Raw genomic sequence first — 72,089 nt, forward strand, 5'->3', positions numbered from 1 at the left:
AAATAAAGACTTGCACAGTTGTATTTATTTTGTTGTTAGATCCCCATACTAATTTAATGCAGAAATATATGTGTGCCTCTATTTTTGTGATTTCTCCTTGAAATGGTTTTGAAGCTTTGTTGTCAATTTGTGGTGTAAAATATGCAAAAAGTTAAAATCATTATATTTTCATTAACTTGTAAAGAAATCAGCATAGTCATAAACCATGCTGTCAGTAGGCATTGTAAAACTCATTACTCTCACAGGTTCCACATGGGCTAGTGTGGATAGCAGTGGGAATGAATTTGACATCTTGCTTGACTAATGTTTTAACTGTGCAATCTAAACTGAGCACAGAGCAAACTAATCTCTTACTTCAGACAAAACAAGCACATCTTTTTCTAAAACATTAAAGTAAGCTTATCTATTTACTTTAATTTGTTGTAGAAAATTTCTATGTACAAATATCATTCTCTTGGTGACCTACTGGTCATTCCTGTGCTGAAAGTGTAAATAGATCAATAGTTACGCAGCGTGAGGGATATTCACAAACATCACTGACAGGTGCAAGTCTGCATTGAAACCATATTAAGGAGATATTTGCTTTAATTTTTTAATATGCGCTAGATAAAACGCTTATTGCTGATTGGTTGCTACAATTTTAGTGCAGATTTGATTAATGTTATTAAATAGCCCACTAATAATTTATAGCATGAGCATTAAAGTTTAATGTCTTCCCTGTGAAACTATTTGCCGTTATATTACTTTACATAAATTCTTTGAAGACTAGGGACTAAATTTACTAAAGGGCGGTTTGCTGAACCCGACGCTTTTCGGCTAGTTTTCCGCCGGTTTTGAACCGCCGGATTTTCTAAAGCCCAAGCCGTCATCAAAACGGTCGGAAATGACATTTTTCAAAATCACCACTTTACAAACTGCCATCCCGATTTTTACAATGATGAACATACAAACAGCCGGATTTACTATGGAGGGGTTTGACAAACCGTCGGAAAAATGTGGCTACTCAATTCTTAGTAAATCTAGTCCTAGATGTTTCATTTACCAAACTACTCAACTCAATAAATATAATCCAAATCTATGTTGCCCAACTTTTGCTGCACCGCTACATGCTCAGGGACAATATAACACCACAATCTTACTTACAATGGAAAGAAGAGTAGAGTTGTACTGTGTTATCATGCCCAGGCATTTTCAAGTGATTTATATGTGTCTCGTCATTCGTTATGCAGTGATCACATTTTAGTGGCCTAGTTTTATATTGCTGTTATTCTCTCACTCATTTAAGAAAAACCCAGCAAATTGAAACTACCTCTTTTTCACAAGCCTAGATCAATTGACAGGTAACCAACATCCTTAACTGCTAAAGTCTTTGAGATGAAGAATGGGCCTAATATAAACTCACTGCTGGTACACACGGTTTTCTACTATTAATAAATCTTTTTAAAACACACTTATCGGACAAAAAGAAAATTGGATCTACAAAGAGCACTTGTATTCTACAGCAAATTCAAATGTTAAACATAAATATGCTTTGATTGTCTGCATTAAAATATATATTAAAAAGCCCAAACATCTAGCCCCCATACAGGGCACAAATTAATACAATGTGATTCTATAGCTGGGACCCATCTGAATGAGGTTACCTTGACAGGATAGATTGGCATCCACAATTTGATCAAAATGTGCACTAAAAATCTTATGTTTCCTATAGAAGTTATGTTATACAGTTTATATTACTGCAGCGCTTAACACTATATCTGTCTTCAATTATGTATCAAAATGTTATTAGTGCCTAAAGTGTGCATCTGCATTTTGGATTGTATTATGTTTAGGAAGAATGTTTTCAGGTCTTGCACTTACCTTACAAATTATTAGTTTCGAGGATCAGTCTTCTACTTAGTAATATCCATATTCTCCAGCCTTCCCTATGCAGCATATAAGGCAAAAGAGTACATGAGGGTAAGTATTCTGTTACAGTGTTTCATTGCCACTTTATTTTAGAGAAATTGTTTTGCATTTATGTTTCTGTATGTCCATTTGTCATCACCATTTTTTTCAATAAGCAATGTGACTCTTGAATCACATCAAGTCGTACTGTCTTTGTGATCTTAAAGAATTCATGTGTCACAGAGGCTTTGTTTTTAGAATACTGCATTTATGAAGGGAATTGTTTGGTTTACTGTAACACTGATTACACTAGATTATTATTACTTTTTGGGATCAGTTAAGGAGTAACTGAAGACTTCCTGAGAGGGTCAGCTCTTGAATGAAATCTTAGAGGTGGCAGGATTAGTGATTAATAATGAATTTGAGATATATATTGGGGGATTTTAGTCAGATCAGTTGGTTTTGTTTTGGTTAGATCTTTCCCAGACACACATCACACATGCCCAAGTGGGTCTTGTCATTACATATACTGTGACGATTATGTAGTATATCTATTGACTGATTGTTATTTTCTGTTGAATTCATATGTGACCATGTGAATATATTATGTAACCTCTCAAAGTATGCTTTGCTGACTGACCTAAGTGACCTGTGCAATTGAAAAAGAGTCTTTTGAAATTAGCCAGGCCCTGGGATAGATAAGCATCTAGGAGGAATTTTGAAGCCCCAAATTTGTAAACCATCTAGCCACTCAAGCAGAAGCAGAAGTGAGAGATTGTCTAATGTGCGAAACGTATATCTTAGTGACAGATAATTTACTTCGAAAGCTCTGTGTCATTTTGGGAATCAATCTAACTTACCTGATCAGCGACTGTCCAGATATCCGATCGTAGCAGGACACAGACAGAAGCTTTTTCGGAATGCACAGGTGTCCGGCAGAAGTGCCTGACATCAGTAGGCCCTCAATTAATTTTTATTTAAAGCGGCAATGTCGGGACCATGTAGGTTAACTGTTAAGAGAGGGGTGCCGACATTGACGCTTTAAATAAAAATTCATTGAGGCCGCACTGATGTCAGGCACTTTTGCCGGACACCTGTGCATTCCGAAGAAGCTGCTGTCGGTGTCCTGCTACGATCGGATATCTGGACAGTCGCTGATCAGTTAAGTCTGTGTATATTCTTGTCGTTGTCTTCTCAAATCGGTTTTCTTTTGTAGGTGTCCTCAGCGTCGGATTGAACAGCATCGGCAATGCGTATCCCACCCCATAAAAAAGTGGTTTAGGTGAATGCAAGGACGCCATATTAAATCCTTTGTGGTGGCAGAAAAGGTGTATTCATTGGCAAGTGACTAAGGTGACTCCAGTCACGGCCAGCTGTTCAGCCTCTTTTTATCATAGGAACTTAAGTGAATTAGTGGTGTGTGATTCTAGAGAGAGTCAGCATCCTAATTGACCGTAAATTACGCTCAAGGCTTACAAAATTTTAAAAGACATTTTCAGGGCCGGATTAAGACACTGTAGGTCCCTGGGCTAGAGGTTCTGTGAGGCTCCCATTTGTCAAGCGATGTTTTGCCCAATCCAATATTACTGGGGACCCCCCCCCCCCCCCCCCAGTAATATTGGATTGGGCATACGTTGCTTAACAAATGTTTATTTTAATATACCTACTCTGTATTTTCAAAAAGCAAAAAAGATATCTATTGATTATTGATCGATTCCCACTGTACCTTCCCTCTCTTTCTCCTTCCTTGAAGTACACTACATCCGTCTCTTCTCCCCATCCACCTCCACGTCTCTGTCATCTACCGTCCCCCTGGCCCCACCTCCCTTTTCCTTAGTAACTTTGCTGCCTGGCTCCCCCATTACCTTTCCTCTGACCTTCACTCCATCATACTTAGCAACTTTAACATCCCTATTGATAACTGCTCTGACCCTCCCACCATCAAACTTCTCCTCGCCCTTTCCACCTCCCTAGGCCTTACTCAGGGGACCTCTTCCCCCACCCACTGTCTTGGTCACTCCCTTGACCTTGTCTTCTCTCATCTCTTTTTGTAGCTAAGCCTTGGAAACATTTTTCAGATTAAATACATTTAATCTAGCGTATTCTCTGTGATTCTTTGTAAGTAAGTAATGCTCATACTACATGTGTATATGCTTTAAGTGTGAAACATTAAACAGTGGTCTTGATGAATGCAAGGACGTCATATTAAATCCTTTGTCGTGGCAGAAAAGGTGTATTCATTGGTAAGTGACTAATGTGACTCCAGTCATGGCCAGCTGTTCAGATTGCTGTATCTGAGACAGGCTGGGCGTTCGTGACATACACTATAAGTGTAACAATAAAAATGGGATATGATCTATATAAGCACAAATATGGACACTGTCTTATAGATTACACTGCACCATATGTATTAATATTTGTGGAGGGGGGATGGCAGTGAGTATTACCTGCAGTTTCAGAGACCTATTTCTCCAGACCTGTAGGTATGTTCACATCAGACAATTGTGAAATATACTGTATATTATTTAGTAGCAGTATTACATTATTTAGAAGAAATCACTCTTACTGGTGTTGCTAAACATGTGTTTTTCTAGTACAGCCCAAACTGGAGACATGTGCCCTCCAGCAATAAAGGGGATGAATTATTCAATCTCTGCCTTCATCTCTTGGCAAGGTTTAAAAATAGTTGGATAAGCAAAATTTGTAAACATGTTCAAAGCCATTGAGAGTAATTGCTAAAGTCATCTATTTTTTGACACAACAATGCTGATGAGACAATTCAGTGACAAGCCAATACTCTAAGGCAAGTATTGTTCCTGGATGCAGTGTCATTGATGGGGTTAAAATTCTGCACTTCTATAAAAGAAAGTAATTTCCAAAAGAAGCAGTATAGATTATTGTCACATATATGGTGTTGATTACTTTTTCGACTCTGTTTAATTAACATGGTATCACGTACATCAAGTGAGAGAATTCTATTAATTAAGCCTTACTTTCCATCTCAAAATAGTGCCTTTTTACACAGCATTGGGTGTGAGTTGCATACTTTAATAAAATGTACTGCTTCTTTTAACTAGTTTTTATATAAGAAAGTTGCTATTTTTTTGTTATAAAAATATTTTCTATAGATTTAAATAGGAAATGTGTTTTAAAAGGCTACAGAATAATAATTACCAAAACGTATTTTTGACCATTTTCAAGTCATTCCTTGTGATTTTACTATATGCAGACTTTGCTCAATCTGTCAGCACTGATGTGTATTTTCAGCATCCAATAACCTCACATATAGGCTCTTTTATATTGTTAAACATCTGAAAGGTGTATATGGGGCATATTTAAATGTAAAAGCTGCATGTTTGTGTATTCACTAATGTGCATCTGCACAATTACATTTTCTCATCTGTATTTTGAGTTACATGTATTTTACATATGTGCAACCTTATACTCTAGTGCAGTGGTTCCCAAACTGTGGGCCGTGGCTCCCTGGGGTGCCGCGGCACTCTCACATGGGTGCCTCGGCCAGCGCCATTTGTAAGCAAGGCAGGGGGCTTCTTGGTAAATATTTTGGCTTAGGGGTGCCTTGAAAAAATTATGGAGACCCTAAGGGTGCCTCAAAGTGAGAAAGTTTGGGATCCACTGCTCTAGGGCATGGAACAAATATAGAGTAGTCATCAACTCCAAAACTGTGTCAGTGCAGAATTTGGTTATGAACATATTTTAAACAATTGAAGAACCCAAAATAGCATCCATCTCAAGGGTGTGTGCTTAACTTGCAACTGCACACCCTTATTGTACTCCACTAGCATGTGAATTCCCCTGCTCTGCTTCTTAAGCACTATACTAAAAATAATAATAATAATCCAGATTAATAAATAACCAAGTGATTACTCTACAGCTTTTATTACAACAGGAACCATTCATGATGAGGAAAATGCTGCAGCACAATAAACATGCAGTTTGAAAGTCATACACCTATTATTTATTTATTATTATGTAATTGCACAAGGATTAGTGCTGCAGAATGGCATTTCCGGATAAGCAAATATTTGATCAGGATGATAGGCTGACGGGGCTAGACTTTGGCGACCTGGGGTGTTTCATGCTGAATTTATGATATCAACAATAATGATCTGGTTTATGCACAGATCTCTAAAACTAACATTCAATTTTATAGGATATTAAAAGTGTCTGCAAGGAGTGGATGCATTTGAATCTGCTTCAAATTTAGTTGGACTACATACAGCTTTTTATGCACTTAAAATAGACAGATTTTTACACCATCTCTGGAGGAGGAGGTAAGCAGGACTAACACTGCATATTGAACAGAAACAAGGCGCAAAGCATGATCAATGATCAATATAATAACAATGTGTGTGCAACCATGAATGTCCTTCCTGTTCGTGTTCTGGACAGGTCTTCCACTTTTATGCTTCACGTGTACTCTTGTTATAATTCAAAGTAGATGTGTATCTGGTATATTTGTTTGGCATCATGTTCACTGCTGGACACAGCCAGAGCACTTGTTCCCCATGTTCATTGAAGTGGCAGCAGGTGGCAGTTGCTACCACCAAGGAGGCTGTGGATATCATCAAATAATGAACAGAGATTTCAATATCAATGACAATTGAACTAACTGGCTCCAGCAGTTGAACTGAGATAGTATTTCAGTAGATCATCAAAACACCCCTGTCCTCAGTTTTGATGACACTCCTCGGTACTAGTCTGTAATTTTCCTCTGTTTTCACAAACTTTTAATTATTTTATATGTTTAGGGATATGATTGTGGGAGAGGTAGGATGCAGAGCTCATCTAAAGTGCAGTCATTTTGTGCCACATTATAGAAAATGCTAACAATTTAGGTGACAGAACTTAGAAGTTGAAAAATTGGTCATGCAACAATAATCTGAGAGTGTTGGGCTCATGGTGGGTGCAAGGTTTCTCGGCACCCCAGGCAAAGCTTCTGTAACTGCTGCAAGCAGGAGAAGTCACTAGTTGGTATAAGCACAACTGATCAGGGAGCCGCGGAGCCTAACACACCCACGGTATTCACCAGGGATCATCACAGGGGAGTATGGGCTTCGCTGCAAGAAGGTGCACAGGTCGTGGTTCTCTGAGATAGTCACCAGCGTAGCAACAGAAGTAGACAGTAGTAGTCAAGCGAATCAGGGATAATTCGGCAGTCTGACGCAGCTGACCACTGACAGAATCAGCTGGGGAACAGCTATCAACCGGACACGACTCCAACCACGCATACACGCGCAGAGCGTTGGACCACAAGGAGAAGAAGCACGTCCCTGGATGTGCACATACGGAAGATACAGGCAGCTGTCCTCAACACATAGTGACAGTGTGGGGACTGCATCTGACAGCTTCAGACTACCACCTCCTCTCGTCCCCAAGTACCCGCTTTTATAAAATAACAATTATAATTCTTAGTCCTCCTGGCTGGCTGTAAAGGTTGCAGTCCAGATGCACTGATGTCCAGAGGCACTGATGTCTGATGCTGAATGCTGTCCAGGCTCCACACTTGCCCAGAGGCTAACAAAGGAGTTCTAGAGTGGGGGTGTGGGGAGGTCCACATTTTAGATTGCAGAACAAAGTAAAACATGCCCATCTGCTCACCTGCTTTTCCCTCACATGTCTCATGTCGATCATCTTCTCTCTCAAATGCCCCGCTACCTACCATATGTTCTCTCATATGACCTCTGCAGCCCACCAGCTTTTCTCGCACATGCCCCTTTCCCACCAGCTTTTAATAAATAAACAGTTTCATACTGTATCTATGTATCTTTGATGATCCTTGTATGTCTTTAGACTCAACAAGTAAAGTCACTATCTTGCCTTTAACTATAAAGCATTTTGTGCACTGTGCTGCTGCTATCAATATTAATATCCAGTGGCTGTGCTCTGTTGAACTGCTGCTATTCTGGGCTTAATTAATAGTAGTCATTGCTCCATCCTCATTTTCTCTGGGGGTGGAGAGTATATGTGCGGGAGTGAAGAGGAAGGGTGTACTACTGCATCGCTGCCATTTACTACTGACTTAATGTGCGATATTTGTGGGTGACATCATTATCAATGGGAGGGTGACTACATGGAGCCACAGCAGACATGACCCTGAAGCTAAGCACCTGGCTGGACCACAAGTCAGTGAGGGGTTTACACGCCCGGTACTCCCACAAGCATTGGATACTGGTGAGCAGTGGCCTGAACAGTACAGGCCACAGCACCCCTTTATCAAGATTTCACCCCACATAGATCCATTTGTCACGGTCTCAATAGATTCCGGATCTTTACGATGCGAATCCTAGGATCTGCACAGTTAGCGTTTACACTAACAGGGCGCGGAGTCTAACGAGCAGATGGTGTTCACCAGGAACTGCCGCAAAGCAGTATGGTCTTAGCTGTGTCTGCTCGCAGGTCGCGGCCCCTGTCAGAGTACTGAGCGAGACCCTCTTGGAAAGGCAGGAGAGTAGAAGGAACTAGATAGGAATGTCAGCCTTGTAGAAAATAAAGTAGCAGGTACTTGAATAGAGTGTCAGCTTGCAGACGAGTACAATAGAGTAGTCGGTACCTGGGTAGAGTGTCAGCTTTGCAGACAAGTAGAATAGCAGGTACTTGAATGGAGTGTCAGCTTTGCAGACGAGTAGAATAGAATAGTTGGTACCTGAATAGATTGTCAGCTTTGCAGACGCGCAGAGTAGAATAGTTGGTACCTGAGTAGAGTGTCAGCTTTGCAGACGAGTAGAGTAGCAGGTACTTGAATGGAGTGTCAGCTTGCAGACGAGAAGAATAGCCGGTACTGGAATAGAGTGTCAGCTTTGCAGACGAGTAGAATAGCCGGTACTGGAATAGAGTGTCAGCTTTGCAGACGAGTAGAGAAGAATAGCAGCCACTTCTTAGGTACCCAAAGGCAACTGAGGAACAGGCACTGAAGGTTTGGAGGAAGTGCCTATTTGTATTCGGCGCCAGGATTGCCTGGTAAATAAGAAGGCAGTCAGAGTTTTCATAAGTTGCGGGTCTGCGCATGCGCAGACCCGAATCCAAGATGGCGGTGCCCGGGACGGAGCAGACCGCCGGATCCAGGTAAGTTTGCCGGGGGTCGGGTGAGCTGCCCAATACCCCGGCGGGTGACACCATTAGTGGCACCAGCCCCGGCTGGCTAAGCCTAGGGCTGGTTGAATGAGGATCGGAGAGACCCCACGCTGTTTGTCCCCCCGATTTTTCTCCACCCAGCCCTAGGCTGGCAGCACTAGGGTTAATATGACTGGGGATGGGGGTACGCTTTTAAAAAAAATATATTTATATTTATCACTATTTATTTTATCCGTGTCAGTGAAATTTTGACTGTCGGTATTATCGTGACATTCATATTTCCATCTGTATTTTCACTGTCGGAAATTCATACCCAACCCGTTTATTAATTGTATAACTATCTATTATGTATTCATTGTTTAATCTTGTAAATGAGTGTTCTGTTCATGCACATATCTACGGTTCTGCAGACCGTTTGTGGCACCTCATTAAAATGAAAGCTAATAATAATAAGTGCTTCAAAAACAGGAACTTTTAATAGAATTCTCAGGAATGCATTTCTTATTCAATAGTCCAATGGCAGTTAGCACATTTTTATAAATTTAAATTAATCAATACGGACAATTTTGGAACGAATGTCTATCAGCAATTAGTGTTTGCTGAAGAAAATATCTACTTTATTCCTTTACTTTAATTAGAAGCAGCCAATATATAGATCTTGAATTTCCTCAAATTTAGAATGTAACTCTTAAACAGAATTAATATTTCAGTCAACTTAGACACCTAAATATGACTCATTATCACAAACAGAAAAATCATAAATAGATACAATAAAGCTAATTATTATATCAAGAACATTAAACATCTTCACACTATCTAATTACAAGTTAATATACATTTATCACTTAGTATCATGCTATCAGTTAGCAGTAAACAACTATCACTATATGGTTCCTATTATGACTAAAACAACAATTAACAGTTTAATCCAGCAGTAGCCTCTTTAGCCACTCTGTCAACAACTACCTATAATATTACAATATTCTGTAACTTAATCAGGGTATGTCTGGTCTGGTAAATAAAAAGATTGCTGAGACTATTAAATTGCAGTCAGTTTAAGAAATTGAGGGTCTGTCAGCTCTAGGTTATTAGTTTTCTGTGAAAAGAGCTGGAGCTGTGATGGTTTCATGGAAGTAACCCAGATAAGGTTATCCAGGACAAGGGAAGATTGTTTTTTTGCTAGCTTCATCTGACCTGAACTGCATCCAAAACTTGCCCAGCTCTTGTGGTTGAGTTAAGATAACATGATATTCAAGATAGTCACTTGACTTACAGCTTATTGCTAAGATTTAATCAATAACTTAACACTTTTTTAGTATGGCTTCTTCCCCAATCTACACCACATTTACATTGACCTACCACTATGTTTTGGACTCACTCATACACCTAGCCCAATATGTTTCTATATGGGATCGTGGACTTTCTTGCTGCGTCTAGGAAGCTTTTGATGATCACAACACATTCTAGTTTGACCAAGCATAGCTATAGATTGGGAAGGGGTTGATATTGTTCCAGACTGAACAAATAACTAATGTCTTCCACCCATCTGCTTTGGATTCCTAACTTTTGGGCAACATGATGATACAAAGAGCACATACATATTCAAAACACCTTGTACAGAAGGCAAGACAACTGTACATGAAACTGGAATTGACTCAGACAACCTTTTACCACACATAGACACCAAATGACTCACTAGGATAACTACTACTAGGTCAATGTGTTTGATGGTGGGAGCTATTTGACAGAAAAGGGGGATCATGGTAGTGCCTATTAAGGTGGGGTGAAGAGAGTGTTTATTTAATACTGTAATGGTTTGTGGGTAATAATTGAATGTGTGTCTGAGTTTAGGAAGAAGGTTGGCTATTTATTAAATGTGAATCCTAATTATCTAATGTCTTGAGGGAAAATATGTCTATTTATTAAATGTGAATACTTTTAAATGCTGGGGCTGGTTGCAGGTAGGGAGATCTATTTTTTTAAATGTGAGTGCTATTGGTTTAACATTGGGACCAGTTTGGGGTGGGAGGTATAGAGGTTTCACTCATTGCTAGACTTTCCATATTTAATGTACCTATCCCATTATCCAAACAGGGACCCAACATTCCAGGATCCAGACAAGCAGCAACTGAGCTTAAAACACAGGCAGCAGCAATAACTGAAAGCTATAGCAACAGGTAGGAGAGAGCAGGATAGTCTGCAAACTGTCCTGATTCTAGTTGGACAGTCTCACTCAGTCTTGACTTTATCCCCACTGCAGGGACGGTTGGGAGGTATGTAGAGCTGCGTGCATACAACAATAGTACTGTGACAAAATGAGTTTGATAACCCTGTGAGCATGTCTCATTTCTCACATAATGTGGATTATAGTACTTTTTATAGCCCATGCTTTTTGTTCCCCAGCTCACCAGACTACAACTGCATTGTACAATAACATGTGGCTAAGGGGACATTGTAGTTCAGTGTACATATGTATATTGTATATAACTTGAAGTAAGGTTGCTATTCATTGTCTTTAAAGTGAAGCCAGGGGGATTATGGGTAGGGATCAGGTTGCCATGTGCCTGAGTAGGAAAACTAATTAGTGTCCATTGTTCTCACCAGGCTAGTCCAGACAGGCCATCTAACAGGGGAGGTTCTCTGAAAGGACAGCTCATCTTCACTCCCCTGTCCAACCCCTCCCCCCCAGTCCAGCACTGACCAATGGTTAAGTAGAATAGACGCAGGGGTTTGCCCAGGGAGGGGAAAGACTGTGGAAATTAGACCTGTGATATATAAGGAACAACTCCAGGGGGGAGGGGTGTTGAGTGTGGGATTTCATTCATGAAGGTGCATCTAGTTTTTGGATTGTCGTTTTCAAACAAGTCTCTATATATGCAGCTGATAGAAATCCATGGGTCGTGAAGTCTGAACAGCCGGTGACTATATCTCCTTAAGTTATTGGGGTAAGGGACAGATAATGTGGTAAATCTGCCTGGCATTTATTTACTGTGTGTATATAATATTCTAGTGTTGTTTGTATGACAATAAATATACTGTTGTATGTTTATAACTGCATTTTGCCTGAGTGACCATACGAATCCTAGAAGGTACTGGGTAGCACTGGGCCAGATAAACCCGGTATCTTCACAAGTACACACAGCATTGCCTGTGTATTTGAAGTGAATGGAAACATTGAAAGATTGGAGAGAGGCCTAAAATGGTAGCCACGCCACTTGTATGAAAGTCATGCTCACACTGGTCCAGCTCCAGAAATTTGGGGTGTTCACCCCCCTTCATGTCATGTGTCCTATGTGGTTTGTCGTAACGAAAGGAGAATTACTGAAGTGGTTCTTCCTCCTTCTGCCCCCTCTAGTGACTGGCCACGCCTCTCTGGCGAATGGACACATCCCTTCAGCTTAGAGTTGCTGTGGGACTCAACCACTGCATTCCCCAGTGGGCCCATCATGCCCCAGTTCAACACTGCTTGTGTCCTCCAACTCCTGGCCAATGGCTCTCCAATTGTAAGATTTCAGGATGTCTTTGTTACCCAATAATTACATCAAGTTCACGAGAGAGTTCATTAATATCAATATCACATAGGTGGAAAAAGGTACATATCAGGTATAATCATTCAGTAAGTTGGTACAGAGTAATAATACAGCAGCTATCTTATCTCTAGTTATATAGATATTTATACCTTTTAGGGCTAAGGGCTAACTAGATAAACTTTTAGAACAGATTGGATGGAGGTCTTCACCTATAGCAGCCGCCTTTCCCATAGAACTGGTTGTGTTGAAAGGTACTTGGATGCCCCCAGGACTTCACTTTAGCATAGTACAAGTTTATATCTATGATTATGGATGATCATAACTCTCTTTATATGAATGGTTCAGGCTTGAACCACCAGAACTCTGTCTACAATGCCCTTCTCCTCCACCTGTGAATCGTTAATGTAGATGAATGGGATGGATTACAGATGGTGCTATGTCTTATAATAGAGGTGCTGGAAAGTATGCACGGCACCTCTGCTGCCATATTAGCAGACAGTGGAAAAGGTGTTGCATTTAGGATGCCTGTTCTTGCACCACTGAGCAGTTACTGAATATGCTTTGGGTTATTTTTCTCCAGCTGCATATTCCTTTTGGAAAATGTACAGCTGAAGAGAATATTTTTGTCTGCTTTTTTAAATACCCTTTTCAAATGTTTAGGCCAGCTTCCTATAACTACTAACAAAAAGCCAATAGGTCAAGTGTGCTAAAAGCTCTGTTACTGAAAATCAACTGTGGGAAAATTGCCATTTGAAAGCCAAAATGGGGCTTTTTTGGCCAGTTACATGTCCAGTCATATATGAGTAATACAAAATAGGGTCCTCACTTCCTATCTAGTTATATGGATAATGCTGCCACTCAGGGTAATGAAGAGGAGGACTTCAACCCTTTAAATACTGTCATCAACATAAAAGATAACTCAGGGTGCATAGCTAAAATGTACATATGGTGATATTGCAAATGGTTATAGGTTACATTTTTATTGTGGATACATATCTTTGCTGGACATTGGGCATGCCATCTGTGGGACTTATTCAATGCACTTGAACCTATTTACTTTTGCTTATCCCAGTAAGAGTGTCATTGTAATCTGACACAATTTTGATTCACAAGGATAACATTTATTTGTGTCAGTGCACTAATATAAAAGTGTTTTTATGCTATTTGATTATATTAAACATTGGAACTCTTATACGCCTGTTTGCCTGTTTGTTTATATATATACATATATATATATATATATATATATATATATATATATATATATATATATATATATATATATTTCCCCCCCAAATAGAGGCTATTACATCTATTTGCCAATTGGTTGACATTTAGGCATCGGGCTCTGACCCAAATCTATATTTGCCATCCTATAACCATTTGCAATATCACCATGTACATTTTAGCTATGAGCCCTGGGTTATCTTTTATGTTGGTGAATCATATATGATATCCCCTTAAGCAGGTTGCTGAGTATCTTTTGTTAAAGTTTGTGCTAAGTAACCCCTAGTAACTCATTTTAATATATCATGCACATGATGAAGCCTCATTTTAAGAAAATAGGTGAGGTGCACAGACATACTCCCAATTGTGACTAGAAAGTGATGCATAAGGAATATCCCGGGTATATCACAATCCTCCCACCATCTTGAACGAAAATTGTTTCATCCCAAAAATTGCAATCTCTCTATGCAAATTTATGTCCAGAAGCACAAAACTAGGAGCAACACGTACAAAAATAATCACTTGATGTTACAAGAGGAATTCAAACAAGATAAATAAGCTTTTGCATCTTGACAAGCAATTTTTTGTCCATGACTCCTACTGACAGGCTGAGAGTGAAACAGTGAATTAAAATATGTTAATCCTGTCTCCCAGTGAGTAGAGAAAGAAATAGACCCAAAATATAAATCCTTCATCTGGAGACTCAGTTTTATTATATATGAGATAAAGCACTCCTTACTGTAAATTATATTGATATTAAAAGTCACCAAGGAGTTTTGTGCCCATGTTAAAACATACATTTTCCTAATATACACTGAAACGATGGTATCATAACTGTTTAAACAGATATTGTTTGCAGCTTATATTATATTATATTATATTATATTAACATTACTTGTGTATTACTAGATTTTGATTCTAGTTACAGATATTCTTTGAGATATGTGTGTTATGTGTGTGATATATATATATATATATATATATATATATATATACAAAGAAGTTTGTTTGTTTGTTGGCAAATATCTTCCTCAAGGTAAAGCTGCCAAATGTTGCATAGTTTTTTAATATAGAAAAAGTAACCTATTAGACCACATAGCGATAATGCAACAATGTAACAAAGCGACAAATATTAAAAACATAATTGTTTGGTTGTAAACAATTTTTTGGCTGCTGGAAGGAAACCTTGCCACAACACGACATAACGGCAACGCGGCAAAGCAATAAATCTTTTTTTTCTAAATAGCAATTTTAGTCTATTTACCAAATCATTTGCTAATATATAAGATCTGCTACACATTACAAATCCCAATTACAATGCCGGTTGACCCTGCTTAGATAGATAGACAGACAGACAGACAGATAGATAGATAGATAGATAGATAGATAGATAGATAGATAGATAGATAGATAGATAGATATACAGATAGATAGATAGATAGATAGATAGATAGATAGATAGATAGATAGATAGATAGATAGATAGATATACAGATAGATAGACAGACAGATAGCTAGTTAGATATACAGATAGATAGACAGACAGATAAATAGTTAGACAGATAGATAGATAGATAGATAGATAGATAGATAGATAGATAGATAGATAGATATCAAAAAGAAAATGTATAAAATATATTGAAATAAATTGCAAAAAGAAATACAAATTTGGCTGGTACAATTGTAATTTATATCTTCTTTCTGCAAGAAAATCAGTTATAAACCAGCTCCGAAAATGGAGCAGATTAAATATCACAGCCTGCTGCCTCGGTTATCATCATGAAATTGCCTTGTAGTCTAGAGGATTATTTAAAAACAGCTCACACAGCCAGTAACCTATGACTAGATTTTTTTCTCTGTGTTTATTATATCTTCCAGCTGTTTACCTAGGGGAATCCCGCAAATATGATCCTGCTACTAAAAAGGATGCAGACTTTTGTGAACATAACACTAACTGAAGCTGACTGAATAAATGTAATATACACTAAAAGAGTGTAACATGTTTCAAGTCAGCTTCTAGCATTTAGTGCTTAAGGGCAAAAGTGTCATCATCTTGCTAATGCAAACGTTTCCTGTGTGACTGGAAAAATAATGTTTCTTTCAGTTACAGCCAAAGGACAGTAGCCTATACGTTCCAATGTGTTTTTATTTTCCTACTAAACAAGTTCCATTATTTACAGAAGCAAATATTTTATTAATATGTATAGCTCCAAGGGCAAACACAGGATTTCTACAGGGGGCTTCCATGACACACCACCAGTATGTATGCAAGGGGGTAATGGCTGGCTATCATTTGAAACAGTGTTAGTCTCTTCCTAACCCCTTTAAATACATGGGCAATGGAAGCCATCTGTCCCGACTATCGTGGGGCAGTCCCAATTTTGTGTCACTGTCCCGTTCAATGAAGATTTTGCTCCGACTGCAAGAATAGTTGGGAGGTGGTCACCGGAGGGGGCTCTTACACTGAGCCAGCTGATAGATTCCAGAGGAATATATCTTTCTTGATCTTAAAACTACTCTTAATTTGTCTAACCAAGCTCTCCGGGTTCATCTTTAACAGAGGCACTTTATTCTAAGCCTTTGTAATAATCAAATTAATAGAGGACTGTCACTGTTTGAGACGCTCTACCTCTTTAAGACCACTAAAATTTGCAATGTAATTTTGCGAATCTATAAACTATGTTTAGAGAGGGTTTCTTCTTCACTTCCTAACTATGTTTTATTCTGGAACCAGGAACTAAAGATGAGCTTAGCTCCGGTTCTATAGGCCCATTTTAAGATTATTACTAGGTGGTACAGATTCCCGATCATCCTCAAGAGAATGCCAGCATCTCTGATCTGTGCTGGAAGTGTAATCACCTCTTTATATATGGTGGCACTGTTACAAGTTGACAAGTTATTGACGGGAGGTGAGACGAGTTTCGAGGGACACAACTGGTCTCCTGACCCCCTTTCCTCCTGAGATCTGACTTTCCACTCAATGGCTCTGCCTAACACTAAATTTAAAAAGTTGCTGTTAAAACACCCCATGAACGCAGCCAGAACTATTATCCCATGTAACTGGAGATCTACATCACCTCCAAACATCTCTCAGTGGTTCTTGAAAAAATATCTTTATATGGATATGGAAGATCTAACACCTGACAGATATTCTGAATTCATAGCCAGGTATAGTTGGAAAGACTATAAAGAATCTTATAGCTATAAGTAATATCCAGTGGAGACCTATACTGGTGATTCTGATGACATTTTTCAATGTGCATAAACTTTTAGGAAATTATATGATTTCCTGATATTTTGCTTTTTCTTTAACCCTACCTTTGATACCCACACTATACTAATCTCATACAACACTCAACTAGGCAGGACTATGGTGGTACACACCCCTTCTAAAACCCTTGTCCATTACTTGATAAACCAAAAGACATCTTAAAACAACTCTGACCCTCACATGTACCTCCCCTCTCTACAGGCTGTACTAAGATTTTTGACGTTTAGGATCTAGATGAGTTTTGCCTGTACTGTTATTTGCAATCGTGATGTGACTTCCTCATTTTTTGTCGTTGCCTGATGTGTATCATCTACTATGGTTGTTTTGTTACAATGATTTTTTTGTAATCTGATAATTTCTTCTTCAATAAAAATAGATTGCACAAAAAAAATTAATAGCAATCACACCCATATTATTGTGACAATGAGAGGGGTCCTTTCCTGACTTACGGATGGTAATTATTTGCACCTGAAGCATTTCAGGGGGTAAGAATGTATCTTTAGCAGCTGAGTTAAATAGTTTAGTAAGGACCGGGATCAATTCGGGCTGGAAAAAGGTATAGAAATCTTGGGTGAAACCATCAGGGCCCGGGGCCTTTCCACGTTTAGTAGACTTTATGGCGCCTTTAACTTCTTCCTCCGTCCAGTCCGAGCATAGAGCCAAGGCTTCCTCAGGGGATAAAAATGGAAGCGAGATGGAGGCAAGAAAATTATTAATGGACTCAAGAGAGGGTTGGGTCCAAGTTGCATCTGTCTTTAAATTATAAAGATTTTCATAGTAAGAAGCAAACCTAATCGCTATAGTGAGGGGCTTAGAAATATGGGTGTCCTGTACATTACGTATAGACTTGATCCTGTTAATGGCATTCTTCATGCTAAGTTTGTGGGACAGCAAATTGCTAGTTGTATTGCCTAATGCATAAAATCTCTGATTGAGTTTAGCTATGGCGTTGTTCATTTATAGCAAGGAGACTTCGTTAATTTTCCTACGCAAATCAGTTAATTCAGGTTTAATCTTAGAATACTGAGGGTATGTTTATGGAGGGCTTTTAGAGATGCTAATTGTGATTCACAATTTTCGCGTTTTCCTGATTGTAACCTCAGCTTGTATTGCTGCTCCTCTCATAACGGCCTTAAGGGCACAACAGTGGGTGTATATCATGGTGTCTCAGATTTGTTAGACTCTAGTTAAGAGTCCAAGGTTCACACATTACTCGATTTCACCCCACATTGGCCAGTATGCAGTCGGCCAGTCTCCAGGGTCTAAGAAGGCGGTCTCCAGCAATGGACTCCAATTGCCACCAATTGCCACACCAGAGGGGCATGATCTGACCATGTGATGGGTAAAATCTCAATTCTTTTGATATGTTGGAGAGACCATTTATCAGATAAGACAATATCAATTCTTGAATATGAATTATGCACATGATAGAAATATGTCTATTCCTTCTCACCTGGCTGATAGACACGCCACACATCATACAAGTCATATTCCGCTAACAATTGAGAAAAGCTAAGGATATAGTATTAAAAGGAGACGCAGACTGTTTGGAGGGACTAGAGGATAGATCTAACCTTGGGCCTGGGGCTACATTGTAGTCACCCATACACAATAGCATTCCACGTTTAGATTTGTGGATGGCTTGGCAAAGCTTCCTGAGGAATGAGAGCTGATGAGAATTTGGGGCCATACAGGGAGACCAAGGTAAAATAATGACGTACAATTTTACCCACTAAAATTAGGTATCTACCATTTTTGTCACACCCATATTATAATAGACTTTTTTCCCCACCAATTAGCCCCAACATTAAATTAATAGCAATCAGAAATAATATGGACAATATAGACATATCCCCCAATCCCCTCCCCAACATTCCCTGACATTAAATTAACGGTATACACATTTAATAAATACTCCTATTATCTCTAGGGATGTGCACCGGCCACTTTTGGTGTCTCGTGTTTTGTGTTTTAGATTCAGATTTGCTTGAGGTTTTGGGTTCGGATTTGTTTCGCAAAACACCTGACGAAAGGTTTTGGTTCGGATTTAAGGTTTTGGATTCGGATTTATTTTGAAAAAAACATAAAAAGTGCTAAAAACCAGTTTTGTGTTTTTTTTTTCACTCCTACGCTATTATTAACCTCAATAACATTCAATAACAATCATTTCCACTAATTTCCAGTCTATTCTGAACACCTCACAATATTGTTTTTAGGCCAAAAGGTTGCACCAAGGTAGCTTGAGCACATAATGCCAAAAAAAGAGGTACAAGATGGAATTGTTCTGGGCCCTCCCTCCCACCCTTTGCGAGATTCGACGCGAGACTTGGACGGCAGAGCCTCGTTTTCATTTTTTTGCCCGCCGGAAATATCCGAACAGTTCGGATCCGGCCTGTTCGGGTGGGCTCGGATTAGCGAAATCCGAGCCCGCTCATCTCTAATTATCTCCCCAAACAGCCCCAATATTAAATAATTAGTATTTCCATTTAATAATTATACCTATTTCCCCCAAAATGTCCCAATATTAAAGTAAATAGTAGTCAGGATTAATAAATAGCCTTCCTTCACCGTAAAATCAGCCCCATAAAATTAATAATCGCCAAACCAACCTAGTATTAATTAAATAATGTAATCACATCACCTTAAAATAATAGTCACCACCATGACCGCAGTATTAAATGAAATAGCCCCCACCATCAAATAAATTGCCCCATCAATAAATTAATTTTTCACAACCACTACATGATTACCAACATCACCATTAATTATCCAGTATCCACCCATATTACAGTAATAGCTCTCTGCCCACACTTACCCTATAAACAAGTTGCCACAAACAAGTACTCTTCTGTCTGCCTCTCTTATGTTGTGCTCTATGTCATGCTGCCCAGCTCAAGAAAGAGGGGGGGGGTCTACATTGTAGAAGGGAGGGGTTGGAATGGATCTGCAGAAAGTGGTTGGTCTCAATTAAGGAACCAGCTTGTCAATGAGTCATGGAGGGTGGTTTCTGGGCAACTGGAAACTCTCCCTAAGTACACACCTGAGGGATGGAGCTTGGAACGGAAGGAATTGTCAAAGGGTGTGCCTTCAATCTGTACCCAAGCAATCCAGCCACGACTAATAGATCCAGTTTACAAAGCAGCAAACCCATTCTTTTTCCTGGAACTAAAGCTGCAAAGAATAAAATCTAATAGTAAATGAGGACATACCCAACCAATAGTCAACATTTTGGAGTTACATTCCCAACATGTGCAACCAAAAATTGTAGGGGCTTTCTGTTTCAGGGATGGAGTATCCTGATATGGAAAATTTGTTTCAGTGAATTAGAGCATGGTCAGAGGGATTGATGCATGCTTTGAGTTTTACTGATTTACATATTGGAAATGTTGAAAATGTTGATTGTAGGAATGTTGATTTATTACTGGGTTTCAGAATAACAGCATATAGTATCAAATAGCTGTCATAAGATCGGATTGGGTTTACCATCTTCATTCATATCAGGAAAGGATATCACACCAGTCCAGATCTTTTGATTTAAGTAGCCACTGCTAGTTTTATTCACCAGCAATAATGAAATGAATAATGAAATAAAACATAAGCAAAAAACCTAACCTCAACAGCATTTACTGGTCATAAATTGCAATGTCTCTCAGTAGGCATCCACCTGTCCAGGCAACCACCTAACTCTGGGAACTTATTCACTCAACACAACAATCTCCCTGGGGTTTTAAGACGTGCACGACAGAAGCTTGAGAGAGAGATATCTGCCTTTAATAACTGCATCAGTGCTTATGTCACGTAGCATTAAATGTTTTGAGGAGATTAAGAAATTACATAATTAAATTGTGAAAGATTAGGATTGTTGCTATAGGGTAATTTAAGACAGGGAGCCCCTATGGTCTAATATGGGTACATTTTAGACAAATACATGGGCAATACTGCATGCACAACTGGTGTACACAGCTCTCATTTCACAAGCAGAACAGCGTGAAGTTGGACATACCTCTCAACTGTCAGGACCTTACAGTCGGACCAAATCCTGACTAAGTCACCCAAATTCGGGACTGCTCCACTAGATTCAGGACAGTTGGTAGAGTGTTCTGCCCTCTCCTACCTGTTCTTGCAGTTTTCACTACCTGCAGCTGCTGGTGTATTTAGCTCAGTTGCTGCTTGCCTCTATCCAGAATGTTGGTGCCCTATTTGGAAAAAAGACATTTACATGAAATTTAGAAAGCTCAACAGTACCGTTTAATAATCAGGCCCCTTGTCCCTGCAACCAGACCCAACTTTAAATTCATAGTATTGACATTTGATAAATAGTTCTAGTTTCCTCCAACAAGCCCTGACATTAAATTAATTCACATTTAATTCATAATATAACTATTTCCCCCAAACAGCCCCAATATTTAATTAATAGCATACTCATGTAGTAGATAGAACTACTTCCACATTATTAAATTAAATAACCTCACCATCACTCCACAAATAAATTATTATCACCAGCCATTAGATTATTAGCACCCACCCACCCACACTCCACCATTACAATAATAGCCCACCTTTCACCAACATTACATTAAGACCCCTCCCTCCCTCACACTTACCTTTTTCCATCTGTGTTGTGTTGAAGAATCCTACACTTCTGTCTGCCTCTCTTGCAGTCTGCACACATGGGACAGTGTGCCTGTCAGGAGGTGCATGTCCCATGTGAGACAATGTCAGTAATGAACACACATAGGGGAGAGAAGGGAGGGGGCAGCTGCACATAAGGGAAGGAAGGGAGGGAGGAATAGATCACATGATCAATAGCTGCATTTGTAAGGTGGCTGGTCGTGGAGGAGGGGCCAGTCACTAGGTGTTATACTGTCTCCTGCTGGCACTACACTACACAAGTACCTGGTCAAAAAAGCCCCATGAGAGAGGAGCGGCCTGGGGCACATGCTTCCTGCACCTCCCTCCCCCTTATCCAGCTCTGTTTAGGGGTATCTTGTAGTAGACAAGAATTCTTTCATCTGTTTTTGGTCAGTTTAGATTTCTCATGACATACCTCATTTTTACCCAATTAGAAATACAAGCTTTGGCCTTTTCAGTTAGTTTCATAGCACTTTAAATATGTATGAGCAGCATTTTGATCTTCAGTGCCAAACTATAGCATAAGCTATAATTTATCTGTCAGTAAACTTTATAGCTTTCTAACCTATAGAAATAAATGAGATGTTTTCATGCTGTGTAATGTGCCTCTTATATTTCTAAAATCTTTGAGTAGTTCCCTGATTGCTTTTTTTTCAGATGGCAAATCTCGCACTGCGTACTAAGTGCCTTTTAAATACTCTATTGAACAATTGGTACTCCTTATAATTATTATTTCATTCAAACCCCGTATAAATGTTAAATATGATTTTTTGTTAAGGCCTCATAAGGCCTTTGTTCAGCCATTTTATTGTAACTTGTATAGAAATATTATTTGCTAGAAGAGATTATTCATTTTTCAGTTAACTTGCAGTTTTGCAATATGTGAGCCTATGGCCTTGAAGTTGAACTAATAGGGAACACCTGAAGAATGTAACCAGTTATGAAAACAATAATGAGCTTCATATCCAGCTGGTAGTATGGGAACTGTATCCATGGTGTTGCACATAGCATATCTCCAACTCCCCTTGAGATAAGAAATAATAGGCTCATCTGTCCTTAGAAGGGGGAGAAAAGTAAACACCTCAAGAATACGTGAGAAAGTTAATCAGTAGCGCTTCTCATAAACTAGTGGTATAAACTATTGTATGCATATGACGTAGGATTCATTTATTCAGTAGCCTATAAAAACCTGTATCTTTGTATCAATAAACTAGAGAATATTCCTTGTATACAGAACTTGGTCTGTGTCAATTCTCTCCAGCTGATTGAAGCGCTTCCAGATATACTTGACACCACAGGCTGACTTGGGTCAGAATTTTAGATCTAACAACTTGGAGGTCCCACCGAGATTCGCTGTCCAGCAGGCTACAAGACAGACAACGGAGGTTTCCCAGCACATTGAACCCCAACATCCGCGGTCAGTAGATTTCTACTCGTTGGTCTTCCTAGTCTGGGTCACCTCATGTCTGTCTGAGGCACCTGACACGCGAATTTGTGAGTCTCAAGTATCATCTGATTAATATAATACAGTATTAACCCAATTTGTTTACTGTAATTGTATTGTTGATTAGATTTTTGAAAGATGATTGAATTTTGAGTGCATGTGTTTGTACCTATGTATGATGTATAAAGCATAAAAGTCACATAAGACATTGATCAAAGAAGCATGTAATGGAATAGAGGGATTTAGAGAGTTATTGTTTTGAACATTGAGTGAACATTTTAGACACCATCCCCAGAGGTATATCAAAGAAGGGAGATTCTGTAATCTGCCCAAATTGTGTAAGAGAGATTTCCAAAAGACCTTCGTCCCAGATACTGTCAAAGAAGCTATTTAGCACGGACATCCAGTACAAGGAGTCCACAGAACGGGAGGTCCAGTGCAAGGACAACCCACAGAAACTAGATAAGAGTCCCGATTTGGACTCAACAGAATACTGTCAATACGAGTAATATAGATAGTAAACAGATGACAGCAGCTCCCTCATAGATATGATACACAAAGACTTTAGGAAATGGGGGAGTAGAAGGTCTGCAGGGAATTTTTCAAGAAAGCGGGGATAGCCAAAGATATGTATGGATGGAGAAACAAAGGTGTTGCAAGTGGTAATGAGACAAGAACAAAGGGGTATTGAGATCAAACCCCAAGAGATTGTTTGAGGTGGCACAGGAAAGTTAAGAGATCTGAAAAGTCGAAATATATGTGGATATGCTAAATGCATCGGAAGCTGAATAATGAATCAAGTAGGTTGTATATTATAAATGTATGTTTGATCCTGTGCAGCTGAATAAGTGAAATGTGCCCCTCCCTTATTCTGTGTAAATGATTTCAGTGTGTTGAGATAAGAAGCACACTGTTTTTTGTTTTTTGACAATGTATGTAAAATTGAAAAAATGTGTCCGGAGTGCTGATTGATGATAACATGTTGAAGCTAACTTGTATTTAGTGTAATGCTGGGACTTGTAGTTCCACAGCAGTAGGCTGGAAGATGTCAGTTAAGTTTTCTTTCTCTGTATGTGAGTTTTGTCTCCGTCTTACTGCGTGTGAGAGAGATCCGTGATAATTCACATTGTTTGTTCTCTGTCTTAGTGCTCTATAAGGGAGATGTTTGATTTACTTTAAATCACAATGTTTGTCTGTCTTGTCCGTTTTTTACAAGAGACATGTTTCAAGGTTGAAAAAGTTGTACATTCATTGCTTAATGATAAGCTTTTAAAAAGATACAAAAGAAGTTTTAAAATGTTTGGTCCGATTGCACGGACAAGATTGTAAATAATGTACATTATCACTATAAGTACTAGTGTCAGAACAAAGCTGACTGGGATCCAACAAGCCGTTTCTGTATTTGAACAAAATAATTTTGTTTCTGAAGTTCAGAAATATAGCTTTCTCTTTAATGAAGTTGAGAATTGTGGGAGTGAGCTTACATGCTGTTTTTATCTGTGTTAAAATGGCGCTGATGAATGTTCTCAGAAATCAGGAGGGTTTGTTATGCCTTTAAAGAAATGTTACGAGATAAAATGTCGTCTGTGAGCGAGACTTATGTGAATGTGTTTTTGCTTTGAACACGAAAATCACAGAATCTAGAAATATGTGTGAATATTTGGTCACGGGAGAGAGATTTTGTTGAGAAAATGTTGAATGATTTACAGACACAATGTATTGTGTCTAACGAGAGTACTCTGATTTATGAGACAGTGCTGCTTTTAAAATGGTTGAATACTTGGAACCAAGATTCCAGATTGAATGTTTCTAAACCCGGAAATTTAATTAGTGTCATTTAAAAGGGCTGTACTAAGAGATGATAAGAAAGGAGTGGCTTTGAACACTCGCCCAGGTCTCGTCACTTTGACATTCTCTATTTGTGAAATTAGGGACTGCCCCTTTGAGGAAATCAAGGCATGGAACGCATAGCGTCACAGTTAAGCTTTTAGCAGCTGTTCACTGGTTACCTGATAACAGTATACACGCATGTTACAGTTACAGTAATTCCTAGTAAATAAATGTTAATCTCTATGCAAAAGTTTTTTTTTATTCACAGGTCTCCAGCTGCAAAGACCCATTAGGCAATCCAGATTGCATTGATTTAACTTCCAATGCACCATCTTTGCACCACAACAAACATAAGTATAAACTAATGAAGGATTTAAATAACGTAAACTCTTCTGAGTAATGATTACCTTGTTTTGGAAAAAGATATTAGAGTTTATGTGCTATTCGCATAGCAAATGCATGAACTAGGTGGTTTTTCTGTATGTGCAGAAAGCAAAAGGTTTTTATTTGTATCCTCATTACAGTTTTGAGTAAATCAGTGTTTGTAAAGACATTTACTGCCCTTATTTACTGTGCTATAATTGTCATATACTGTAAATAATTCTTTTTATTGTGGGTATGGTAATGCATTGATGGGAATTCTATATTTTTACAGAAATGAAAAAGATTTAAGACTTTAAGAGCAATTGTATGTGCTCCTGCATTAGCACTTCTGGATCATAGCAAGCCATTTATACTCTCCCCTGAGCAGAACCAAATGTTTAACCAATTTTAAGCTGAAATAACTTCAGCGCCAGCACTGGCTTTGCCAGATTATGACAAGCCTTTCACATTATTTTGTTATGAAGTCAGTGCACATGTACAAGGAGTACTGACACAAATACATGGTCGCAAGCTAAGGTCACTTGCATACTACTCTGCTTTAGTGCTTGAAAAGAGTATAGATATTGTGCTAGGACACCCAGTTACCTTAACGGTATCGTACGTTGTGACAGAAACCAAGCACAAGCAAAACATTTGTTACCGGCCAGATTTACTAAGTATGAAGATATACAGCACAAAGGACATTCCCTCCTATTGTGAAATGAGTGACATATAACACTTGCCGAGCGCACTGTGTATTTTCTTCCTCCCATTCCTTTTTTATTAGAAGACAAAAAAAAAAAAAGGAAGCACAAGAGGCCCCAGAGCCTCTCATGTTCACAGATATATGTTAAGACCTTCAGACAAGGGGAATCTGAGTAAACTGTATTTTAAGTTTTTTAAAGGTCCAAGGGAGACCAGAGAGGGGAGTTCATTGATATTAGCAGGAGGAATATAGATTGCACGTTATTTTCCTTTGCTGTGCGCTGTAGATGTGTACTAGACTAGAAAGGAAAGCCAAGTTTGGAAGAACCAGACTCAGGCCCATAGTAATGTATAGATCATTATACATAATTAGAAAATTCTAATATGAAAGTTTAACCCAACCAAATAAAGAAAAGAGCAACCCATGACTACAGGGGTTTACACCCAATGCAGGAATGTGTTTGTGAGTATTGTGGCCCAACACATTATTATATACACTAATAGAACTGATGATGTGGCTTATTAACAGGTTATTTAAGCTAAGTGTTTCTCTTCCAGAAGAATTAAAGTTACCACATCTGTCTTAACCGTTGTACTGTACACTCCATCTAATGAGTGTAAACTTTGTGGAACTCAGAAACCAAGAACCTTTTCCTTGGATTCCACATGCTCCTTACTGAAGCCTATCCTAATGAAGTAGCACTGCTTACTCCCAGTAACGTTACACTTAAGCAGTGCACAATGTTGAATCCTGCTGCCTTATTGCAGCAAGTTTCAAAAGATGGGAGAAGTACCTGTATATATTGGGGTTACCCTAGGGATTTGGGGGAATTCCATTCCAGCTTGAACAGAAAGAAAGGAAAAAAAAAAATGCAAACAAAATTTTTCTGAACATGATTGCATAGAACTAATGAAACAAGAATCTCTGGTTTTATCTCACATTAAAGATAAACCATTACCAGATGCAGACATCACTCTTTTTGTAGATGGTTCACACTATCACATAGATCCTGTCCCGTATACAGGGTGTGCTGTAACCACACACACAGAAATAGTGATTCAACAGACTCTACCGAGTCACATGTCAGCACAAGAAGCTGAACTAAAGGCCCTGACACTTGCATGCATATATGCAAAAGGACAAAGAGTAAATATTTACACTGATTCAAGTTATGCATTTGTAATTGCGCATGATTATGGCCCTGTATGGAAAAGTAGGGACCTTATGGGTTCAGCAAGCAAACCAGTCAATATGATGAACATACCAGGGCACTGTTCACTGCATTCCAGCTGTCCTCCAAACAGTGATGAAGGTGAAGACACACACAGAGATACTACCCCCGAAGCTAAGTGAAATAGACCAGGCCGCACGAGAAGCCGCCATAGCCCCAGTACCCCAAGGGGAGTCTATTTACATGGTGACCCCCTGACCCCTGTTTGACCAGAGCACACTCCAACTTATGGAAAGACAAGCAACAGAAAATAAGAAAAAGACTTGGGCAATACATGGAGCACTAGAAGTGCAAGGAGTGGTGTAAAGGTCAGCGTTTGTGTCTGCCAAAAGTAGTTTATCCCATTATGGTCAATATAGCACACGAGAAAGTGCATCTGGGAAAAGATGCTATGGTTGTACTCACTAGCAGCTTATGGATAGTACCAGGGTTCGCCCAAGCAGCACAGTCGTTAGTGGCAGAATGCCTAGTCTGTGCACAAAGTAACCCGAGTAAGTCTGTCCTATGGAAAAGCACACCCCAGACATAATATCCCTATAAGAGGATACAGATAGACTTTATAACTTCCCAAATGCTCGGGCTTTGAGAATGTGCTTGTCTGTGTCAACTTCTTTAGTCACTGGCTGGAGACATGGCTGTATAGAAAAGCAAATGCTAAAGCATTAGCCAAGAAAATTGCGAATGAGGTAATCTGATGATATGGTGTACCAGAGGTCATTGTAAGTGACAGAGGGATACACTTTACGGGGCAAGGATTCCAGAAACTATCACACCCCCTACAGATCCCAAAGTTCAGGATGTATGGAGCGCCTTAATGGTACACTGAAATTGAAAATGCAGAAAATAATGGCTGAAACAGGTCTGCCATGGATCTCATGTTTACCTGCACTCAGTAAAAAATACTGCTAGGAAAGACACAGGTTTAACACCATATGAGATATTGTTTGGCACAGCAAACAGAACAGGCTGTTATTTTCCATAGCAACTACACCATGTATATAGTGATTTGTTGAATTATGTTGCCTTATTATAGAAACAACTAACTGAAATACATGGTCAAATATTCTCCTCCATTGCAAACCCTAATTTTGATACAGGTACCCATAAACTGCACCCTGGGGGGCTGGGTGGTCGTGAGAAAGCACATCAGGAGAAGTCTTGAACCCAGATACAAGGGTCCTTATCAAGTCCTGTTGACGACTCCCATGGCAGTGAAAGTACAGGAAAGAGACACCTGGATTCACGCATAACACTGCAAAGTCTTCAAATCAGGGGAGTCTTGTTCTGATAAATAGAAATGACTGTCTCATTGTATTGATATGTCTTGCCAGAATAATTGTGACTGAAGTAGGGATTAAGGCCTCCCTAACCCAGTATGAAACAGACAGTTAAGTGACATATTGCCTATGCCACTGTGAGAAACATATGGGAAGGAGTGCTCAACAATTTGCACTCATAGTAGAGTAAACTCTGAAAATGTCTTTGTGCAGATGCATAACCTCATTGGTAAAGTTGTCAGTAATGATTCATGTTGGATATTGGAAATATTGGCATTAGTAGCAAATGGTTTTGCAATCCTGTTGATCGTATAGGTGATAATGAAACTAAATATATGGCTGATTAAGAAGTTACTGACACTTGATTGTTGTCTCTCCAAAAAGGGAACCACTGAAAATCCCGAACCTCTGATGATCACAGAAATTACTTCTGAAACCTGACCAGACTATGAGTGTCATGAATTATTTGGACTAGCAAAGCCAAAGAACTGCAGAGTTTGCAACAAGAAACTACTAAAGATTGAACAAAGGACATGCAAGGCCTGCAGAACTACTATAGACTCATTAACTACCTACTAAGAAACCATCTTCTAAGAAACCATCTTTTCTAGACATGGACATTTGCCAAAATGCATCTCCTCATAAATCAAGTTAGGACAGGGAGGATCACAGGCTTATTAGTGGGGGATGAGTTGACAGATTCCTAAGGGGACCAACTCTATGCATGTGGCCTCCTACATGTGTATAAGTACCTGCTTATTAAGAATGTGGTTCTATAGATAGGATTAGGTAGGTAGGAGGAGAAAGGGTCGAAAATTGAATAAAAGATGGGAAATGTTAAATATGATTTTTTGTTAAGGCCTCATAAGGCCTTTGTTCAGCCATTTTATTGTAACTTGTATAGAAATATTATTTGCTAGAAGAGATTATTCATTTTTCAGTTAACTTGCAGTTTTGCAATATGTGAGCCTATGGCCTTGAAGTTGAACTAATAGGGAACACCTGAAGAATGTAACCAGTTATGAAAACAATAATGAGCTTCATATCCAGCTGGTAGTATGGGAACTGTATCCATGGTGTTGCACATAGCATATCTCCAACTCCCCTTGAGATAAGAAATAATAGGCTCATCTGTCCTTAGAAGGGGGAGAAAAGTAAACACCTCAAGAATACGTGAGAAAGTTAATCAGTAGCGCTTCTCATAAACTAGTGGTATAAACTATTGTATGCATATGACGTAGGATTCATTTATTCAGTAGCCTATAAAAACCTGTATCTTTGTATCAATAAACTAGAGAATATTCCTTGTATACAGAACTTGGTCTGTGTCAATTCTCTCCAGCTGATTGAAGCGCTTCCAGATATACTTGACACCACAGGCTGACTTGGGTCAGAATTTTAGATCTAACATGAACAACAATGTTACAGAAGTAAATAAGCTTTTAGTAAGAGCCTTATCTTTAAAGCCACATTTAGCAACACAAATAATCATTGGAAATGAATATATTCAGCCATGCAATATTTTTTTTAATAAGCGCTTCTGTAACAATTTCATGAATTAAGGCTTCAAGTGTGTCATAGGTGAATCAGCACAGATTTTCCTAACTTTTAAAATGTTTGTAACATGGCCAATGGAAAACATTATGTTGTCATGGAGTAATGGTTTACAGCAACATTTAAGAAAAAGCACATCTGAAACATACATGAAGGGCAAATAATAAATACAATGTATGGTAAATAGTAGGGATGTTCACTGACCCCCATGTTTTGATTTTGGTTTTGATTTTGGACCTGGATTAACTTCGTGTTTTGTTTTAGTTTTTTAAAAAATTGCTAAAAACTGATAAAATCACATAATTTGGCTCTTATTTTGTTCCTACATTAATATTAACCTCATTAACATTAATGTCCAGTCATTTCCAGTCAATTTTTGTCAAGTGACAAGAACATTGCTACACCTCCTGTTTCTGTATGAGAAATGGCACTGAGCAATGTTACTGGAGAATGGAGGGTGACAAGAACACTGCTACCCCTGTTTTTGTGTGAGCAATGGCGCTGGATCTGTTGGGGAGGGAGGTACTTATGAAATCAAAACCCGCGAGATCCAACGCCGCAAAGATGACGGAAAACCGAGCCTGAGCATTTCTACTTCTAAACTGTTTTGTGAAATACACATCTAGTTCTGCATATGTCTGCGAATTTTCCGCATATTCCGCAAATATGGCATTTGACCTTTCAGTGTTCCACCTTGAGAATTGCTCAACTCTTGTGGTTAGATAAGTAGTGTTGAATATGATTTTTTTGTAAAGGCCTCATAAGGCCCTCGTTCAGCCATTTTTGTAACTTGCATAGAAATATTATTTGCTAAAAGAGATTATTCATGTTTCTGCTGAAATGAAGTTTTACAAGATGTAAGCCCACGTCCTTCAGGTTAAGCTGACATAGAGAACTCCTGAAGAATGTAGCAAGATTTGTGAACAATAGGTAGTTTCATTTTCAGCTCGTAGTGTGGGAGCTGTGCCCATGACGTTGGACATGGCAGACAGGGGATAAACCTCCAGCTGCCCTTGAGATAAGAACAATTGACACATCTGTCCTGAGAAGGGGGAGAAAGTTAAACACCCCAAGAATACATGAGATAGTTAATCAGCAGTGTATCCCATAAACTATTGTATGCTTATGACGTAGGATTTATATATTCAGTAGGCTATAAAGACTTGTATCTTGATATCAATAAACAGAGAATATTCCTTGTATACAGAACTTGGTCTGTGTCTCTTCTCTCCCGCTGACTGAAGCTCTTCCAGATATACTTGACACCACAGGCAAACCTGGATCAGAATTTTAGATCTAACAGTAGTTACTGACCAGTTAAAAAAAATAGATTTTGTTTAGAAATGTTTAGCAATGCTATATTTTTAAATTTCAGATTTTGGCTTTTGGTGGGTCTCTAAACTTGCTAAGCAACATGCAGGAAGTTCTGGATTAGTCCAGAAGTAAATAAAGACAACATTGTACAGTTTTCCTTCTCATTCCAATAGTTTCGAACACATGCAAAAACACATGTAAAAACTGGCATTATACAGAGAGTATTGTTAAAATGAAGGTGGCATATACAGTGCTCCAACTTTATGTTACACCTCACACATCTATACGACAACACACACTTTCCACAAGTATAGTCAGAAAAAAGAGGGATCATTTGAATGGAATTAATATGTTGATGTATAGTATTGTTACTATATTGTATTGTTCAGGGTATATAGTATTGTTCAGGGTTATTTGTGCATGCTCCACATTGTCAGAGGAGCAGAGGGAGGGCATTTGGGAGGGTAACCATAGCAGACGCACCCCCAAAAATAATCGTAGGTCCGCCACTGCAAAATTTTCTTATAGCTACGGTAAGTTTACCGCACCCATCTCCTATAACAGTACAATTTAGCAAATAATGTTTTTGTTTTTAGATTGCTTTTAAATAAAATAAGAGACGTAGGGAAAATGGGACTAAACTATTAAAGTCAGAATAAACCTATCACCATTTCTTGCTCTAGTCTCAATATAAAAGCATCGGTATGTTCAATTTTAGATTTGATTGAATAAAAATGTATTGCAATTAGAGATGTTCACTGACCCCCATTTTCTGGTTTTGGTTTTGATTTTGGATCTGGATTAACTTCGTGTTTTGGTTTCAGTTTTGGTTTTGCAAAACAGTCCTTGCGTGCTTTGGTTTTGGATCCCGTTTTTTCTCTAAGATCCTTATTTTTTTTTGCTAAAATCACATATTTTTGCTTTTTTTCCCCCTACATTATTATTAACCTCAATAACACTAATTTCAAGTCATTTGCAGTTAATTTTGACCACCTTACAGGTCACAGTATTATTTTCATACACTTTCAAACAAAGACTGCAGATTTAGAAGGCCAAGCCTGCCAGACCTATTATTTGTATTTCAGCAATGACAATTAGCAATGGGGCAATGAAGCTCTCCTCTTTGTATGTAACCTATGTAACACTGTACATTATGAGACTGCAGATTTAGAAGACCAAGCCTGCCAGACTTAATTCTTTCTATTTCAGCAATGACAAACGCAGCTGCGAGACTCCTTCTTCCTTTCCTCTGCCTCCCCTCTCTGTCTTGCCTTATACTGACTCCTTTTCCCATACAGAATCCTGTTCAAACTCCTCACCCTCACCTCCAAGTTCCTACTCCACTGCCCCATATATCTCCAATCTCCTCTCCATTCTCACTCCCGCCTGTTCCCTACGATCAGACAATGACCATTGTGTCTTCTCCACTCTGATTACCTCATCCCACACCAGCATTGAAGATTTCTCCCGGACTGCCCCCCTCCACTGGAACGACCTCCCTCGCTCTATCCGACTGTCCCCTAACCTATGCACCTTTCAAAGGGCACTTAACAATCATCTGTTCTTTAAAGCCTACCAGCCATCCTCCTAACATTCTCCATGCTTGTTCTTCGCTCCTCTCTCTTCCTCTGTCCCTGTACACGCTCCTCTTGCAACTGATCCCCTTCACTGACTCCTTTGTGTGACTGCTGTCTGTTTGCCCTTTCTATAGTATGTATGCTCCCACGAACAGGGCCTTCTCCCCCCCTATGTCAATACTTATTACTTCTGCTCCAGCCATCCTGACTCTGGTGTTGCTTGCAGCCTAAGTAGTACTTGTTTATTGTTCTATGCTGTTTATCCTGTGAGGTGTATTGTTTGTAATATGTGCAACGCTCCAGATACTTTGTGGCGCCTTTTAAATAAAGCTTAATAATAATAATAATAATAATAATAATAATAATAATTAATAATAATAAAAGGATATAAATACATTAGAAACTGTACAAAGAAGGGCAACTAAAATGGGGGATGGGCTACAGCCCAAAACTTACCTTTACCTTAAAAGATCTTTATATGTATAGTTTGGAGAAGGGAAAGGGGGGACATGATAGACACTTTCACATATGTCATGGGTCTTAACAGGGTACAGGAAGCAAAACTTTCTTCACAAGATGAGAAGTTTTAGAACACAAGACTATTCGCTGAAACTGGAGGGAAAGTAGGTTCAGAGTAAGTTTGAGGAAAAATTACTTTGCAAAAAATGTAGTGGATAAGTGGAATAGCCTCCCATTAGAGGTAGTAGAGGCAAATACAGTAAAGAAATTTAAGCATGCTTGGGATAAATATAAGGATCCATACAAAAAACGAAGGATCAAATAGGGTTTGATGTTGCCATAGGTTAAAAAATGTGAAGACTTGTTAGGCCAAGAGGTTCTTATTTGCCGTAATTTTTTTCTATGTTTCTATGGGGTTTGGAGGGTGATTGAGGAAATTGATAAGCTAGTCTGAAGAGGTGGGTATTCAGAGAATGCTTGAAGATTTGAAGACTAGTGGAAAGTGTTATTGTGCGAGGGAGAGAATTTCGCAACGTAGGTGCAGCCTGAAAAAGTCCTTTAATGGGGAATTAGAACATGTAATGAGTGTGGATGAGAAATGCAGATCATGTAAATAATGTAGGCGTCGAGTTGTGAGACAAGTGAAGACATGTAAGTTGGTGCAGTTTTGCTGATGGCCTTGTATGTTAGCAGAAATATTTTCTATTGGATTATATACAGTCAACCAATGTAGAGACTGCCTGAGCGGATCAGCAGTGGAAGAGTAATTTTCATGGAAAATCAATCTAACCTCTGTGTCCAAAATAGTATGGGTGAGAGTCTCATTCGAGGGAACAACAGTTATGATGGTATTGCAATAGTCAATATGAGAGATGATTAGTTCATGAATTCTAATTTTTGCAGTGTTTTGAATGAGCTATGTTCTAGAAAATTATTTTCAGTTGTATGTGACAGGACTTAGTTATAGATTGGATGTGGGGAACAAAGGATAGTTCTGAGTAAAGGATGACACTTAGGCAGTGAACTTCAAGGGTAGCATGTATTGTCATGCTGTCAACAGCACAGCAATATAAATGCCATGTAGTTAGGTAACTTCTGTTGGCTAGTGGGAATATCATTAGCTCTGGTTTTGAAAAGTTTGAGTTGTTGAGAGGGCATCCAAGATGAAATTGCAGAAAGACATCTAGTAACGCAGACAATCAGAGATGGTGAGAATTCTGCAAAGCATAGATAAATTTGGGTAAAAAGGTATAAATAGAGAAGAGCAGAGGGCCCAGGACTTGTGGTACACCAACTAATAAAGGAAGCAGATGGAGGTGGATCCAGAGAAACAACCATGGAAAGAGCAAATAGATAAGCAGGGTGAGAATCATGATAGGGCAGTGTCCTGAACACTTAGGGAGTGGAGTGTTTGTATGAGAAGATCAGCAATGTCACCTAGAACAGGGTAACAGTGATCAAAAAATCATGTACATCCTTAGTCAGTGCAGTGAAGTTTTGGGAATGAAAGCCTGACAGGAGAAGGTCCAATAGGTTTTGTGAGGAAAGAAGGCATGTGAGGTTAGTATAAGCAGTTCACTCAAGAAACTTAGAGGGTCATGGGAGCTGAGACATGGGGCAGCAATTTGAATGGGAGTTTGGTCCGAGATATGTTTTTTCAGAATAGGAGAGATAACTGCGTGCCTGAATAATGATGGAGAGATGTCAGTAGAGAGAGAGAGAGAGATTACACATTTTAGTTAAGGTTGGGATGATTACAGGAATCAGTGGTCGACTGATTTGTGAGGGTATAGAAACAAGAGGACAGGCAGTAGAGGAGGAAGATAAGAAGAGAGTAGAGACTTCATTTTCATTTGTGGGATTAAATGAAGAGAAGGTGCCAAAAGGTGTGGGGAAGTAATTGAGCTGGTGGTTTGTCGAAGAGGAGGAAGCCATTTCATGTTGGATATTATCAATCTTGTCCTTCAAGTAGGAAGCAATATCTTGGGCACAGATAGCAGAAATAAGAGATTGAAAGTATGTTTGTTTGGCAGTGTCCGAACGAGATTGAAGCCAAAAACATTCTGCTTTGCAAGAAAACTTTTGAAGTTGTCATGTTTCTTTAGTATGTCAAGGCTGGCATCTTAGTCAACATGGAGTATGAAGAGAAGCTGGAGCCACTTGATCAAGGGCTGATTCTAGGATTTGGTTAAGATACAGTATATTACTGCCAGATCAGGAGAACAGAATGCAGAAATTGGGAAGAAAATTGAGGTGTTGTACATACACCAATGTATAAAACATTCAAATATATAACTGTGACACCTAAATTAACACATCCCCAATTAACCCAATATGTTACTTTTAACAAAAGCTCATGGTTTCCTTCCAAATACCTGGGACTCCACAACAGTTTGAACAACTTAGTGATGAATAATTTATTTTAGTACATATCTAGAAATGTATATGACGGTGACTGGTTTGAATAATAGTTATTTTTCTTGTCTATTTTTGATATGCAGTACATATACATTTTTATTCAGATGTTATTTATTATACATCAGTACTATAGTTACTGTGAAGATACTGGGTTTTCTGGCCCAATTATACCCACTTCACTCTGACTGGCTACCCATGGGTGCCTTCCTAGGCCAGGGAAGCCTATCCAGTACCTTCTAAGGTTCTTATTAGTCACTCAGGCAAATGCAGTTAGAAAGTAAAACAATACATTTATTATACAAACCACAATCAATAGATTATTATATACACACAGTAAATAAATTCCAGGCAGGTTTGCCACATTATCTGTCCCTTACCCCACTAGCTTAAGGAGTTACAGTCACCTGGCTATCCCGACTTGACGAGCCGTGGATCTGCCAATGTATTTCACTGGTAGAGAACGGCAACTCTAAAAACCAGCCACCCTGCAGCTTCCAGTCCCAAAATGAATCTCTCCTCCACCCTTGGAGTGGCTCCTTATATCTAGGGTCTAATATCCACAGTGTTTTCCCCCTCCCTGGGCTATCCCCTGGGCCTTTCCTTCCTAACCATTGGTGGGTGCTGTATCAGGGGGTTGGAGGGTATTAAAGTAATTGTATCGTTTTCAAATAAGCATTGCCCAAGCGATTGTATTGTGTTTCTAACGCACAAAGTGATTTATTTTAGCAGATGTAAATAGTCAACAATTCAATACATTATTATATTATGATACAGTACAGTACAGCCAATACCAAAAGATAAATACATACATACCGCTGCAATCGCTGCGCTTCCATGGGTCCCAATGGAACAGTATATCTTTTAGATAACTGTGGTCAGAGTAGACTGGCTGGCAGCTGCAGCTGTGATCATATATATATTCATTCAGTGTTGCAGAGAACAATGCAAATGACGTAGCTTGCTTCTATAGGTCCAGACAAAGGGTATCTCCAGGGCAAACAGGCCATAGGCTGATTCAATCTAAGGAATCCAAAGGAGGGGGTTTTCTCTCCAGGGGGTCTGCTCCTTTCATAGCCAGCATCATACAAAGGTTTATTCTCTAATATCAATAACTAAAGTATGCAATGTGCGATCTCTTCGCCGACTGCACCGGACAGCTGCTGATGAATAGGGCTTTAATATGACACCAGGCGTGGTACCTTTCCTATAACCTGAACCTTGAATATCACTGAAGTGTACATATAATCACTATATATATATATATATATATATATATATATATATATATATATATAGACTAATAATAAACCAAATACTATCTGCTCCTAAATTACAGTGTAACGGAACCAATATGAATATGAATTATATAAATAACTAGATGTTGCAATGCGAGAGTGTGCGTGCGTATTTTACCGTGCGAACACACCACGCCACGTGTCACATAGCGTACGGATCGCATTTGCATGGCTAAACAATATTAAACCAATATACTTTCGTTCATCCAATTATACGACTCCAACAAGGGGGAGTGGAGATGATCTGTATTCCCACAGAAGGTCCCCTGCTGGGCTCTAGACAAAATGTCTGAACTAGTCATGTTGAGAACAATGGATACTAATTGGCCTTCCCCCTCACCTGTATCCTGCAATCTGATGCTTACCCATAACCCAACTGGCTTCACTTTAAGGACAATGACTAACAACTTTCATGCAATTTAAACAAGATACAATAAATAATATACATATTTACAATGATCTACAATGTCCACTTATCCAAATGTAATTAGACACTGCAGTTGTATACTGTTGAGCTGGGGAACAAAAGCAAGGGCTATAAATAGTACAAGCTATAATCCACATTTTGTGAGAAACGAGGGACAGGCTGGTTAAGGTGATATTAATCCCTCGTTTTACCACAGTTGCAGAGTAATGTTATTTCACTAAAGAAGCCCCTTTTGGCTATAGTTGGAGTGTCACAAATCTTTGAATACTCTCTGTATATAAAGCATGTCACTGTGATGATCCTGACCCCTTTCCACCAACTAGCTATTTTACCCTGACAAACTGGTGGAGTGTGTCCCCAGGCGGTAACCAGCTCTGACTCTCACACCAGCTAAGTGCTTACTGGGTTACCTTCAGACTACCACCTGCCTGTCACGAGCCGCGGCGGTACTTACAGCCGCTGTGACTCACTTCAGCTCAGCGCCGCGTCCCGGCAATGAGAAGATGCCGGATGCGTGCGCAAAACCCCACTTGCTAGCCTGCGGGCTAATAGAAATTATCATGAGCAGCTGCTGGGCGGTGATTGTGTCAGAGCTAGGCTCTGATTGGCCACATTAAGTATTTAAGGCAGGGATGGCTTAGACTTCCTGCCAGTTATAGCGTCTGTGTAGTGCACTTGTGCTGACCTCCTCTCTGTTTCTGTTGGATTGCTGTTGTGACCATTTGCCTGATTACTGGATTTCGCCTTCTTGCCTGTGTCCCTGATCTTTTGGCCTGTACCTCGGATTCTGCTGACCTGCTCGTGACCCTGACCCTGACCCTTTGGCATGTTTCTGACTATTCTTCTCTGCAAGGGACCCCTGACCTCGGCTAGTTCTCTGGATTCACTGTCTGCCATTACTCCTCAATCCTGGGTTCTCCGCAGCCGGTACACATCTCACGACCCTCCATTTGTCTGCAGCCAAGTCTGTCCCCACCACTAGGGGCAACAGTGAATACCAGACTTTCGGAGCAGATTCCGGGTTTTGTGGTATTGGCTGCTGGAGTTCCTAACACTGCCATCAGTACCTTGTATGAGGGAACACACTTTTGTTAGGGACATTGATCTTTCCACTTCTGTTATTATGCCAGTGGCACTCACAGCAATTCTGTGTACTGTGACAGAAGTACATTTTCCTGGAGACTAGCTCAGCAAAGTGTTAAGTGAACTCTTCCCTCTCAAGGCCACTCAGCTGCTTCCATGATATTTTATCAATAAATTATGGCGACAGGAGGTTTCTATTGCTGCAATAAGTAGTGATAGAAAAATATCCCTAACACCAGTTTTTAATAAATAGGCCTGTTAATGTGATTGCATTATGTGAAAAAATGGTTGCATATGTGAGCATTCTTTATCTAGAGCAGGATTCCCCAACAGTAATGTTGTAAGATTCCTGACAACTTATGCAGAAACAAAGTTGAGCTAAGGTAGAAAATTGCCAGTTGTCCCCACACATATACTAAGATATCCAAGTATACTGTATATAATAGTATCTGGTGTGTACATTGAATCTAATAGAAATAAATGCAGCTCACTCATGCCATGATGACAGTTAAGTTATTCTGTTTATAGGGATGTACCTTATAGAGTCTACACTACTCTCATAATGTTATATTTTTATTTGCCATTGTATGGTGTTGAGGGTTATTCTTATTATTAACATTTATTTATAGACCACCAGCATACTACCCAGCACTTTATAATTCACATATAAGGAAATAGATCTGGACCTGTTTTCAACTAGACAGTTTATTTAGCTAACCCTATGTTTGTAATGCAGGGGCTGGTTTTTAGGTCAAAGCATAAATACCTCTAAGATGGAGGTCTGACAAGCTGCTACATGTCCTGTTTTTACAGCAAGAGTAATGTCTCCAAAAATTCAGAGATGACCATATAGAAAAACGAATTCTCCTATTTCCACCTATTTAAAAGCAGTGTCCCAGAGTGAAGTAACATGTGTAACAGTCTGTCTAGGTTAACAGGTAGAGTTTATTGCTGCTGTCTCCTGACATCCAACAAGTTAACATGAGATCCTGTTCCCTGCACCGAACCTACTCTCAGCGGCAATGTTTGGTTAAGTGTTTAAACACATAACCTGCGGGGTTTGACATTGCCGCTTTAAAGTAAAAGGGATAGAAGTCGCACTGACGTTAAAGTCTCCTGACGGACACCTCAGTAGTCGGAGTCACTTACGGTCAGCATCGGACATCTTCAACGTCGAGATGCAGGTATGTCTGCTTCTCTTTAAATCGTTTTTTACAGATTCGGATTTTAATTGGAGGAGTCCTCGGTGTCGTTATGGTGGTAATGGTAAAAACTATTACCACCGATAATACTGATATTCTGATAAATATGTGAAACTATTTGTTGTTTTCGTGTTAGAGTTATTGTCACTTGCAAAAGGGTAAATATATCTCATCCTCTTCTGCTTATCTCTTTCTATCTCTTTATCAATTTCTCATTATTACGTTATCTTTCTCACACTTTTAAATGTCTCTCTCAGCTTTCTTTCTCACTGTGTTTTACCATCTTTGTTCACTGCTGCTTCGCTGTCACTCCATCAGTTTTCCTGGTCACTGCTGCTGTCACTCCAGTTCGTGAGATATTGTTTTTTCTATCTGTTTTCGTCTATTCTCTCTTTTCACAAGGCTCCTCAGCCCTCTCTCTGTTACTTTGCTTCCTTGAATCACTGTCTCCACAGTCTCATATATTGGCTCCGGTCACTTTTCTATATAACAGTATGGACAGAGAGGACGCAGCTACTGTCCTCACACAGTAACGGCGCAAACCCGAACTTCTGGTACGCGCATGCGCAGTATCGTTATGCGGACGTCCGCACTCTGCTCCACTTCCTCTCCCCACTAGACCACTGGGGAACAGCAGGAAACAGAGTATAGCTCTCCATGTCAACTCATTGCTATCTCTTTCCCTGATCTCTCTAGAACTGCTGCGCTGAGATATGGTAATTGCTTGATATGAAATGCCTAGTCTGATGCACATGCTCAGTCACCGAGTTGCAGATAATAGCAGTTTAGCAAAAAGTTCCCCAGGCAGAGTTTTGTTTATCCAAATTGCTTCCATTCCCAAACTGAGTACTGGAACAATAGTGGAGCTGGTAAGAGAAAGAACTCTAACACCAAGCTGAAACAAACCATGAAAAAGAGCAGCCCCACGTGGGATTCTCCCCTGCTAGGTTGGTGCCCAAATGTCTAGCAGGGTCTAGGGGGAGAGAACAATGGTAGCTCAAATCATGGAATGCAGGAGTTAATTTAGGCTGATTAAGAGAGTCTCCCGGTATTAACCCCTTGCATGCTTTTGTGATTTGGAAGGAGCTCCAGATGAAGTCGGTTTCCGAGAAAAGAGCAATCCTTGGGAATCCGCTGCCAAATTTGAGCTTCCTATTTAGGATACACAAAGCTATCAAAGGAATTGTACATCCATATAAGGAGATCCTGTCCTGGACTCTTTTCAGTAAGACCCACCTGGCTAGATTTAATCAACATTAATAATACATATCCCTTACAGAAACGACACCTATTTAAACACAATGGATACAGATAATTAACATTATCACAAGTTGGCACAATGAAACACCTTATCACAGACTGGCTCACATAGAAACACTGTCATGTTCATTCACAAATACAATATTAATACAGAGTGAAGTGTATATTTAACAGAAACCCCCAACATTGTAACATATAAAATCCTTCTCAATGAACAATACAACACAGTTATCCAACAATTTTGAATCCAATGACTAAATGCAGAATGTCACTAGGTAGCTGTGTATGCGTTAGATGGGAGTCTGGCAGTTGTGTATATATTACAACATTTCAGCAGGGTTATAGCATTAAAACACAGGGTGACCAAATACATCACAGTTACGTAAGGACACATTTACAATCACAGGTAAACTTATCCCCCAAGCAATGAGACATTGCCCCCGTCCCAGCGACTTGGGGCTCTGGGGAACATTCATAAGGACTATAAAAATACCCGTTCTTTAGTACATATTATGTTAAGCACAAGTCACAGAGTAAAATTTTAAGCATTCTTTCGTGTCATCACAAAACCTTTTAAAATTTAAACAAAGTGGCTGTTACTAGTTTATTCAGACACTCCATCATCTTCTGTCAAATGCCAACTAGATACCTCGGGAACTGTAGTTGCAACCCTACTTACATCTATTGCAAGATACCCGTCTACATATGTAGCAGCATGCCTGAAAAAAATATTAAAAATAAAAATAGGTCCTTTTTCAGGACCTGTAACAGCAATAATTATTGCATAAAATATTTGTAGGAAATGTTTGGGAGTTTTAGTTTAAATTGATAGAGGATGCTCAAAGCTTCCTTACTTGCTGCTCTCAAAATTAAAAAGATAATTGTTCCAATATTCTACCGCTATCTGTGAAAAGATAAAATACAATTTAGAGCAGCGGGCCTCTCTTAGGTACCTCAATATAAATAGACCCAGCAGGCTGCTCTCTCCACGCAACAGGCACCCTATGCAGACATGTCTGCCGTGGCACCATGCCGACAACAGGTCTGACTTGGAAAGGGAGGACAGCTTTCTTCCTCTTTATTTAGTATCATTAAGCTCAGTAGGACACATTGCTTCTTCTAAAGTACAACTCTCAGCTGCAGGTTAGGCCTATAGGGCATGATGAAAGCTTATCAATAGTTGGGAAGTCTCATTTTCCAGAGCCTGGATTAATATGTGAGAACATTTATGAGTAGACCGATAGCATTTCAAAATTCAGAGTGTTTTACCAATCTAATACATATTAAGAATAATGTCAAGCTAAGATTCTTTGGGCTTTTCTATCTAAGCTATCCAGCAGATCATCTTTTTTTTTCTAATTACAACAATCTTTACAACATCATTAGTGTTTCCCTGAAATTACACTGCTCATTTCCCTCGTTTGCTACATCATGGAGAGATTATAATTAGAAATCTAAGCAGATACTGGAAGACCTGCAAGTCATTTTTATTATGGTCTCGGAACAACTTTATAGTTTAACCCTGTTGCTACTGGTGCACTTACACAGACAAGAGACTTTATTACCCAGATGCTGTTATGTCTTTATACAGGCATGTGTGATGAGTTCCACTCAGTCCAGAAGTTACTGGTAATGCAGTACTAGGATGAATGGTTATTAATGCTCTTGAAGATTCTATCCGGGACAAATAAGTCAAAATACAGGGTAATATATAATGGGGTGTGTGAAACTAGGTGATGCATTGATCTAAGGGGCGCTGGTAATGCCTCTAGAGAGTGTGGCGGACCCTGAAGTAGAGAAAGGCAACCCTCAGCTGGGCAGAGACCCAGAGGAAGTCAGACACTGGACATTGGGTTAGTATAGGGTTTTAGGGCCTGATTCACTAAGGATCTTAACTTAAGAAACTTCTTATTTCAGTCTCCTGGACAAAACCATGTTACAATGCAAGGGGTACAATTTAGTATTCTGTTTTGCACATAAGTTAAATACTGACTGTTTTTTCATGTAGCACATAAATATCAACTTTAAATTTCAGTGTACAAATAAGCTATCAAGTGTTTGTGTGCTACATGAAAAAACAGTCAGTATTTAACTTATGTGCAAAACAGAATACTAATTTGCACCCCTTGCATTGTCACATGGTTTTGTCCAGGAGACTGAAATAAGAAGTTTCTCAAATTAAGATCCTTAATAAATCAGTCCCTTAGTGAGCAAGTATTTGGGGTAGGATCTAACAAAAATTTAACACAATACAAAAGTGCTGACGAATCTCTAAAACCTTACTTAAGTTAATATAAAAGCATATTTGGTATTCTTAAATTACCCAATAAATGAATTTAACAGCAATTAAAGCAATATGAATGTTACTATATAAACAAACAGTTGATTTCCTAGATGATAACAATAATTTAAATTGTGATGTTAGATGCTTTGTTTGAAGATATAATCACTCACAGTCTCTGCACTGCTGCTAATCAGATGTTAACGTGACAAATGACGAAGCAATGTATCAAACAGTGCAGCTTGCATTGCAAACAGTTGTCTAAATGGAACATCTGACATTTCTAGCATATTAACATCAAATACTATTACATTATTTAACATTTCTATGTAATGTTGTATTTTCATTTTTTTATTCTAACATCTTATTATAAGTCATTCAAGGGCACTACAGTACTATACCTAGGGCAGAGGGATATAAACAAGATTTATATTTGTACAAAAGGTAAATATTTATCACGCGCCGGGTGTTCAGGCAGCGCACCTGACACCCGGCAAAACTCACCTCTCATCGGCGCTCCGCTCCCCGCTGGGCGCCGCCATCTTGGATTCGGGTCTGCGCATGCCGGCGATGACTCCAATTCTCATGCTCCCTGCTGATTGGTCCTTCTCACTGGCGGCAAGTTTAAAAGGCACCTCCTCTCTATCTTCAGTGTCTGTTCTTTGTGTTACCTCCTGGTGATTGAAGTGGCTTCCTGTTACTTTCCAGTTATCTACCTCCTTTCTGGACTGCAGAGCTGACGCTCATCTTCGGACATCTTCACTACGTTTGTCTTCAGAGCTGATGCTCACCCTCCTGAACTTTTACCACATAGTGGTCTGCAGAGCTGACGCTCACTCTACGGAACTCTCCGCCACATAGTGGCCTGCAGAGCTGACGCTCACTCTACGGAACTCTCCGCCACATAGTGGCCTGCAGAGCTGACGCTCATCTTCGGACATCTTCACTACATTTGTCTTCAGAGCTGACGCTCATCCTCCTGAACTTTTACCACATAGTGGTCTGCAGAGCTGACGCTCACTCTACGGAACTCTCCGCCACATAGTGGCCTGCAGAGCTGACGCTCAATCTACGGAACTCTCCGCCACATTGTGGCCTGCAGAGCTGACGCTCATCTTCGGACATCTTTACTACATTTTGTCTTTAGAGCTGACGCTCATTCTCCTGAACTTTTACCACATAGTGGTCTGCAGAGCTGACGCTCATCTTTGGACATCTCCCCTACAGTTGTCTTCAGAGCTGACGCTCATTCTCCTGAACTTTACACCACACAGTGGTTTACAGAGTTACACCGATCTGCATTATCTTCATTACCATTACTTAGTGTATCGATCATCCTTCCTACGGTACTACTGCCTGTAGTCTTCCCAGGGACTTCCGTACAGTATTCTAGTAGGGACCGCGACCTGCGAGGTGACGCCGCTAAGCCCATACCGCTTTGCGGCGGTTCCTGGTGAACACCGTCTCCTCGTTAGACTCCGCGCATTGTTGGAGTAGTGCCAAACTGTTCGAATCTCCTGGTTTCGCTACATCTACCGAGTCTCCTCGTAAGAACCGTGACAGTAAGAACAGGCCAAAAAACATTGTCATTAATATGTCGGAATCTAACGTGGAACCATCTGCTAAGGACATGCTTCAGCACTTGCTCAACCGTGTAGAGCAACAAGATGTGATCCAACGACAGCTATTACAGGGCTTCCAAAGTCTGGCGGCCCGCTTTGACTCACTGCAAGCAACTCCACCGGTTCAAGCGGCTAGTCCGCCGACACCTGCTCCTGCAGCTGCTTCCAATTCGACTCTTCGGATTCCAACTCCTTCTAAATTTGATGGAGATCCTGCAACCTGCCAGGGTTTCTTGAACCAGTGTTCTATACAATTTGAACTCCAACCACAGAATTTCCCAACCCAGCGCTCTAAGGTGGCATACCTAATATCCTTACTTTCTGGTCAAGCCTTAGCCTGGGCCTTACCTCTCTGGGAACTTGATGACCCAATCCTGGCCGACAGTGCTGCCTTCATTGGCGCTTTTCGCAGAATTTTTGACGAACCAGGAAGGGTGACCTCAGCAGCGTCTAGCATTCTCCGCCTGCGCCAAGGTTCCCACTCCGTTGCTCAGTATGTTATTCGGTTTCAAACGTTGTCATCAGAATTACACTGGAACAACAAAGCCTTGGTAGCAACGTTCTGGCAGGGTCTGTCTGACAAGATCAAGGACGCTTTAGCTTCTCAAGAACTCCCCACTACGTTAGATTCCATGATCTCGCTATGCAATCGCGTGGATCTACATTTACGCGAACGATCTTCAGAGAAGGACTACTCCCGGCGCAGCACCCCCAGACTCGCGCCTCGCTTCACCCACCCGATGACAATGGAGGAACCCATGCAAATTGGGCGCTCTCGATTAACTCCAGAAGAACGTGACAGAAGACTAAGGAATAAGTTGTGCCTTTACTGTGTGGATCCGGATCATCTATTGAATGTCTGTCCCAAGAGGTCGGGAAATACCAGACCCTAACCTGCTCCGGAAAGGTCAGATTAGGGCTTTCTAAAACCTCTCCCTCATTTGGAATTTCTAATGTCTGCTCCTTTCCTATTACCCTTCACGGTCCGCGTGGTCCCGTTCACACTTCTGCTATGTTGGACTCTGGAGCAGCCGGAAATTTTATCTCTTTTTCTTTAATTTCGCAGGTTTCTATACCAACTGTACCGCTGGAAATTCCTGTCTCTATTACGGCCATCGACGGCTCCCGTATAGCCAATGGTACAGTGAAAACCCGGACTGAACCCATCATTCTCCAAGTAGAAGCCTTACATCGTGAAGTGATTACCTTCCACGTGCTACCAGCTACCACTACCCCCGTCATCCTAGGTCTACCATGGCTCCAGCAGCACTCTCCTCAACTTGACTGGTCTACCTCGCAGATTCTGTCCTGGGGTCCTACTTGTCTCCTGAAATGTTTGACGTGAGTCCAACCCCTTGGCTCCATTTCCACTTCCTTCAATACCAAGGTCACCGTTCTGCCCAAACAGTATCACTCCTTTTTAGACATATTTGACAAAGTCCGCTCGGAGCATCTGCCACCCCATCGCACATGGGACTGTCCTATCGAACTGCAGCCGGGTAAAATACCTCCCCGGGGCCGAGTGTACCCCCTCTCCATACCCGAGACCTCTTCCATGTCTGAATATGTTAAAGAGAACCTATCCCGAGGCTTTATCAGACCCTCCTCATCACCTGCGGGAGCGGGGTTTTTCTTTGTTAAAAAAAAAGATGGATCGTTAAGACCTTGCATCGATTACCGTGATTTAAACGCAATTACGGTCAAAAACCGATACCCCATTCCGCTTATCACCGAACTGTTTGATCAGATCAAAGGAGCGAGGATCTTCACCAAACTCGATCTACGGGGCGCATATAATCTCATCAGGATCAGAGCAGGAGACGAATGGAAGATGGCTTTTAATACCCGCGATGGGCATTACAAATATCTGGTAATGCCCTTTGGTCTGTGCAACGCCCCCGCCGTCTTTCACAGTTTTATCAATGAGATATTTAGAGATTTACTATATCTCTGTGTCGTGGTATATCTAGATGATATCTTGGTGTTCTCTCCTGACATCACTTCGCACCGTAGGCATGTGAAGGAGGTTCTTTCCAGATTACGACACCATCGACTCTTTTGCAAACTGGAGAAGTGTGTCTTCGAGCTCCCTCAGATGCCATTCCTGGGATACATCGTATCTGGATCCGGGCTACAAATGGACCCAGACAAAGTCAAAGCAATTTTAGAATGGCCTCTTCCCCTTGGGCTGAAACCTATTCAGCGATTCCTCGGATTCGCCAACTACTATAGGCGCTTCATCCAGGGCTACTCTACCATCGTGGCACCTATTGTGGCTCTAACTCGAAAAGGTTCCAACAATAAATCTTGGTCTTCAGCTCCTCTCGAGGCCTTTGACTTCTTGAAACAAGCTTTTGTCTCTGCACCTATTCTCCAACAACCGGACGTCTCCTCTCCGTTCTTTCTACAGATTCAATGTTGGCATCGGGGCTGTTCTCTCACAGAAATCTCCTCTGGCCCAATTCCATCTGTGTGCTTTTTTTCTAGAAAATTCCTCCCGGCTGAGAAAAATTACACCATAGGAGATAAAGAGTTATTGGCAATCAAAGCGGCACTAGCTGAATGGCGATATCTTCTCGAGGGAGCCCTGCATCCAGTGACTATCTTCACGGACCACAAAAACTTACTCTACCTTCAAACCGCTCAGTGCTTGAATCCCAGACAAGCACACTGGTCATTATTCTTTTCTCGCTTCGAACTTCACATTACTTTCAAACCTGGCATTAAGAATAAAAGAGCTGATGCCCTTTCTCGTGCATTTTCCACTCATGAAGGCACAAAGGAGGATTCTGTTCACCCCATTTTAGATCCTAAATGCCTAGTCTTAGCAACTCAGCTCAAATCCGCTAAACCTCCACCTGGGAAAAGTTTTGTCTCTCCTGGTCTTCGCCACAAGCTGCTGAAACATTATCACTCCACCGTCTTCGCTGGACATACCGGTTCCCGCAAAACCATTGAATTAATCTCCAGGAACTATTGGTGGCCTAGTCTTCATACGGACGTTAAGGACTTCGTCTCCTCCTGTAACGTTTGTTCTCAGAACAAATCCACACATCAGTCTCCTGCGGGCTTATTACTTCCATTACCTATACCTCGTGAACCATGGACCCATATAAGCATGGATTTTATTACAGATCTCCCACCTAGTAAAAATTGTACTGTTATATGGGTGGTAGTGGATCAATTTTCTAAAATGGCCCATTTCACGGCACTTCCGGGTCTTCCATCCTCTCCAGTCCTGGCGGTCCACTTTGTTAAGGAGATATTTCGCCTACATGGTTGTCCGCTCAACATAGTTTCCGATCGAGGTGTCCAATTCGTTTCAAAGTTTTGGAGAGCTCTCTGAAAATGATTGGGTATCAAACTGAGTTTATCATCTGGATATCATCCTCAATCCAATGGACAGACCGAAAGGGTGAACCAGGATCTGGAGACTTACCTCAGGATGTTATCTTCTGCCAACCAGGACAACTGGGTTGATCTTCTATCATGGGCGGAGTTTGCCCACAATAATGCCTTCCACGAGTCCTCTTCTAAATCTCCTTTCTTAGTGGTCTATGGACATCATCCGTCCCTTCCTGAATTTGTGTCCCTCCCACCCACCCAGGTGCCTGCAGCCAGTGCTCTATATAACAAATTCCTCACCATTTGGAGACAAGGTTTTGTCTTAAGAAAACTTCTACACGCTACAAACTGGCCGCGGATAAAAATCGACGATTTCTTCCCATCTTCAAGGTTGGTGATAGAGTGTGGCTCTCCACCAAGAATATACGCCTCAGAGTCCCCTGCATGAAATTGGCTCCGCGATTTATTGGCCCATACAGCATCTCTGAAGTTATTAACCCAGTCTGCTTTAAATTATGATTACCAGCATCTCTTCGTATTGTTAACTCTTTCCATGTGTCCTTATTAAAACCTCTGAAGATTAATCGATTTACTTCGGTAGCTCCTTCCACCACTCCTGGAGTCCATCAAGAGGAGGAGTTCGAACTCAAACAAATCTTGGACTCGAAAAATTGTAAAGGCGGCGTGAAATACCTCGTTGATTGGAAGGGCTTTGGCCCCGAAGAGCGCTCTTGGGTTTGTGCCTCCGACATCCACGCTCCCTACCTGCTGGATAAATTCCACAAGAAGTTTCCTCTGAAACCTTGCAATAGACGTGCAGTGCCCGTCTTTAAAGGGGGGGTACTATCACGCGCCGGGTATTCAGGCAGCGCACGTGACACCCAGCAAAACTCACCTCTCATCGGCGCTCCGCTCCCCGCTGGGCGCCGCCATCTTGGATTAAGAAATAAATAGATCTAGCGTGATTATCAAGAAGGTCAGTCAGCTGACCTCCTTGATAAAGACCATATTAATGGTTGAAACGCGTCGGTGCCCAGACTGTTTTGTGAATTAACTTCAATATCCATCTTTGTTCAATATACCTCTGACACTACGCGGATGATATAGAGTGAGATCGAATGCTGACTTACCTGTTGGATATACGATATCTGCTTATACATTGGCTATATGGTAGGAGTATTTCTACATATACTTCATTGAGGTTTTTATTGCTAGAACTATTTTTATGCCTTTTTGTCACATGTTTATTGGACATAATAAAACTTCTCCTTTTGAAACTATATCACGCTAGATCTATTTATTTCTTGTTTCCATGGTCCTAATGTTTGAGAGGTACAACGAGGAAAGAAACAAAAGTAACAGAGATATTTATGGTGATTCTAGAGGAGACGATGAAGAAAACAGAGAGTGAATTACATGCTCATTATCCAACATCCTCTTGTAGGAATCCATTTCTTACTTTTACACGGAGGTGACGGTGAGGTGTGAGTCACATATAGAGACTACATTTGTCCCATAAGTGAAAATTTGATGCATATCCAGCGTTTAAAGAATTATACATAATGAACTTATTATAGATGGTTATTGTGCAACTTGGATATTTTTTATTTTTTATCTTTTGATATATTTTATTTTATATTATACATTGCTTATTATTGTGTTTATCATAATTCTTGTTTTATATGAACTATATGTGATACATTGAATGAGTTTTATAAGACCCCTGGGTACAATTTAGCACTGAAAATCTGGAAACCTTATTATTTACTTACATTGTTATTGAATAGGTTTGTGTACCCTATTTATCCATGATATTCGGCAACTCTATTGATCATTGAGCGCTGACAGTTTTTTTGCCCAATTTTATTCAGTTGTGTTTATTGGTTATTGTTATTGTTAAAAATGCTAGTACAATGCACAAAATATATGCCAGTAGTTATGAGACCTAAAGTTATTGTTATTATTGTTATTGCGATTATAGTTTATAAGGCACTACAAATAGTAGGTAAGGTTTTGAACAAGTGGGTGACCTGGGAGGGGGGAATGGAGGTCATCAGGGGCTGGAGTGCAGGGCATGGGGAGAGGGTTGAACTGTGGGTGTAAAAGAAGTGGCTTGACAGGGTGGAACAGAGGGAAGTGGGTTAAACAAGGAGAGAAGTAGAGGGACAGGTAGGTGCAGAAGGTGACAGAAAGAAGATCTGCAGGGGAGACTAAGGGGGAAAGGGACAGGGCAGGGGCAATGGTTAGGAAGAGTAGGGTGTGCTGGGGCAGAGAAAGAGTGAGGGGATAGTGAAGTAAAATGGTGGCAGAATAGTAGAGGAGAAACTGTGGAAGAGGCAATAAGGGACAGGGAGGAAAAAGTGGAGGTAACAAAGTGGGATAAGGGTTTTAGGAGGATGGAGGGGGTGAGTAAGCGACAGAGGAGCAAAGCATGACAAACACAAAAGATAAGCTAGAGGCTGTAATAATGGCATATGACTGAGATAGTATGGCAGTGAGAAGGCAGATGAGAGATGAGGTGATGGTAAACGTAACCCAATTAATAAAGAAGGTTTGCACCCTTCTTGCGCAGTGTAGCATTCCTATATTTCAATCCTACTGCATCCATTTTAACCAATGGCTTTCAATCACCCTCTTCTGTGATCTGAAATGGCACCCGCCAGGGGTGCCCACTCTCCCCTCTTAAATCCGCACTCATGATCGAACCACTTGGTCTCAAAATTAGACATAACCCCTACATATCAGGAAGCTGCATCGGCTCTTCAGAATATAAGCTCTCGCTGTATGCGAAAGACATCCTTCTGTCCCTTACTAACCCTTTCATATCCCTCACAAACTTCATTTAGGACCTCACCCTTTTTGGCGACCTCTCCGATTATAAGATCAACCCTTCCAAATCAGAAATCCTAGACCTTCAACTCCGCGACTCCTATGACATTATCAAATGCTCAGGGACTGACGTCTAAAAGACCTCTCCACTAGTTTCCTTTTGCTCCCTCACTTTTCCTCAACAGGCCTAATTTCCACTTTCTATCTCCTTATTCTGCAACATGAACACCCTCTCAAGGACCCACATGAACTCAAATGGGAGAAGGACATGGGGGAAATGCTCACTCCGGAAGACTGGGACAAAATTCACCTTCATCTAGCTAAAAATCTCGATCTGTGTTAAAGTTAGCGAAAATGCTCTGAAGATATATTATCAATGATACCTGGTTCCACACAGACTCCACACTATCTACCCTGGCGTCTCCTCACTATGATGATGCTTGTGTGGTCAGGTGGGTACCCTGTCCCACATCCGGTGGCATTGTCTAAAAGTAATCCCCTTCTGGGAATCTATCCACCTCTTCCAACATTACTCAAGTCTCTCTCCCTGCTTCTCACTCCTACTCCTTACTACCACGTCCCATGCCCTGTGTCCCTAAATATACTGAAACCCTCGTCACACATATCCTCAGCACGGTGAAATGTCAAATTGCACTATTTTGGAAAAACCCAGAGCCCCCTCCTGTTCCTTCCATCATCAATCGCATTTGGCAAGTCTACCACATGTTTATTCTAAACAAACAAAAACAAGGTTTGCAAATGATTTTATCCTAAATTGAAGGATATGAATTTAATGAAAAATATTTAGACATCTCCTTATAATATCAAGCTCGAACATCCATCGTTTATTTTTGTGGGTATTTTTTATTTATTTTTTATTTTTAAAAAACAGCATCAGACTTATTAGCAAAAATTGTTAATATAGATCGCTGCGCTCCATCTCCTACCTTAGTAATGTTATCCCTGGTGACCCAGTGGGGACAGGAAGTGGGGCAGCCTCCGAACACTACTTCGCATGCGCGGACTGGAAGTCCGGCTTTCACTGTGTTCTTCCAGTGACCGTTGGTGAGGAGAGACGTGACAGCCATTGCTGCATCTTTTCAGTGTCCCCAAATGTCAATATATATCTGTTTGACAAGAATCAAAACTGTCACCAGAGGCTCTCCAAGTTTATATCACAATAGAGACCTGCTCCTTATATTGTTTAGCACCAATATAAATATACTACACGGATGTGCAGTATATAACCAAAGTGCTTATACCATCTGCATAAGTGTATTACTGTCTGCCTGACTGTACATCTGTGAGTATCAACATTAACCAACTGCTACAGTATAATAATAAAACGAATGCACTTGGTTAAGTTTAAAACTTGTTTGTGGCTTAACATCCATAACCAACAGCGATGACACCTAACACAAACATCAGCCTATGTGTTCTGATAGGTAGCTCTGCCAATAAAAATTAGTAGATTGTTTTTCTATCATTTAAACCTAACATTAACACTGAATTAATAAAGACGTGTAAATATACATATTTTTGGCAGCAAGAAAAAGCAAGTTTCTCCTTGCAGATGATACAGTATGAGAATTTTATTAGCTGTATTTTGCTCTAAATAGAATAAGCAAGATTCATTTGTTATTAACATATGACATATATACTTTGCATTAGTTATAATCTCATGTTGTTGTTTCAGTGAGAAATATTGAGTTCTGTTTTCCTATGTTCTGGGCTAGCATTTCTACTTGGGAAATTACAGTGATCAAGATGGCATCTTGATTACAGGTTGCAATTGAGGGAAGCAATTGCTTGGTAATTTGATTACTTTGTTGCTTGTGGTAATGAACTAATTAACTCAATTATGGTGATTGTTAAATGTGTGTGTGTGTGAGTGAGTTACAATACAAAATGGTCATTTAAGCTATTCTATAAGAACACAGCAAATATGTGTCCTGTGAAATAATGTAATTATAAATACTTACTGGTCACAAGAAAAGCAGTAAGTTATTTTTTTTTTCAGTATGTTACATTCACACACAGAACATGTCTGTTCAGAACAATAGGAAATGCAATATTTTATAGGTTTAAAGGAAGATTTTACCTAATAGTCAGACAGATTTGCATATGAGAAAATTAAAATAACCATTCAGTATATGCCAGTTTTGATAATTTATGATGCGTACGGGTAATTAGTCCGTATTTTGAAGTCCTTATTTTAGATATTTATGAGGTGCTTCTAATGTTTAATGGGACAGTACATGTTTGTGTTTTTAAGTGCAGTTACTTGTGGGTTTTTTAACGCTTCTTATTCTATTTCAGTATATGTGACGCACGCCCACAAAGTTGAAAACTTAAATTCATCTCAATGGGAGTGCATTGCAAATGCAATGTAATGTGTTCAAGAAGCGTTTCCACCTGTCTTTGGCTTGAATGAGATTAAAATGTCCAGTTTTTTTTACAGCTGTTTAAAAAAAATGAAGATTGAAAGCACTTGTAATACATAACGAATATTAAACACATACTGAACATAAACACATACATAAATGCATTAGCTGTGTTTTTAATTGCTTTTTAACATGCAAAAAAACACATTACAAAATCCAGTGTCTACAGATCCTTATGCTCAGCATGTGACAGTCACTCCTACATAGACACCTGCTTCTCCAGCAAATATTCACTCCTGTTCTTTGTGTTCAGAGCATTGGGTTCAGTACTGGGCAGGAGGGGAGGTGGTGCTGGTGGGGAGATTGCTTACCAGACAGGCTGGGTACACACTACAATGTTTTCAATAGTGTGTACCCTGCGAGATTGTTAAACTGAACTAAAAATCTCGATTAACGATGGAACAATGTCATTCTAATTCTGAAGTGTATATGCACTCACAATAAGGATCTCCACAGAGTTTACAGAGTCGTGGGGGCAAATATATTAACTTCTGATTTTTGCAAGTCACTGCTATTCGACGGGTTTGCAGTGAAAATTTAAATCAGCAATGGCTTTAAAGGCAAAACAATGCCATTAAAGCCATTTCCGCTTTAAACTTTCACTGCAAACTCATCGAATAGTGGCAACTTGCAAAAATCGAAAGTTAATAGATTTACCCCATGATCTTTTCAACCAATGGTTATGACAGATGTAGAGCACAGATCTGAGGGTAAATCTAAGTCTGTAAAGCATGTATAGTGTGTACATATGAATCGGCATGATGATCGGGACTTTTTTTTCAGTCATTGGTAAAATCGTTATATATAACACATTGATCGAAAAATTTGTGTAGTGTGTACCTAGCCTTACAAATAGCACACTGGTTGCCCTTACTCTGGGAGCTCTCTTGGGAGAATGATGGGGGTGGGTGGAACAACATTAAACAATGATTTCTCTCTAATAATAATAATAATATCTCTAAAATATCATACTGAAATATAATTTCTATATTGAAAACCTTTTTCATTTCACATTTCTTATGCAATAAGCAAATCCATTTTGGAGCACTAAGATTTGGGTAATCCATTTGCATGGCATCTTTAAGAGGTAATGTATTGCCTGCTGGGCAGTTAAAGCATGACACAGGTCAATGCTGTGCATTCCACCTACAGACAAACTGTGCCTTTTCTTTTAATGCAATTCGACATTTAAATAGACATACATGTTTCTACAGACCCTGTGGCCACAGGATATGCTACATTGAGATCATTCTGTTACTGCATTTTTTAATGTGATCAAGATATACCACATTGTTTGCTCAGAGGCAAATTTATGTACTATATTTTACAAGAAAATATTATTCATAAACAATGAATAAAATTCATAAACCCTATTTGTAGCCAGTTTAACAAGAAAAATCTTACGGCACTTACTTAGTAACTCAGAAGAATACATTTTAAATTAAGCAATAGCACTATACACTTCTGTGAAGCTAGGATACAAAATTATGTTGTTATCAAACTGAATTATCATTTAGTTGTATCTTAAATATTATCCAAGATTATTCATTAGAGAGCATGTACAGCAGGTATTTAATTTCAATGTATTTGTTTTTAATTACAGAAATATTGAAGGAACACAGAAATGAGAAAAGAATAATCAAGTTGATACTAATTAAATACAAATGGATTTTATTACATTTTTATTATACACGTAGAGAGCTATGGCTAGATGCAATTAAACCTTTCAATAGTATGTGATTTGAGAAGTTGTTATGGTAATTTCAAGCACATCATTAGAATTTCCTATATGCAATTTGAAATACAGTACTTTATGAGTAACAAAGGTAAAGCATTAGAAGTGGGAAAGTGATAAAATGAATTGACCCATAAGGCAGAATTCCTGTGCGCATAGAATGGAAGACAGTAATGAAGTTGACAAGGTTCGAATAGTTCATCATAACAGCTGTTCAATCTGTTATTTACCTCTTTGCACTCGCGGAACAGAAACAGTGCCTTGCACGCTGTATAGCTCTTTATGATGAATTAACATAAAATAGTTGAGATTTGAGAATGAGATTAGAAGTTGAAAAATGTACCTATATTGTTTTAATACATAAACGAATCCATATTTAGCATATTAAATAACAAGCATCGTCCAAGGTTTATCCTGATGTAGACATAGAAGATTATTGCAATTTTGCACAAAATATATGGGATGCTTTGGATAAAGTCCAGAGGAAATAATAATGTTACTAGCCAGATGACATTATCTGTTGCAGATTCCTAATGATCACATGTATATAAAGTATTCCACTTATATGTAACTGAGCTCTTTATTTTTTTAACTTTTCCCCAGAAACAGGGTTATATATTAAAGTTTTTGGAAATTATAAAAAGTGTATATGGGGCCTATTTTTTATTTATTTTAAAAACTTTATTTATTGAAATTAAATGTGACAAACTGTATTGTGCATTAGCAAAGAGACAGAAAAAAAAAAAAAATGTTTCACCATCTCTCTCACATGATTGTGGAGGTGAACGAAATGGAGAGCTAGGGACCAAATGAGACCACCACCACCCAATATAAACGACCCGTTTATAATCGTGAATAGAAGGATCATTAGCCACAATGCATGTCTCATACCATACCAGGCTGATATTTGATCTTCCGTTTCAGAGGGCAACCCATTGGGGCTTACAGTCTAAATTCCCTAACATATAGACAGACTGAGAGAGACTAAGCTCAATTTTATCAGCAGCCTATTAACCTGCTAGTATGATTTTTGGAGTGTGGGAGGAAACTGGAGCACGATAGAATTACTTTAATACCACCATTAACACCGGTGCCACTACCAACTCAACATTGCTTAAAGTTTGAGTATTTTCAGCAAGTAAAAACAAAACGTGTAAAAATATTTCAAAATTTCTCAATACATGATGACGTATTTTTCCAACCCACATCCTTAGTGACTGTCATTAATCAATAACTAAATCTCCTTTACCCATTTGTAATTAAAAATGTTTATACATAGATAATATGAGCAGAGCATTTTCCATTATTACACAGAGACCACCATGAAAAAGCTGAAATGATAGATCTAATGTGAGCCGGTTTATTAGATCTGTTTATCAATCATATGTATATATGAATAGATGTTTTATATATGGAGTTTTCAATTAAGTATTTTTATTGCTGTTTTTACCCCTTTACTGGTAAGCTGATGAAAATGTAATCCCTGGAAATTTGGGTTATTAAAATTGTGTGATGAGATCATTTCCCTTATTTGATGAAGGAGAATCTTCAGCAGGTATTATGATAGCAAGGCTACTCAAACTGGCACACACACGTATGCATACTGACAAAACTAGACACAAGTGGCAGAGGACAAAGAATTAAATTCAGCAGGAACAAAAAGATGTGCTCCCTCTCCTCAATAAAATATATGAATATATCGCTCCTGAGTTGACATGAAACACCATATGGTTTGTGCCAAAAAAAACCTTATCCTTTTTCTATATACCATCCAAGTATAAATCATTCATCCATTTAGATTTTTTGTCATGTTTGTGGTTCAAAGTATTTGTTTGCCAAGTCAAACTAAATATAAAATGTAATAGGGGGCTACAATTTTTTTTCTACTATTGCTCTGGTTTTTACAGCCTATCCAACTCTACTATCAGTCGTGGAGCTGAGATTTCAGATGCATTGCCTGGAATCCAGCAGAAGGCTAGCATTGCATTGAAATGGTTGAATGCATTTCCCTGTGTATGACATCTACATAGTGTAACAAAGGGAGGCATTTATCTGACAAGATGCAAAGAAAACATACAAGCAGAGTAAGACATTGGCGCAGTTATGCACCTAGATTCAGGTTAAACCAAGTAAAGACGTATGTGTAGTTTAAGGTTAACTTACATGATTTGGAAGCTGCTTCCTCTCAGCAAACAGAGAGGGTTTGTCTGTTAGTTCAAACAGAGCCACTGATGGGTCTTTTCTCTTAAAGAGAAGGTGGGTGTGTCACCTGTACATCAAGCTAAGGCTGGGGGAGGAGTATCATGTATAAAAGCTTGTTTGTGTCATTTGTTCACTGAGACCAACGCTGGGGAAGCTGGCTGGTCTTGAGAGGGAGCTGGTCTATGTATAGCTAGCGTTTAGGGTCTCCTTGATTGCTGTGAAAGTATACGGTGTCAAAACATTTACCATCCTGACAATAAAGCTACATAAAAAGGAAGAAGTTGTTCACGTGTGCTTCAGCAGCAGCGGGCTCTTGCCACAATAGTTATATTTGCTGAGTGATCATAAAATTCCTCTAATGTTGCTCTGGCTCAATTTGGAGTTTCATACTTGTTAGTGTATCAATTTGTAAATTTCTACTTCACTGTATAAACATTACTACCCTTGTGAAAGTGTTTGTATTGCTAGACTTTCCTAGTAAAGGATTGCTAAATATATGTTTTAAGTACATTTCTTTAATAATGAAATTATAAATGGCTGAGATTCCAATATTTGTTACAGTTTACGTTATCTAAACAGAAAATGTGAGTATCTCATTTTTTTTTTTTTTTACATTTACATAATATATACCCTTTTGTTTTTAGTGCTAAGTGCAGCAAAGAAGGAAAATTTATTCCAATCACAAAAGGGCTTTCGAGAGTCTGAGCTACAGGAATAAGAAATACTACATGTTACAAGTGGTTTGAGTAGTAAGAGCCTGTTAATTTGACCCTGGTAGTGAATTTAAAGTATATTGTACAAAATTGTTTAATCTGCACAAATGTTTTTATATTTCACTTTGAAGGCTACTCACATTGATATCCAAGTATTTACGGGGTAACTGTTTAATAAAGTATTTTAACTGAAGAACACATGTTCTATCAGCTGTTTCCCTAGCAGGTAATATTAAACTAAATTATATAGAAATTACTTAAATATTTGTACACATATTATTTCTATACTAAAGGCTGCATTATATACAAATTTAGGAGATAATTATAACTCAGCAAATTCTAATTTCTTGAATCTGCTTACATATACTATGTTTTTAATGCCTATTTTATTGTCACTAATAATTAAACTAAATTTAAGAGCATCTAAGAATAAATTAAATTGAACAGTGAAAACATATATTAGAAGTAATGCTAATATCACAATTTTTATTGTGTGGGAATCCTGGACCAAATAAATGACACATTTTTGCAGTCACGAAATGGCATCATCTGCTATTCAGTTCAGCCGTTTATTACTCACCACAGGCAAAAAACGAATACAAACAGTCAAATACAATCCTTGAATTTCTATGCATGCCATTAAATATGAACAGCTGCATGGACGCATACAAAATCCATCAGCCATGATTCATCACCTAAGGCATTTCTTTCAAACTGGAATCTGGACCATTATAACATATTTTTATATTCTAGGGAAATTGAATGCAACCAAAATAAGCATAATAATTAAGCAACAGAGTTAAGTTTTCATTATTAATCTGTTTGATATTTATTTCAGAACACATTTAGATATATGATTCTGTCTAGATTGCTCTACGAATTTAAAAGGTCAACAACCTGGAAAACTATACTTAAGCAAATCTAACAGAATGAATGATCAGATTTCTACTATAGATTTTTTTGCAAAAAAAATTAAATATGGGAAGAACTCAGCAATTTTGATCTTCGGGCATTTGTAGCCTACATTATTTAACACACTGTACCGCATATTAATCTTTTCAATCAATATTCTTCAATCTCTGCTTTTTGTGCTATACAGCATAGTGTGGAAGGCATATATGAATCAAAACAAGGCTGAGACACAGCACAAAATACTTTTTCATAGTGCTGTGTAACTTGACTTGTGCAAGTGCATCTAGCATTTACAACCGACTGTCCCACTTTTCCTCTACCTACTCTCTTCTTGACTCTCTCCAGTCAAGCTTACACCATCTCCACACCATTGATACTGCCCTCACTAAAGTGACCTATTTACTTTAAGCTAAATTTTCAGGTTGCTACTCCCTGCTCATTCATTATTATTATTATTTTTTTAATTTCTTTATTTTCACTCTTTGTTCAACAGACAGCATTGTAGAACAAGTTCAATGAGAGAAAACAAAAAAGGGGAAGTGTCTTTTTCCAATCTCAGGCTATCAGTAGTTTACAAGCTTGACTAACCTGAAGTGTCAGACAATCTGTTGGTTTGTTTATAGATGGGGCAGCTTTGTTGAGCAAAAAAATTGCGGGGTCTCAGGGGAGAGTAGACCGCTGTGAGTTGGTGGAGAAGGGTCAGTGCAGTGTTTCACAACTGCTCATTGTTTTTGACCTCACACCACTTTTGACAATCACCATCCTTTAAATAGCACCCTTGGCTTTAGCAGCACTGTCCTCTACTGGCTGGCCTCCTACCTTCTTGATTGCTCCTTCAGTGTCTCTACTTCTGACTCAAACTCTGCTCTACTTTCTCTATATGCCGGGGTATGGTCCAAGCCCAATACCCAAGTTTACTTTTCCTCCACCTCTCTCCTTCTCTCCATCTCTGTTATTCTGCGTGTCCAACCTTCTCTGACATCTTCACGTGGATGTGTCAATGCTACCTCAAACTTATATGTCCAAACCTGAGCTTATCATTTTATCCACTTATTTTCCCTTCCTCCATCTCTCTCATGATAGATAACATCACACTCTCCCCTGTTCCACAAGTCTGCTACCTTTGGGTCATCTTCGATTCTCAGATTCACTCCACACACACAGTTCCTTTCACAGTCTTATTGAGTCCTCCTTTATAACATTGACAATATTCATCTCTTTCACACCCAGGACATAAGCAAGACTCTGGTCCACTATCTCATAATCTCCTGCTTGGTCAATAACCAGATGTATACCATTTGTTCTACTCCGCCTTCCCTTTCTCTTTAAACTGTAAGGGTCCTCTCTACCTCATGTCTTTTTTCTGCACTTTCTTTGTCTACATAGTATGCACCTGTTATTGTTAATATATAATTCTTATCTGTATGATTGTTATGGCTTTATGTTTAACCTTTACTTACTCAATTGCTACATGACTATAGACTACTTGCAATTTAATTGGATATCTTGTATTTATAATTTTATACTTTAATGTATTTTTAAAGCATTTTTGTGACCTATATGCTGACTGTCCGGTGCTGTGTAATTTGTGGCACCTTACAAATAAACAATAATAATTGTAAATTTACAGAGTAACATGACAGGCCAGAAGTTGGTGCTCATTTTGCAGAGTGATATTGTTTAAATTAAATAAATAGGTAGAGAGGGAAAATTTTTATGGGCATTTCTTAGTGTGCGGAGGGGAACCTAGTCATTTCCACTCTGCAAAATGTTTGATTGTTAAACTAGTTCAGAGCGTTTTGGGCCTTCCAGTTGCATATTAGACAAAGTGTGCATAGAAACCCCTTTCTGTCAACGCAAAACAAAGCTTCAAAAACACAAAAGCATCACATGTAAGAAATACAGTCCCAAAGTCCCCTCACTCTCTTGTTTAATTTAAGCCATAAATGAGGCTAAACTGGGCAGCTTTTTTAATAGAAAAATGGAACCTTTTTATTCAATGTATGAGGTAACGTTTCTGTCTCTCTACACACCTAGGCGAACTTCTAGGATGTGTAGGGGTGTCCTGAGCAGAGAGTATGAATCTACATTGTTGTCCATCTAAGAACACCAAGGCGTTTGGGCTGTGCATTAACGGCACTTCCTAAATTAGTGTTTGTGGTGTGTAGTTGCTTTTTTATTAACTTGCACAATATATTTTTAAAACTTTACCATTATGTATGCGCCGTACTTGCAGACAGAGCCGGATTAACACCTCATGGGTCCCTAGGCAAGATATTGGTTTGGGCCCCCCAGCCCCGCACACGCGCCCCCCAGTCCCGCACACGCACCCCCCAGCCCCGCACGCCCCCCCACATCACAGTGTGGCAGCACAGTGGCCTAGTGGGTAGCACGTCTGCCTCACAGCACTGGGGTCATGAGTTCGATTCCCGACCATGGCCTTATCTGTGTGGAGTTTGTATGTTCTCCCTGTGTTTGCGTGGGTTTCCTCCGGGTGCTCCGGTTTCCTCCCACACTCCAAAAACATACTGGTAGGTTAATTGGCTGCAATCAAAAATTGACCCTAGTTTCTCCCTGTCTGTCTGTCTGTCTGTCTGTGTGTGAGTGTGTGTCTATAGTAGGGAATTTAGACTGTAAGCCCCAATGGGGCAGGGACTGATGTGAATGAGTTCTCTGTACAGCGCTGCGGAATTAGTGGCGCTATATAAATAAATGATGATGATGATGATGATGATGATCACGCTGCTCCTTTTGCATCACCATGTGGCCCCTCATTACTGTCCCTCTCATCACACATGCCCCCTGTGCCCTGCATCTTCCATCACACATGCCCCCTATGCCCTGCATCTTCCATCATAATACATGCCCCCTGTAGTAATATGGTAGAGTATTAGCGCTCAAAATTGTCTTATAACAAAAATAATTAGTTGTAATGCAATTAGGTAAGAATATGTAGAGAAGATGGGTGATAACGTTGGAATCACAGCATGGGGGTTAAAACAAAAAACATTTAATGTTTACATACAAATAATACAAATGAATGTCCACAATTGCCATATGAATGGCAGTCTGACACTGCAATTGTTACAATAGTAATTGGTCAAACAGCCATGGTCTGCGAGTTCCAAGTAAAGGGGAACAGTGGAGGCTGCTAGAGAGCTCTGTTGGAAAGATGGTATATCCTTATTACAGTCCAATCAGGTTAAGGGAACATAGTATGGGGCAATGAGGTCCAATTAGAGAACAGTCATAGGCCAACCTCATACAGTCCAGCAGTCAAATGGAGTCCAAGGAGTCCAATGGCGATGACAAAATGCAGGGATCCCTGTTACGATGAACAGCGCTAATCGCGCTCACGAAGCAGGTCCTCAGTGATGGTACAATGCCGACAGTGGAACGCACGTCACTTCCGGATGGTTTTATACATTCTGACACTGTGGAACGCATGCCGTCTCTCTCCCACATTGTACCATCACTGAGGACCTGCTTCGTGAGCGTTCATCGTAACGGGGAACCCTGCATCTTGTCGCGAGTCGGGGTAGGGGCCCAAATTTTTTTTTTATTTTTTTTCTGTTTTGTCCCCCCCATCTGGGCCCCCAGAGAACCGCTAGGCCCTAGGCAGGTGCCTAGGTTGCCTAGCGGGAAATCCGGCTCTGCTTGCAGATGTGCAAATCTGTCAATATTCAGTTTGTGCTTGATACGTCAAATTTGATCACAATATTTGGAAATCCATGAAGCAATTTGTTGATTTACCAGTTAAAATGCATTTGCAAAGGAAGTATCTGTTCAGCTTGTTCACCTCCAGAGTAAAACTTTTGTCTCTATGGTGTGTATTGGGTGTATTGTATTGTGAAAAGGAGAAATAGAGTGTATTTTTCAACATTTGCTTTTTAGCTTTTGCTATTTACATTTACACTTTTTCATTTTTACATTTGTATTACTTGTATATCTAGTTTAAAAGTCAAATTTGACAATTTTGAATATATTGATTATATTAAAATAATTTCAACCACACCAACTGGAATATTAATTTGAATGAAATAGAAGCATTTGTAAAACAAACAGTTGTAAAACAAACAATTTCTGGGTTCAGTTAGTATAACTAAAATAATTTTAAAGTTACCTTCTGTGAAATTTATTTAAAAGAAAAGAGTTATTTATAAGAAAGACAATTTTCTGCCACATTTAAAATAAAGTATTTTAAAATAACTTTTTTGAGGATAGCTATTTTATAAATGTATTAAATATTTGTGTAATCTATAGCCCCACCTAATATTTGAGATAAACGGGTGTTTATAATTTGAAAGGTGGGGGAGGTGAGAAAGGGGAGAGGGGAGGTAGAGATGATGGGAGGCAGGGGAGAGAATGGGATGATAAAGAAAGGAGGGGAGAGAGATATGGAGGACAGAAATAAAGCGAGGAGGGGGTGAGAAAAATAGAGAAAGTTGGGGAAAGGTGCTGAGACAGGATGAGGGGAGAGGTGTCACACATACAGTATGTCTTCCACCTGTATCTCTTTAACTTAGTTTAACTACTGTACAAATGTGTAACTCTGTTTGCAGATTTTCTCTGCAGATTGCCAGCTAAATAACTGTCTCCTCTTTTAGAAGCCTGTGGAAAACACCTCCCTTTATCACATATCCCTCCTCCTAGTGTCACCAAGTAGGGGGCGCGGATTACGCGAGGAGCACAGATTTCCATGACAATGCATCTGCATTATTATGCAAAATCCCTTGTCTATATTCCACTGTGAATCTGAAAGGTTGCAGAGCCAAAAACCAGCAGGTTACCTTGGCATTTACCGCCCGGTTGTTTTGCATCCACTGCAATAGAATTAACTTCCTACTTAGATATAAGACAGGATTTTATATTCCATCCTTCTGCGATAAGACTGCACCTAAGCTGACACTGGAGGAACATCGGTTTGAAGGAAGAACCTCCGGGTAGAGCCAGGCGTTCGTAGAACTGGAAAGGAACAGAGGAATAAACGAACATCTGACCAAGCAGCCTCTGCAGAGACAGACCAGGCTAATCTATCTGGACAACTTTTCTTTGACATATCCATGAGTGGAGCAGCGGAATGGCTCACAAATCATCTATAGATACCTACTAAGCCTAGGAAGGTTCTTTACTGCAATTTATTTTATGATCTTGGCCAATTTTTGACTGCTTCCGCCTTGTCTAGTTTAGTTGCCCTCACTCGACAATGCAATGTTCCCCAAATATTTGGCTTTTCTTATAGCTATAGCACACTTTTCTGGATTAGCTATTAATTCCATAGGCCTCAATGAAGCTTCTTTGGCCAGATGTGACTTCCAGTCTGGGGTATATATCAAAGGGTAGGACTTTATACTAGAAGAGACTGTCAGGGGTGGAAAATGCAGTCTTTGGTTTGGCTGAGGAGGTAAGGGGAACTTGCCAAAACCCCTTGGATAAATCAAGGGTAGTCAGATAGCAACTACTAGCTAGATTTTCGATGAGTTCGTCCACACATAGCAATGGGTAGGCATCGAACTGGGATACAGTGTTTAGCTGCCTAAAGTCATTGCAGAACCTTATACTCCCTTTGGGTTTCTGGAACAAGCACAGTGGGCTGTTCCACTCACTAGTTCCTCAATCACGTTTAGCTGGATCATCTGGCTTTGAGAATGTTGTACAGCTTCTACTTTACTACAACTCCTGATGGAGTGACAATGTTGTGTTCAATTAAAGTAGAATGCCCAGGAATAGGAAAGTAGACATCCCTGTTCCGGCATATCATTTCCTCAATCTGTTGTTTCTGCCTAATAGATAAAGCTGGCTTTATGGGCACTTCAAACTTTTCACTATTAAAGTGGTATATTTGTTCCTCCCTTCTCCTCCCAAACTATGACTTCATACGGACCTTGCCAGTGGAGGAAAAGTTTGCTTTCCTGGTATGGGACTGGGACTAGGACCTTGTCCCCAGATATGGAATTTTTACATAACTTCTCTTCTGCACTTCCTGAGCTTCTTTTATATGTTGTTGTATAATGGGTCCTACCTTTCATAGCCTCTCAGAAATTGGGACACAAATTGTACCAGATTTAAGTATACAGTAGCGCAGCAAAAAGTAATATAACCCATTATAGGCTGATTGCATTCCGTGCAGGTCACACATTGACATCAGAAAACATGAAGCAGTTCACCGCATTTAGAATCAAAATAGTTCCATATATCAAACCAATAACACCTTTTCAAGGCTAAAGTTAAAGGTAAAATTAAGATTAAAATTACATGTGTGACCATCATACTTGGCGACTTTAATATCCCCATTGACAAATGTTCTGACCCCACCACCATCAAACTTGTAGCTCTCTCCTCCTCTCTAGGCCTTACTCAGTGGACCTCCTCACCCACCCACTGTCTTGGTCACTCCCTCGACTTTGTCTTCTCCCATATCTGTGATTTCTCTGACTTCTCCAACTCCCCCTTCCCACTCTCTGACCACCATCTCCTCTCCTTCACGCTGTCCTCCTCCCCTGCTCCTGCCCCACCTAAAGCCACCCTCACTAGGCGCAACCTCGATGCTATTGACCCTACATCTTTCTTCTCCTCTCTTGATTCTCTCCTTTCTCCCCTTCCCTCCCTGGCCTGTCCTGACCAGGCGTCCTCTCTCTACAACCTCTCCCTCTCTACTGCCCTTGACGCTGTCGTTCCAGCCTCCTCTATCCGCCGCCGCCTTGTTCCTCAACCATGGCTCTCCAAACTCACCCGCTTCCTCCTAAAGTGCTCTCGCACTGCTGAGCGCCTCTGGAGAAAATCTCGTTCACTGGCTGACTTCCTTCACTTTCAATTCATCCTCTCCTCTTTCTGCTCTGACCTCTCCCTCGCTAAACAATCCTTCTTTAAGTCCCTCATTTCTTCTCAGTCCTCCAATCCCCACCGCCTCTTTTCCACCTTCAACTCCCTACTCTCCCCCCCTCCCCCCCGCCTTCCCTCTCCGCTTCTGACTTTGCCACCTTTTTCTCTTCCAAAATTGAGGCCATCAGACTGAACATCTCCTCCTCCCCTTCTCCCGCCACCCTCATTGCTTCTCCTCCCTCAGACAACCAACTTTGGTGCTCCTTTTGCCCCACAACAGGTGAAGAAGTTCGCTCCCTCATTCTTTCCTCCCCACCCTCTACCTGCCCTCTCGACCCCATCCCCTCTCACCTCCTCCGCTCTCTCTCTCCCACTGCCTGTTCTTACCTCGCACACCTATTCAACTTATCACTCTCCTCTGGTGTAGTCCCCTCCTTTTTTAAACACGCTCTTATCTCTCCTATCCTCAAAAAGCCCAATCTTGACCCCTCCTCTCTCGCTAATTATTGCCCTATCTCACTACTCCCCTATGCCTCCAAATTACTAGAGCGGATTGTCTGCAGCCACCTCGCCAGACACCTCTCTGACTACTCCCTCCTTGACCCTCTCCAATCCGGCTACCGCCCCCAACACTCCACCGAAACTGCCCTGGCCAAGGTTACTAACGACCTCCTATTGGCCAAGTCCAAAGGTCACTTCTCCCTACTCATCCTCCTTGACCTCTCCGCAGCCTTTGACACCGTGGACTACCCCCTCCTGCTGCAAACTCTTCTCTCTCTTGGTCTCTCTGGATCTGTTCATGCCTGGTTCACCTCATACCTCGCCAACCGCTCCTTCTCCGTATCCACGTCTGGTTCTTCCTCCTCCCCCTACCCTCTCCCTGTAGGAGTCCCGCAAGGCTCTGTTCTCAGCCCGTTACTCTTCTCGCTCTATACTTCCTTCCTTGGTGCTCTCATCTCCTCCTTCGGTCTTTAGTATCACCTTTATGCTGACGACATTCAACTCTACATCTCTTCTCCTGATCTTTCTTCCACCCTCCTCTCTCGGGTATCTGACTGCCTCTCCGTCATCTCCTCCTGGATGTCTGCTCGCTTTCTCAAAATCAATATCTCTAAAACTGAACTCATTGCCTTTCCTCCGCCCAGGCTCCCTTCCCACCATGACCTCTCTATTGTTGTCAATAACACCACCATCTCCTCTGTTACCCAACTCCGCTGCCTGGGTGTCACCCTTGACTCCTCTCTCTCTTTTGCTCCCCACATTCATTCCCTTGCCCAAACCTGTCGCTTCCAACTATGCAACATCGTCCGCATCCATCCCTATCTCTCTCAGGACGCCACCAAAACTATCATCCACGCACTCATCATCTCTCGCCTGGATTATTGCAACCTCCTCCACTGGCCTCCCCCACTCCCACCTCTCCCCCCTCCGCTCTATACTTAATGCGTCTGCTAGACTCTCACGCCGCTCCTCCACGGCCTCCCCTCTCTGCCTCTCTTTACACTGGCTTCCCTTCCCCTACAGAATCCTTTTCAAACTCCTCACCACTACTTACAAGGCTCTCTCCCACTCTACTGCCCCCTACATCTCTAACCTCCTTTCCATTCCCACTCCTGCCCGCTCCCTGCGCTCAGCCAATGATCGCCGCCTCTCCTCCACTCTCATCACCTCTTCCCACTCCAGAATCCAGGACTTTTCCCGTGCAGCCCCCCTTCACTGGAATGACCTCCCTCGTTCCATCCATCTCTCTCCTACTTTGTGCTCCTTCAAACGTGCACTGAAAACTCACCTCTTCCGTAAAGCCTACCAACCATCTACTTAACCACCTTACCTCCTCCACTCAATCTTCCTTCTCTCCCTTTGCCACTTCTGGCTCCCCTTGTGCCTGTTCTGTCCACCCTCCCTTAGGATGTAAGCTCACATGAGAAGGGCCATCTTCCCTCCTGTCTCCTCACCTGTTCTTCTACTCCTTGCTTATTGTATTAGCCCGCGTGGAGTTTCTGAAGTATTGGTATTTTTTGTTTATTGTACTGTACTGTTTCACCCTGTATAGTCTTCTGTTTGTACTGTGTATGGCGCTGCGGATACCTTGTGGCGCCTAACAAATAAATGATAATAATAATAATAATAATAATACAAGCATGTTTTAGTTGCAGGTAGCAATAGAAGGCAGAATTAGGTATTTCCCATTCCGGTGGATTTGCGTGAAAGCTTTTAAACACATTGCCATATAGGTGGCCTAGGGCAGTAACCCTCCACCTCCACCAGTTGTTATAGTCCCTTAATTTATCAAACTCCGCAATGGCAGAATTATTCCACAGAAGAGTGTGGGGTTCATGCCCCCGGCCAACTAGAATGCACTGAGTAGTGTGCTGAATAACCACCGCTTGTTGGACAATCGATGACACTTGTTGGTAGCATCCACTCACCAGTAACACTTCCAAGGGAGAGAGAGACCCAGACAGAGAAAGAGAGGGGGAGTGGTAATATTAGAAGAAAGAGAGGGCCCTGCCTGCTCAGCAATGAACCCGACAATGCTTCAGAGCACAGATTCCCCAGTCAGCCAATCAAATGGGTAAGTAGATTCGCATAGTAATACAGTCTCAGGTTCGGAAGGACTAGTCCCTGTCACCCTTGGATCAGCAAAGTACAGACAATCTGAAGAATATACAAAGATTTTGGCTGGTCAATGATTTTAAATAAGTTTATTCTGCCAGTCATCATAAGAGGAAGTTTTTTCCAAGTATGGGATCTCTGTTTAAAATATTTTATAAGAGGGTCCAAGTTTAGGAAAACAGACTCAGCACTAGAAGTAGAAAACCACACCCCTAAATATTGGAAGCGGCACGTCCATTTCAAAAAGTGGCCCATAGAGGTAGCCGGGCGTATGACACCATGTGTCACAGTTTGGTACACTGGATTCTTGGATCTGCCCAACTTGGTGCTACTCCCAGCAGGGCGCGGAGTCTAACTGATGGATGGTATTCATTAGTGACCACCGCAAGGTGATTTGAACTTAGCGGTGTCTGCCCGCAGGTCGCGTCGCCTACCAGGAGTGTCAGGCGAGATCCTAGGGGAGTAATAAGATGTTATGTAGAGACACGATGGAAGTGGATGGAATGCAAGCTGTTCAGTCAAGTAGCAGAGTGAAGACAGATGCAGGGTGAAAAATTCAACTAGCGGGTTAATGGAGGTTAGTGTGACTTGAGCAATACAGCCTGTAGTGTAGTGGCACAAAAGATAGGTGCAGCGTGAACGGTCCAGCCAGCAGGGTCACGTAGCTAAGTGCAGCTTGAGCAATACAGCCTGTAATATAACGACACAATGAAGGTAGTTGCAGCATGAACAGTCCAGCTAGCAGAGTAGCAGAGACAAGTGCAGCTTGAGTGGTATAGCCTGTAGTACAGCAACACAGCAGAGACAGGTGCAGCGTGAACGGTCCAGCCAGCAAGGTAACAGAGGCAGGTGCAGCTTGAGCAGTATAGCCCGTAGTACAGCAGCACAGCAGAGACAGGTGCAGTGTGAACGGTCCAGCCAGCAAGGTAACAGAGGCAGGTGCAGCTTGAGCAGTATAGCCCATAGTACAGCAGCACAGTGGAGACAGTTGCAGCGTGGATGATCCAGCCAGCAAGGTAACAAGGGCAAGGAGGCACTGAGGAACCAAAGTAAAGGTACAGGAGACAGACTAAGTCTAATCAGGCAGGTAACTTGATCAACAGGCCCTGAGGAGAAAGAGGAAGTGCCTTTTCAAGTTTGGAGCCAGAACTGAGAACCAATGGGAAACATGCAGAGGACACAAAGGCTTAGGGTCTGCGCATGCGCAGAACCAAAGCCAGGACGCCAACAGCTGAAGTATGCTTCAATGGGGAACAGGTGAACGTCTTGGTCTTCGGTTGTGGAAGCCGAATGAGAGCCATGTGACACCATGTAGCGGAAGGACATAGGACTTATCCCAATTAACTAAAAACCAGAAAAGCGTCCAAATTCATCAACCATTTGGAAGAAATTATCCAGAGAGACATGCGGATCAGATAGGAAAAGCAGCATGTCAACAGCATACAGGGCTATAGAATCCCGAACCATCCCAAGTGGAAGGCCACTCATTTTCGGATGTACTCAGAACAAACACGCCAAGGGCGCTATGGAGAGGTCAAACAGTGTGAGGGATAATGGACTCCTGCCTGATTCGCCGACCCAGACCTAAAGTGGCAGTAGTTTGTCCATTGACAGAGACTCTCGCTGCTTGTGCGGAGTACGGTAATTGAACCCATTTAATAAACCCATCTCCCAGCCAAATCCTGTGAAGAATTTCCTATAAGTAACTCCACTCCACCAAATCAAAAGCCTTAGCAGCAACTAGCGACACCACCACAGCCACCCCATGGGTCAACTGGATTTGTGTAAACCAACGCTAGAGGTTGGACATAGTGTTCATAGAGTTCAAACAAAGAGAGAGTATTTTGGCCAGGATTTTCACGTCAGTGCATAGAAGTGAAATCAGGCAGTAGGAGTCAGGACTAAGAGGGTCCTTCCCAGGCTTAGGCAGCACAATTTTTAGCCTCTGACATGGGGGGAGGTAAAGTTTTCAGCTCAAAAAGATGCTGGAAAATATCCAGCAACTGCGGGACAAAAAAGCAGCGGAATTTCTTTTACAGCTCAATACGGAATCCATCGACCCCTTGTGCCTTATGATTGAGTAACGTGGATATGGCCATTTCGACCTCCTTCAAAGTAAGGGGCGCATTGAACTGCTCCACCTCCTCCTGGGAAAGTCTCGGGTTCTTAACGAAATTTAGGTAAGAGCAGAGTTGGGTATGACACATAGAGGTCCCGGTAGTACTGGAGGAATGTATGCACCATCTCACTGCCTCTAAAGAATTTTTCACATTTGTCATTGTAAATGGCATGGATGGTCTTGGTCGGCAGAGCATCCCTAGCCAGACAGGCCAAATAACTGTCCCCATATGAAAGTAATTACGATATTGAGAGAAGAGAGGCTAGCATTTTGATTTAACAATAGATGGTCCTTCCAGTCTAACTGTGCTTGCAACCAGAGGAGTCTGTCCTTCCTAGTTTGGGACCAGAGGTAGAGGCACTGCAAGTACCTACACCATTATTCCAAAGCCATCTCCAGACTCCTATTAAATTGTTGGTATCATAGACTTGCTTAACAAGTTTCCCCCTGAGAAAGGCCGTGAACGCATCCTAGAGGACTGCTGGAGAGACATTCTAGCAGATTGATCTCTAAGTAAACTGCAGTTAAATCACAGCTATTGCAATAGCCTCTTTCACCCTGACCAACCATATCTAAGCAATTTTCTTAGCACAGAATTGCAGCTAAACTCATATCCACATTATACCACTTCTAAAATGGCAGATGAGAATACAAGGGAGGGCTATATATAGACAATATCAATCAAAACTAGCGAGATCGGGCATTTTACCAGAATAGACGCTTTGCCTCGTTTTCAGTCACGTTCCAGTTCAACTTAGATCCCCAGTGTCGAATATTGTCGGATTTCTCTGAATCAGAACTGCTTTTATCTAGTAATTACAAAGTTTTTTCTTATAGCCTCCCAATTTTCAATTGACTAGCTGATGTGCCGTCAGCTACTGTTTTTCATGGCATGAAACCTTTGAGCCACACCAGCTTTAAATGAGCAGGATTCTTAGCAGGCCAACCTTTATTTTTGGAACCTTAAACTATTACACCATGATGCACCCTACGTTTCTCTTTCAGCTTACCTCAAGACTAACCAAATGGCATCCTATTGAATTTGGTAAATGAGCAGGTTTATGTACCTCCTGAAACTAAATTGTGTATATTTAAGGTCTACTGACACATGTAAAAATTTAACTCCTTCAATCTCCAACCCTTGAGGCTCATTTTACTGTATTCGGAAAAACAAAAACTTGTTTATGTAGAAATGAATACAATTTATGTAGATATCCTGCATTCCATGGGGATTGCCCTACAGTTCTGTCCATTATTGTCTTCCATCGTTCATTAGCATATTTCATGTTTGGGCAAAATATGTCACTTTTTTATATGAATGTGTGAAAACTAGAAACAACTGCATCTATAAATTTGTGATGTCACAA

The 72,089-nt window shown here is 40.3% G+C and overlaps 1 long non-coding RNA gene across 2 annotated transcripts; it reads left to right on the forward strand.

Annotated features, from left to right (window-relative positions):
• Positions 1–23,145: 23,145 nt before the first annotated feature.
• On the forward strand, positions 23,146–29,810 carry LOC142156753 (uncharacterized). Of its 2 annotated transcripts, XR_012692509.1 has the most exons (3): positions 23,146–23,886; positions 25,185–25,816; positions 26,529–29,810. It is a non-coding gene; the product is annotated as an uncharacterized LOC142156753 (long non-coding RNA). The 2 variants fall into 2 exon arrangements; XR_012692508.1 differs by having other exon boundaries at positions 25,185–29,810.
• Positions 29,811–72,089: the final 42,279 nt, after the last annotated feature.

Source organism: Mixophyes fleayi, chromosome 1 (genome assembly GCF_038048845.1).
Source record: "Mixophyes fleayi isolate aMixFle1 chromosome 1, aMixFle1.hap1, whole genome shotgun sequence".
Taxonomy (NCBI): Eukaryota; Metazoa; Chordata; class Amphibia; order Anura; family Limnodynastidae; genus Mixophyes; species Mixophyes fleayi.